Below are 71,766 nucleotides of genomic sequence, written 5' to 3'. Positions count from 1 at the left end.
CAAAACGGGTCATCTTAAGTCTCAGCAAAGTGGAAGGCAGTCAGTCACTCCTTAACCTCAGCCCCTTACCTGGCTCAAAATGGGGGGAAAGCACGGCTGGAAAGTTCAAGAAAGTCATGGCTAGGCTGGAAAAGGTTGGCCATCTCTGCTTCACAGTTCTGTCCCTTTCTCTTCTGCCTACAGTTCAGATCCCATCATCTCAAGCAGCTGAGACTGTGGGATCTGTCCTCATTTGAAGGACACTAAATGGTTCTCATCTTCCTTCCATCTTTCCAGGGCAGCCCTCTGGTCTTCTTGTAGAGCAGTGTTACTCAAGCTTGGCAATTTTCAGCTGTGTGGACTTCAACTCCCAGAATTCCCCAGCCAGCCTGGCTGGGGAATTCTGGGAGTTGAAGTCCACACAGCTGAAAGTTGGCAAGCTTGAGTAACACTGTTCTAGAGAAGAGGCTTCAGAGGTCCCTCTCTGAATTCTTAGAGCAGCTTCCCCCCCATCTATTCACATTTACATGTGTTGGCTGCAGGGGCGTTCAAAGAGGCTTGGAAGCCCCTTCTCAGGGATATTTTAATTTTGTTTCTTGCACTGGAAAGGAGGTTGGACTCTCTGGCCCCACCCAACTCTGTGATTCTTGTTACTTCTTGTCAGGTTGGCCAAGGGAGTTGAAGTCCAACATCTATATTTTCATCCAATTGGAAATTGGATTATTATTGTAAACTGCCCAGAGTCCCTCTGATGGGAGGAGATGGGCAGTGACAAATTTAATAGATAAATAAATAAATAGCGAGACCTGTGCCCCTCCAGAAGCTGCTGGACTACAGTTCCCAGCACGCCCAAGCCATTTAGACAATGGTGAGGACAGCTGGAGCTGCAGAATAGCAACATGGGGATGGCTGTAAGTTCCTCCCCGCCTCCCCCTTCAACAAGTCTGCTCTTCCTTGCGTAAATCAGCCAGCCACCCTGCCTACCACTTCCCTGAGCCTCCTACCAGAAATGGGCTGCAGGGATTCGAGCCACGGGAGAAAGAGATGAATAAGACATGACTGAATGTGTCTTTTCCAGCAATGACCTTCACATCTTCAAATGCAAACAAGAAACCAGAGGAAGCTAATAATACTCTGCCGGGCCCGCTGGGAGTAAACACTCCTGTGCCCTGGCCCTGGAAGCCAGGAGCTCGAGTGACACCCGCCTGGAGCCAGTGCAGCAGCCAAGAATGCGCTGAGCACATCTATAAACTCAGAATGGCTGCTGCCACATTTGAACTCTCAGGGTCCCTCTGCATTTGTTTTCTGTTGCTGAACAGCTAGGAAGGGCACTGGAGAAGGCACCAAGCTTTCGTATCCATGCTGTCCCATACGGATACAAATGCTTTGTAAGGGATCAATCAAAGCTGTGAAAGATAAACCTCCACCGGTTTTCCTCAACCCCCTGCTCTCCAGCTGCTTTGGGACAGCAACTCTGCAGAATTCCTAGGCAGCCTCCAGCCTGGGGAATTCTGGGAGTTCTATTCTAACACATCTGGGGCAGCTGAGCTCTATCAACACCAAAATGGAAGCCCCCAGATGGTGATGGTTCCAAACATGATTTACAAGCTTCCCAAGTAGCTGGTCATTGTGAAAAATAGGATGCTGGACTAGATGGTCTTTTCTTGCAGAGCATTTTCTGGCTTCTGCCTTGTCCATCCTATGCCTCTTATCCCTAGCCCGGATGTAGCACGTCCCTATACAGTGTTAAAGTTATTTCCATTCCTCTGGAACATCTTAATAGAAATTAACATATGAAGCCTAAACTAAATTAAGTCATGACTTGGAAGGAAGCTTCTAATCCTGCTGATCCTCATGGTTTTAGCTTTTACTGGATCCATAACCCCCACCCCCCTCTTGGCCTTTGGGGTTTGCTGGTCTGCTTCACAAAATATGATACAACTGCCTTGACTGGAGCCACAGTTGATGTAGAGGAAGATAAACATTGATTTGCTGTCACTCAGCCTTCAGCTGCCTTGGCTCTTCGTCTCTGGTCTTCCTTCAGCTGAGGGGCTCTGCTGCTCCAGAGTTCCTGACCTCCCCATCTTGGGCAGTAGGGATGACTTCCCAGAGAGATGCCCGGGATCTTGTGTGGCGTGTCTAAGAAAAGGTCTCGAGGTACCTTAAATACAAGCACAAGTATTACAGTGGAAACGTCTATGGATCGTGAAGCGGACCGTAAAAGCTGACGCCACATTGTTGTTGTTTATTCGTTCGGTCGCTTCCGACTCTCCGTGACTTCATGGACCAGCCCATGCCAGAGCTTCCTGTCAGTCGTCAACACCCCCAGCTCCCCCAGGGACGAGTCCATCACCTCTAGAACTCAGCATGTTTTTAAGTGCTGGGCAGCATCGTCTTAACCCCAAAATTGCCAGTCCTGCAAGGGGTTAGAAATCCAAGACTTCACAGGATCTCCCATGAGAACCTGGGAATGGCAAAATCTCACTAGAGGTTGGTGTTCTTTTCTTAAACCTTGCAAGAGCTCTGTGAAAGATTGTGACAAAGAAATACCACAAAATTAGTGATCTTAAAAGATTTAGACCAGTGTTTCTCAACCTTGGCAACCTTTTGTTATCATTTATTGCTTTTTAAAATAATGACAGAAAAAGGGGAAAAAAAACAAAAAATACACAAAGATATGTTATAAAAACACACACATAAACAGGTGCTTTAAAACCTTGGCATCTTTAAGACGTGTGGACTTCAACTCCCAGAATTCCCCAGCCAACCATGCTTGCTGGAGAATTCTGGGAGTTGAAGTCCACACGCCTTAAAGTTGCCAAGGCTGAGAAACACGGATTTAGACCATTTCAGGGGGATAGGGGAAGGTGGATCTGCCATCTTGGCATATATACATTGCTAGCCTCGCATATACTTTAAGGTACCTTCGCCTTTAAAGGGCCATTTGTTGCTTTTAGCTAGCTCTTGGTCCCTCCAAGAATGAGTGATAGTATTGAACATCTGAACATATGGACAAAACAACCATGTTCTTACATCAAATAAGCCACAGCATATGCACAATGAAACAAACTAGAGGCGCCTTTACAATTCTTCCCGTCTCTTTCCTCTATTATAACATTTTAGGAATGCTTTGATGTATTCACTGCAGTTTCATGCATCATGTGAACCTGAACAACCACAGTCACCTTTAATTATGGCTTGTTTGAAACAAGCCACATTCAAACCATTGGCTATCTTTGAGGAAACAAGCCAAGAATAATGACAGCAAAGACAGGGGGGGGGGCTGTGTGGCTTTTGAGATACTAAAACTCCCAGCATTCCTTTGAGAACTAAAACTCCCAGCATTCCTTGCCACAGGGCATGCTTGGTGGGGCTACTGGGAGTTGTAGTTCAAAAACAGGCTGCAAACCTCAGTTTAAGGTGCGGACATCATGTTAAACTGTGGTTACCTGTAACAGAAATGAAAAGTTCCATTCTACTCCTTGTACCTATAAGCTTTTCCCAACATGAAAAACTATGGTTTCTTATGCTGTCTCAATGCAACAATTACACATTACTGATTTTAAAAAAGCCAAGATTGTATGTTCTGGGCTAACACTACAAAGCATGAACCCAACAATCAATAACCAAGGATAGCAAGAAGAAAATACAGATTTATTTTTTTTTTAAAAAGGCACAGATACTCCAAATATACATTTCAAATAATCAGGACATTATAACTGAAGAAATATAATTCACAGCAATCAGAACAAACTCTTTCTGTTAAACTTTTCCAGGGCACTCCAGCCCCAAACCGTCAGCCCCAAAGCTCTGTTTGATAACTATCTGGCCTTGCTCCTTTCAGAAAGAGCAAATATTTGTTTCCATAGATCCACAGTGACAACTGCAATGCTCCCAAAAATGTGAAGTATGCGCAAACACAGAAAGGTTTCTCTCACATGAGCTCAGAAATCGACATCTGCCCAAGCAGGGCCTCCAACAAAGTGTTGCAGCGTGGAGGCTACAGCCAGGGTTCCGTTCAACCGCATTCCATGCCTGTGACACAACAATCGGTCAGCATTCTGATTGGCTGCCGAGCCAACTCGGCCCTCCCTGGGCTATTTGGGGGTGTTCCTAATCCCAAGATATTTCTCCCCCTAAAATGTTTGTGTTTCTGCAATTTTGGGGGAATTTCCCACACCTGTTGGGGCATGGATGCCGCAGCACGCACAGGCTGAGTTGACGCGTTGTACTAAGCCGTAATGTGGTTTGCTTGATTTTGGATTAGGGTGTTGTGTGAACTCAGGCACCTACAGCTCCTCAAGTAAGGTTTTGTTTTTGTTTTTGTTAATGCTTTTTATTGAAGAAGTTTTTCAACAGAATTAAAAACAGTACAAATTTTGAATTAAGGAAGAATAAAGAAAACTAATAAGAAAGTGAAAAAGAAATATAGAAAAAGAAATAGAAAAGAAAAAAGGAAGGGGAAGGAAAGGAAAGGAAAGGAAAAAGGAAAGGAAAGAAGAGGAAAAAAGAGGAGAGGAAAAAAAAGAAGAGAGGAGAGGAAGATTCTAAAGAAGCGGCTTCTGATCTTCTTGACAGTGGTTGTGGTTATAGATACATTCCTAAAGTAAGGTTTATGGCTTACAGGAATGTGCAAACTCCATCAGTTGCGATTTAGTCAGCAAATCAAGGTTGAAGAAACCATGGCTTGATGGTTGAATGAATCCCGCTTCAAGCTGAGCAGAGAAACTGGAATTGGATTTCACTTCTGATACTTACCAGGCATTGCCTAGGCACCTTCATACTTATCCTTCAGGACAAGAAACCTGCCTTTAAAAAGTCAACAGAATAGAAGAGATATTTTCTCCTGGGCTTCCCACAGAAAAGCTTTTGGCTGCAAACAAACAGAACCTCGTGGCACCTCTCAGAAATTAACCATTACCAGAGAGGGATGAGTACAGAGACCAGAGGAGCTAGCTAGCAGATCAGTAAATTGCTCCAAGGGCCAAGAGTCAAAGGTAAGGGGAAAGTCACACCCGGATTGCCTGTGGAGTGTCTCACCCCAGGATAAGAGAACTCCCTGGCTCTAGCTTGTGTGAAAGGCTGTATCCCCATCTGCACCACATGGTGACAGGATCAGATCCTGATTTTCTCCCTTGACCTTGCCTGCATCTCATTCTTGGCTCATCAGTCAGGGGGTCATGAGGTAGCAGAGTTGTCCTTAGTTGTACTGGGATTAAAGCAGTCCCCCCCCCGGCCCCCATTCTGGCACCGCCCAAAGGCACCATCAAAAAACTGTTGTACTTTCTCACCTTGGGGGAAAATCAGGTGACAAGTAGGGTCCTGTCAGCCTTCCCAGCTAGACCAGACAGGAAACATGACCAGATGAGCTACTTCTACTTTATTGTAAGGCTACATTATCAAATCTTGCAAGTCTGAAAATACAATTCTCCCGCCGTCTCCTTTACAGCCCGAGAAACTAGGGAGGGTCCCTTCTGAGCCCCTTGCCCCACCCACTATGCAGGTGTGGGTTATTTTATTTATTTTATTTATTTATTTATCAAATTTTTATCACCGCCCATCTCCCCCACATGGGGGACCCTGGGCGGTTCACAATAAAAACAATTAAAATTTCAGTAAAATCATAAATACCACCATTAATCAGCCAGCATAAAGCGCAATAGAATCCAAGCCATGGCGGATCTAATTCAAACCGTAAGGGCGTAAAACTGGTCCCCGCAGAACTAGGGAATCAACCAGCCCCAAGAATGGCTCTTCCCCTCCCTATTCCAAGCAAGGCGACAAAACCAGGTCTTCAGCTATTTCCTGAAGTCGGGGAGGGAGGGGGCTAACCTCACTTATGCTCCCTCTTACCTGACCATTCGCTAGGCAGCATCTCTTCCTCTGTCTCCCAAGGTCATTCCCACCAACCATTACAGATCCTGAAACAGGGCAAAAGAGGCAGGAGAGGGATCAGCCATTGGGGGCAGCAAACCTTCTATTAGTATAATTGTCAGCTGACTCAATGCAAGGGTGTCTGCAGTAAAGTGGGACAAATTATGCCAAACCCCACCCCCCTAGTGACATCACTGCACAAGCCTCCCCTTTATGTGCCTGCAGTGGGTTGCTACTGCAGGGCGGGTCTTGTGGAGTGATGTCACTGGGCATGCTTTAATGCCATGAAAGCTCACCTTGTTCCTTGCTTGCTGGCAAAAAACAGGCCAGCCAGACCAGCTGGCTTGTTTTCTGCCAGCAATTGTCAATCACTGGCCTGGGAACAGATCCGCTGCAGCCTATTTCTGGTAGTCTGTCTGTTGCTGTCAAGGAATAATTAAAGTCTTTGGGTTTTTTTCTGCCTTTGGTTTGGATTTTTAAATTTTTTTTTCTGAGGATCAAGTTATGTCAACCCCTTACGGACTTTTTGCTGAAAAAAGAGAAAAATGAACTTGTCATTTATGGGTTTGAAGATTAGAAATGGTAGCTTATGGAAAGAAGGAAATTATAATGTAACTTTAGAGAGAGGGGGCAAAATATAAATGTATTTATAACCGCTGTCAAGAAGATCGGAAGCTGCTTCTTTATAATTTTTCTTTTTCTTTTCTATTTCTTTTTCTATTTTTTTCACTATTCACTATTTTTATTTATTAACTTGATTTTCTTTTATGATTTTTACTTTGTTAAAAATTTCTTCAACAAAAAAAATTATTAAAAAAAAGTTGACATCACTGGCTATAGTGAGGATGCTCCTGGGAAGAACACTTCAACTCGAGTTGGGAATGAGTATGCAAGCAGCTCTCCTGGGGAACAGAGTGAAAATTTACAGCAGTGGCATTGGGAGGGATGTCAAAATTTACAAGATGGTTGCCATGTGTAACAGTATGTGGGAATGACCTCGGGAGACAGGGGGAAGAGCCGCAGCAGGGGAATGGTCAGATAAGAGGCAGCTGAGCCCACAGCAGGAAGGGTGTGTGGCAAGTATCTCAGAAGGGACCCTCCCTAGTTTCTCGGGCTGTAAAGGCGAAAGGGGAGAAAAGTACTTTCAGACTTGCAAGATTCTGCTCATGTAACCTTGCAATAAAGTGGAGTTGGTTCATCTGGGTGTGCTTCCTATCTGGACTACCTTGTAAGGCTGACACCAAGGCACTGCTGTCCAAGCGCTGCCCCTTTTGTACAGGCACTTCATGTGCAATGGCATGTGGGAAAGACCTTGGGAGATAGGCGAAAAGATGCTGCCTTGGGAATGGTCAGATAAGAGAGGGCATAGCCCACAGCTGGATAGTGGGCAGGGCAAGAGGCTCGGAAGGGACCCTCCCTAAGATCTCAGGTTGCAAAGGAGACGGCGGGAGATTTGCACTTTCAGACTTGCAGGATTCTGTTAATGTAGTTTTACAATAAAGTAGAATTAGCTTATCTGGTCGTGTTTCCTGTCTGGTCTACCTGGGAAGGCTGACACACGCCCCTGCTGCCATTTTGCAGATTGTGACCTACCTTGTGGATGCTTAAGATTCAAAGGAGAGGTATAGGTATCCTGGTGAAAGACAGCAAGAAGTCTTTTTGTGGTTCTTATTCAGCCAAGTGCCCTTAGGAAGAATACATGCCCTGACATGATGTTGCAGTCTGTTAGCTTCTCCTGCTGTTTAGCAAATAGGGATCCACAACTCTCCTGAAGTATGTTGCCATCACCAGCGCTAACTACAGGCCGATGCACTGTGACATTTGCTGCATTCTTTGAACAAACCACCAGGAGCCAATGTGGTTTGTCACAGGACGTTTTCCAAAGTGACTATGCATTGTGCAAACCCAGGAAACGTGCCTTTTCTTAGGTTGGGAAATCAGACAATCCCCTCCTGGTTTTGCAGGATCGGGCAAGTTGATCTGTCAAGACCTCACATGCCCCGCAAGTTTGCAGGGCAGGTCTGAGCTGCATTTCCAACGTTGGAGGGACCAAAGTCTATTTGAAATTGCAGCAGAATGGTTTTTAAAAGGTGAATGCATAATTTAAGGCCCTGCAAGGCTTTAAGGCCCTCAGTTTGTTCTTTATCCCTTCCAAACTCCCCCAAAAAATGAAAGGAGAAGGGGAAGGGGAGGAAGAGAAAGAGGAGGCTAAAGATTTGGGCATTACACACTTTGGGGCCTGCAACAAGGGCTAATAATACAAGTAGTCCTCGCTTAATGACCAGAACCGAGACCAGAATTTCAGTTGCTAAGCAAAGCGGTCATTAAGCGAATCCGACCCGATTTTACAACCTTTTTTTGCAGTGGTCATTAAGCAAATCACTGTGGCTGTTAAGCAAACCATGTAGTCATTTAGTGAATCACACAGTTCCCCATTGTTTTTGCTTGCCAGAAGCTGGCCAGGAAGGTCAAAAATGGTGATCACATGACCACAGGATGCTATGACAGTCATAAATGAGAACTGGTTGCCAAGCGCCCAAATAGTGATCACGTGACTGCAGGGACACTGCGATGGTCATAAGTGTGAGCAATGGTTGTAAGTCATTTTTTTCAGCACTGTCATAAGTCTGAACCATCACTAAACAAATGGTCATTAAGTGAGGACTACCTGTAAGCAGTTCCTGTCTGTGCCTTTTGCCCCTATCTGAATGAGACACACTCATCACTTTCCTGGCTGATAATTTCATTTTGCCCCCCTTTGGTTTCCATTCTTGTTTGACATTCCTACCTCTTTGAACCAAAATGACTCTGTTATTTTGTTTTATGGTACAGAAGGTGATACAATATCCCAAACACCCTCATTTCAGAGTCTAATACCAGCATTTCCACAGATGAATCATTTTGCAAACTCCGCCTACCATTTCTAAAATAAACTTTGTCAACCAGCAAGTCCTCCCTCAATCTCCACTTCAATCTTTGTGTATGCAGGCCCACTTTCCCTTCTTGGTCCCTTGCCTTTTCTTCACTTCAGTATTGGGGGATGGAGGGGCAGTCTGGACTTAAGGACCAGACAGGGGCATGTAACCTTTTTCCAGCCACAGTCCACACTTGCCTTTTGAGTGATAGCCTGGGGATTGTATACTACAAGAAAATGGGCAGGACCACAATAAAAACAAAAAATTACTTGGATCACATCTTGCAAGGGTTACATCCACTGAATCCAGCAGATGCAGTTACTCCCCATGTATTTACAAAAGTACCCCTTCTATCAAAGATTTCAGTTCTATGAAATGGTATGTGGGAATGGCCTTGGGAGACAGGGGAAGAGCCACAGCCAGGGGAACAGTCGGATAAGAGGCAGCTGAGCCCTCAGAAGGAATGTGGGTGTGGCAAGCGTCTGGGAAGGGACCCTCCCTAGTTTCTTGGGCTGTAAAGGCGAAAGGGGAGAAAAGTACTTTCAGACTTGCAAGATTCTGTTCATATAACCTTACAATAAAGTAGAATTAGTCCATCTTGCCATGCTTCCTATCTGGACTACCTCACTAGGATGACATTCTATGACAACTTTGGAGACACACGTGTGTTACACCTGCCCCTTTAATGGTGTGTATCTTGAAGACAAGCTGGTGATCACACATTTGGATCGAATTCTAAGCTCCTAGTGACTGGATCTCTCATCCTCTGTGTACTGAAGATGTGCAAATGTTTAATCTTAGCCAGTCTCAAAGATCTCCCCCATTGAACCAGAGATGGCATGACAACTGTTTCCATGACTCTCATAAAGAGGCCACTGTAGAATGCATGGTTGCGAAGGGAAGATTTGCCTGCATGTGGCAACTGCTGCTGAATGGAAAACAGGTGGGGGGATTGTAAGAAGCAAGGGGAAGAGGAAATATCCATTTCAAACTGACCTGGAAAGAAAATCCAGGTTCACCTCTTACCAATTTACAATTTCTCCCTTATGCTCTGGTGTTTCCATTCTATCCCTGGATAATTTTCAATGGTGCATCTGATCTGCACTCAGAAGGCAGCGGTTTGAAATGACATGTGGTGGAAAGAAATGTCTTTGCCATAGCACTGGTGTTGGCAACCTTTTTAGATCGAGGGCACCACCATCTGATTCCATGCAGTGTTGTACTAAAAATAAATATTAAATCCAGTTTTAAAAATGGATAGTTTAAAAACTCAAATACATTTCAAATGTCACATGAAACCAGATTTATGTAATAAAATTGGGGCCATTTTGAATTTAAAAAAACCTCCCCCATATCCATCCATCCATCCATCCATTGTAATGGGCCAATTGTCTTACATCTTTGATTTTGTCAAGGAACATAAGACCCCATTCCCTGTAAGTTTCTCAACCTTAGATGCTATATGTAAAATAAAATCCAAATGCCTCTGATGATTGCAAAGATTTCAGCTTTCTTTCCCAATTGATTCATTGATTGATTATGTGCCATCAAGTTGGTGTTTCTGCCATTATGTTCAGCTATAATTTGCATTCAGAAAGTGTTAATTGTCTTCAGCATGGGGTGGAAATACACATAATGGGTGCAGTCCCCCCCGCCCCCGGTCTCCTGGTGCCACCTATGCTTTTTAAATCATGTAAAAAGGATTTGCTTGTGTGTTAAGAGAGCACATGACTTTAGGGGAAAAGTGGAATGTGAGTGGGAAGGGCTAAATCCCTTTGCAAAGACTTCTTCACTTACACTCTGCTTTGCCAAGCACTTTCATCTTCGGCTGTGCTTTAATACAGGCAATGAGCTTGACTGGCAGAAAAGTGGCAAGTGAAATTGGTGGAAAAGGAATTGAGAAGGTTTGATACAGGGAAGAGTAAGATTGATAATCATATTAAGCCATAAAGTGATTCATTTGGCTTGGCTTAGTTTACTGTGGAACCAACCCAACTATCTTGGTTTACAAAGTGATTTAAAGGTCAGTCTTATTATAAACCCAGCTATGGCATAAGGTGAACGGACTCAGTTACAGTGGCGATGGGAGCACCGTTGAAGGACCTGAAGGACCAGGTTAGTGGCAGATCCTCATGGAGAAAATCTCTCTGTGTGGTTGCTAAGAGTCAACACCAACTTGATGGCACATAATCAATTAATCAGTCAATCAATCAAGTCTTATGCCACAAACCATGGATAACAATATTTATTAATTTATTTTCTGTGTTTCTATAGAGCCCAATTATAAAACATGTAGGGCAGTGTTTCTCAACCTTGGCCACTTTAAGATGTGTGGACCTCAACTCATGGCTGGCTGGGGAATTCTGGGAGTTGAAGTCCACACATCTTAAAGTGGCCAAGGTTGAGAAACACTGCTGTAACTTCATAATAAAAGTAGTATTGGCCCGAGTGACTTTGATTTCCTAGCCTGGTTTACCTTGAAGGGCTGAAATCCACTCATTTCTGTGCGGTGGGACCTGGATGGATTTTGAAGCCACACGATGCACCTGTGAGGCTGATGGGCTACGTTGCCTTGAGAATAAGGAAAACTAAGGAGAAAATAATCTTTCAGAGATGAAATGACATGACATGAAATGAATGAATGGACTGTTTCTCCCCTTCTCCCCCCAGGGGACTCCACAGGACTAAGTCCATGTCCACAGAGGAAAATTGTATGGTTTCTGAAAGGAGAAGATGTTTGTTTGTTTATTTATTTATTAAATTTATATCATCTCCCCCAATGGGGGACTCTGGGTGGTTTACAATAAAACAACACTAAAAACATGACCACCTAAAAATTACCATTAAAATAAACATAAAAACAAATGTAAAATCCAAGTGGAGATGGAACACAATCACTGAGGGGTGCTATGGCGCCAGCCATCCCCAGGTGGAGCTATCGCTCTCCCCCTCCCAAGCAAGGCGGCAGAACCAGGTCTTCAGTTTCTTCCGGAAGTCCGAGAGCGAGGAGACCCTTCTCAACTCCGGGGGCAACATATTCCAAAGGGTGGGTGCCACTGCAGAGAAGGCTCGCCTCCTGGGCCCCACTAGATGAAATTCCTTTACTGATGGGGTCCATAGCATGCCCTCCCTGCCTGACCGGGTGGGATGGGTCGATGTTATGGGGACGAGACGGTCCCTCAGGTACCCTGGTCGTATGCCATGTAGGGCTTTAAAGGTGATAACCAACACCTTGAATTGGACCTGGAAGCTGACTGGTACCCAATGCAGCTCGCGTGACAGTGGTGTCACATGGGCTGACTTTACAGCCCCGATAACTGTCCGCGCAGCTGCATTCTGGACCACATTAAAACTCTAGCGGACAGCAGAAGGGGTTTTCATCAGTAAGGTCCTTCCGCAAAGCCGTAAGACCTGCCTTTTCTCCCATGCCCTGATCTGGGATGTTGGATGAGCCCCTTCTGTGATGAGAGTCTCTGTTATTACTGCCAGCCTCAATTATGGATTGCTTAGAATTCAGTTTTGCTTGCTTGTTTTGCTTTTGCATCAGATTTCTCTTCACCGATTGATTTTCGTTTCTCATTCTTATTGCTGCCCGCCAGCTGGAATCACAAAGGCTAAGAGGGGTGGCTTTATCTCAGAAATGAATGGTGGCAGCCTAAGAGGAACTGGAGAACAACATTGCTTCCTGTTCCCATTTCGCACTGCCTGTTAAGGATCCCTCTTCCTGAACTTGCAAATTAAAACAGCTCTTAGCAAGATAAAGGAGTCAAAGATCTCAGATTCCCTCTTTTTCTCTCTTAGTATCCCCTCTCTGCCAGCCCAACCCAGCCCAAGAGAATAGTTCTCATCCATGCATTATGGAGTGACAGTAATGGGATTTTAAACAATGCTGTTGGCTTCCAAGGTCGGCCACTGAGATGTAAATGTCACCCCAGCAGCAGCGCCTACTGAATTCCTGTGGGAAAGATAACGCCACCGTCTCCTGTCCAGCCGCTGACCACATATCATCCGGCATCCTGGGTGGCTGGGGGAAAACAGCGCCCCCCCCCAATTCCCCTTGCTGCTGTAAACACTTGTAAGCCAGCAGGAGGAGTCGGTGAACCCAGAAGTCCTGGATGTTGCTGTCTTTCCCCGTCCTTTCTTCCCCGCTAACTCAAGATGGTGGTCTACATTTTCAGCAAACGAGACAAAGGCCTGATCACTGCCCACGGTGTCTTCTCAACACCGCAATGTGCTCAGACTAGAAATCGCCACCAGCAGCATCTGCACCAGACTGGGAATGGTGTAATTGGAGTCTCCACATTTCAGGAACCTTAGGCTGGAGAGGCTGTTTGGGGAGTGGATGGGTTGGGGTTGATAAGAGGATATACAGGTAGTCCTTGCTTAACAACCACAACAGGGACTAGAATTTAAGTTCCTAAGCGAAGCGGTCATTAAGCGAATCCAACCCGATTTTATGACCTTTTTTGCAGCAGTCATTAAGTGAATCATGTGGTTCCCCCACTGATTTTGCTTGCCAGAAGCTGGGAAGGTTGAAAATGGCGATCACGTGACCACAGGATGCTGTGACGGTCATAAACGCAAACTGGTTGTCAACTGCCCAAACTGTGATCATGTGACCATGGAGACGCTGTGACGGTCATAATTTGAGGACCGGTCGTACGTCTTTTTTTCAGCACCATCATAAGTCCAAACCGTCACTAAATGAATGGTTGTTAAGCGAGGACTACCTGTAAAGCAGAATCGGTACCTAGAGGTATATCTCCTGCCACCAACCTCCTTTCACAAACTTGCGGGGAGGGGGCTGTGACAGCAGCAAAAATCTACACTCATGCCCTATTCCCCTAATGCACAACAGGTTTTGTAGTTTTTTTCAGGGTGTCAAAAACCTGTAAGACCTATTTGAACAGGTTGAAAATATGCACGTGCGGGGCGGGGGGTGATGAAAGCTCTTTCTGACCTCTTTCTACCAAAGGAACTTCAGCAGAAAAGCAAAGTTGGCTTACATTTTGTTGTTAGGAAATGGAAGCTAAGTCAGGAGCATTACCTGGATAGGAAAAGGATGGACACTCGGTTATTCTTGCATTCTCTGGGAAGAGAGAATGGGATCACAGAGAGGGGGAGGAAAGGAAAGATGCCAGCTGTTGAGAGCCATATGCTCTCTGGCTTCATAGCTTGGCCTTAATGATGAATTGGGATGGATGGAAAATCAAGGCCCATAATTCACTCGGATAGCTCTTTCAAATAGTCCGTGGAAACAAGGGGGAGAAAAAAAGTCAATCACACTATAGCCAGCAAAGAACAAAGACCTGCTTCAATTTTTCAAACTGGCAAGCTAGAGACAACCTCAGATAGCAGCCAAGGTGGATTATTGTTTAAGAGCCCGAGGTTGCTGTCACTGTCTGAAAATTGAGATAAAAATAAACTGACTAAATAATATACACCATTAGCTGGAGATATACTCACTCAGTTTATGAATGAATTAGCAGCCCTTGAATATGGGATGTAACTATTTAATATCCATTTAAATAGTATTATCAAGCATTCAAGACTCAGGGGTGTCCACACAGGGATCAAAAAAAGTCAAAATGGCATCTACCACCATGCAATCAAAGCCCTTCCTTTTTTGAGTGCTTTGTGGGCTTCAATCGCACAGTTGTGGCCTCCATCTTGACTTTTGGACCCCCATGGAACCCTCTTCAAGGGCTGAAATACTGTAAAGCAGTGTTTCTCAACCTTGGCAGCTTGAAGATGTGTGGACTACAACTTCCAGAATTCCCCAGCCAGTATGGCTGGCTGAGGAATTCTGGGAGTTAAAGTCCACACATCTTCAAGTTGCCAAGGTTGAGAAACACTGCTGTAAAGGGTCTTTAGATCCAGATATTATCTGGAAGCTGATTTAGCTTGATTTGGGAGGGACCAAAGCACAGCAAGTCTAACAGTAGAGCCAGGGAGTGGGGCCAAGGTTATTGGTGCAACCAGGGGTGAATTCCAGCTGTTTGGGGCAGTTCTGGGTGAGAAGAACCTGGAAAGAAAGAAAGAACAAGCAAGCAAGCAAGCAAGCAACTTTGTCTCTTATGGACAACCTCACATCTCATGCACATGGTCAACGTCATCATCAGCTTGTTTCATTGAAAGCTGGTGCCCATTCATTTCAAATAAATATTTTATTTTTGTGGAATCCTTGGTGCTCTCTGAGCTTGGTTGTTTGCTTGCAGACATTTCATTACCCAACTAGGTAACATCTTCAGTGCTGGTGAGTGTGGGGTTTGCTCCCTGTTTATATACAGTAGCTTGCCCTGCCAGTGTTGGTGACTTGTGGTTTTCTCCTTGGTAGTTCCTTGATTAGGATATTGTTTTCTGCTTGATTGTTTGTCTGGTGTTAATCCCTGCTTATCTGGGTGTCGGCTGCTGGAGGGGATGCGTTCTGACCTTTTTGTTTATTTATAAGCTTCCCAACTCCAATGGACAGTGTATTTTATTTATTTGAACTCATTAGTGTTATACATGTTAACAACACCTTTCATCTAGACGTTTTATCAAAAGCCAGAAGTAATTTGGGATAGATCTATTAGGCTTGCAAAGTTTTAATCTGTGGAGTCCTTGGTGCTCTCTGAGCTTTGTTGTTTTCTTGGAGACGTTTCATTGCCAGACTAGGCAACATCTTCGGTGTGATTTAATCTCTCCTTCCCTGGCCTGTGGGTCCTATAATTCCCAGATAGGTCACAGTAATAGAGGATTATGGGAATTGTAACCCTTTGGTGATGGGTGAGAAAAACTACTTTCATTTCTATGGGGATTTGAAATCTTTGCTGCCACTGCAAATTTAATCTATAATTATATCACCCAATTTCTATTTCCTGTAGGCAGTAAACTGCAAGAGTTTTCCAATTAAAATAGATCATCTTCAAAAAGCGTGCTTGCTTTTTGCTCTCCTGGCAGCAGGCCTGAAACAATGACATCACCATAATCACCGGCAAAAACAATCCAGCCAGGTTGGGGTTGGGCCCTCACTTAGCAATGTGATAATTGACATATCAAAATATATTCATGCATTTACTGAAATTTGTTCTGGAGGACTTTTGGAAAGAGACCTTTGTTTCACAACCAGCAGGTTACGGTTTAGCATGATCCGTCTTATGACAGATCAGTTATTCCATTGTGAAATATTCATAATTTCTAAAGGGATAGTCCTGTTATCCTGCTGCAGCAAAACAAGGTAACAGATTTGTTAGTACTTGCTGTTCTCTGCACATTCCTCCTGACCTCAGCATGTGTTCTAAATCAAAGCTAGCTGTCAATCACAGTGCCTGGTTCCTTTACCTGAGACGGAAAAGCATCTTTTCTGGGATGCAGAAGGTGTGCTTAGCAGATCTAGGTTTTCATGGTTATTGGGTTGCATAAACTTAAGCCAAGATGATCCATGTGTCTGAGGGAGGAAAGAATAGTGTGGTGTAATTAAGGTGCTAGGTGAGGAGTGGAAAATCCAGGTTTTAGTCCTAGCAGTTCGAAAACATGCAAATGTCAATAGATTAATAGGTACCACTTCGGCGGGCAGGTAACGGCATTCTGTGTAGTCATGCCGGCCACATGACCACGGAAGTGTCTACGGACAAATGCCGGCTCTTCGGCTTTGAAACGGAGATGAGCACCGCCCCCTAGAGTCGGACACGACTGGACTTAATGTCAAGGGAAACCTTTACCTTTACCTTTTCCAGCCACGAAAACGTTGGACCAGCCCATCTCTCTCAGCCCAAGAGCCAAGGTGGGATAGTGGTGAAGATGCTGGACTAGGAGGGGGTGAAGGACCAAGCATGAAGTCCTCTACTTATCCATGGAAGCTCTGTGAATAATTTGGGGCCATTCGCTCCCTACTCCAGTGTTTCTCAACCTTGGCAACTTGAAGATGTGTGGACTTCAACTCCCAGAATTCCCCAGCCAGCATGGCTGGCTGGGGAATTCTGGGAGTTGAAGTCCACACATCTTCAAGTAGCCAAGGTCGAGAAACACTACTCTACCCTCTCTAAGGGGGGAAAATAGGTCTTGTAATGCCCTTCAGTTTACCAACACACCCACACCACTAAATTTTAACCATTTTGAGGCCATTGCCTGCTTGATGGCAGATAAACTTACAAATAAAATGATTACAATACGTCGTAAGTGCTGTTGCTGTTCATCATTATTCGTTTCTGTATTGTGCATTCTCCCTTCCCTGAGCTTGAGCAGGTACGGCCTACGACAGCCATTCACAGAGTTGTGTTTTTCTTTGTCCCTGTGGGATTGATGCTACAGGACTGCCTCATCAGTGGATCAATACATATTTGTGTGTGCATTTAATGCTTTCCTGTATAGATTTATAGTTCTGAATCATCTGATGTTCTACATTGCTTTATTGACCAATTCCATGAGCTTGACTCAAAAGCTTCTAAATAAATCACTGGGGGGCAACTTCAAAGACATCAAATGAAAAAAGCAAAGAACTAGATAGGAGAAAGGGGAGGGGGGGAATCTATAAATAGCCTGTGATTATGAGGAAAGCATTTGAAATACCCCAAAAAGACTGCTTGAAATAGCATGCCTGCTTATTATATTTAAGAAATTAGCATTATTAGTGTTTTATTTTAGTATGCATTTCAATCGAAGCACAACCCGGCCCATTCTTTAAACCTAAAAGAGCCAGTTTTTGCCATCCCCCTTCCTAAAGCTCATTTAACAATGGAGATACTCTCTTCTTAGCCAGGCAAATCCTGGTTTCTTAACTTTTTCAAGAGGACAGAAAGCCAGTAGTGAGGCTGCTGTCTGGAACGATCTCCCCCCTACCCCCTGCCTTAACATACAATGGGTCCTGATCCTGCTGGCCTGTAGAAGGGGGCCAAGACCTGGCTTTTTCTTCAGGTGTTTGGGTCTAGGTAAATGGGGTCCCCTACTGGATCTTCTAATCTACCCATTTTGCACATTGGGTTTATTTTTCCAATGATATAAGGTTGATTTTCTGGGGGATCTTATTTTCATGGTATGCCACCCAGAATCATATGGGTTGAGTTGGGTGGCCATCTAAATGCTTGAAATAAATAAATAAACCCTTCTGGGGCAGACATTCCTGAGAAGCACAAATTAGCATTTTTGCATCTGGGGAATAGGAAGGTAGAAACTAAAGTCTCTTTTGAGTAGAGCTTGGCTCCTGATAGCTTTAGGGAGAAACTTTAGGGATGGCCATGCAGTTTTCTTGGAAGCCATAATGGGAACCTTTGCCATTGACTCTTTCCCAGTCTAGCCTATCCCTCCAGGATTTACTGGTGCTCTCCCATCTACATATTAATCAAGTCTGACCCTGATTAGTTTCAGAACCTGGACAAGCTCAACCAGCTAGAGAAGGTAAGTGGATTCTTAAAGATCCCAGCAGTGGTTAAATTCATTCCAATGCCATATGAAGTAGGAGAAGAAAAATTATCTCTGCAGGCCCAAAGTCATGGCAGGGTTCCAAGAAGAAAACAGGTTAATCATTTACCAAAGGCCAAAAGCTTTGCAGGAAAAAAACAGGCAAATGCTGATGGGAAAAGGACTGTTGCTGTGGTCACTGTCTGAAGGGCTTGGGATCAGGTGAACTACAACGTCTTTCCCCAATATGTGCCTTCCAGATGTGGCAAGACTACAACTCCCTCCTTTTGAGCCAATATGACCACCATGCACTTGATGAGAATGGTAGTTTCATGCACCTGGAGGGGGCCCAGTGGGAGAATGCTAAAAGGTTGATTTGCAGGACATGGGAGACCCATCCATTGGGCTAAATGTTCAGGATTAAATCTGGCCAAAAGAAAAGGGAGAGAAGGAATTCTGGGTGGACTCTCTAGATGCCACTGTTTTTACTACCGATTGATTATGTGTCATCAAGTCAGTGTCATCTCTTAGGGACCACACCAATGGATTTTCTCCATGACACTCTGTCCGTAACCTGGTCTTTCAGGCCTTCCAATGGTTCACCATCACTACTGTAACTGAGTCCATCCACCTTGCTGATGGCCGTCCTCTTCTCTTTCCTTCCACGTTTCCCAGCATTAGAGCCTTCTCCAGAGAGCTAGTCCTTTGCAGAATGAATCTGAAGTATCTAGCTTCTGACTGACTAGTATTCTCACTGGCACTGCCAGAGAGAAATCTTACCTAAACAAGATGAAGTCCTGTTCAAATCAAGCTTGACTACTGGTGTCTTCAGGGACACTTCCATGTAGTTTTTTGGAAGACAATATGGAAATGATTTCCCACTGCCTTCTGGTATTCCTGGAAGTCTCTTGTCCAACTATGGTCTAACTCTCCTTAGTTTCTAGGCCAACAAGGTCAGCCAGGAGCTGCTAGCTAATGAAAAACAAAATGAAATAAAAACTGAGCATGGCCTGAGATTGAAACTTGCTCCCCACTGCATGTATCATCATTGGTGAGAGAGATGCTTGATATTCCTTTGCACAGAAGGCTGGTGGGGTGCAGCTGATGAGGTCCTGGATTTAGCTACAGAATCATGTTGGAAAACTTGGCTTCAACAGTGAAACATCTAGTAATTCTTTTTCAGTCCCACAGGAGTTGCTGTGAAGATACAACTGGAGGAAGGGCAGAAACCACATATTTCCCTTGTGCCCTATTGATGATTTCAGGGGAAAAATAGCAATTGATATCCATTCATGCTAGATAATGTCTGAATTCACACATTGCATTAGGTTATGCTTTGCTTAACCATAGTTTGCAGACTAAACTATAATTGCTAAGTTCACACAACTTGTTAAATAAAAAAGAAAGAAATCTGCATTAAATGGCTTATTGAATCCACTCAGGGATTGAGTTCACAAATCACATGAGACCAAAATATAGTTTGTTTGGCTTTGGTTTGATTTAACATGTTGTATGAACCTTGTTGTTTATTCGTTCAGTCGCTTCCGACTCTTCGTGACTTCATGGACCAGCCCACGCCAGAGCTTCCTGTCGGTCATCAACACCCCCAGCTCCCCCAGGGATGAGTCCGTCACCTCTAGAATATCATCCATCCACCTCGCCCTTGGTCGGCCCCTCTTCCTTTTGCCTTCCACTGTCCCTAGCATCAGCATCTTCTCCAGGGTGTCCTGTCTTCTCATTATGTGGCCAAAGTATTTCAGTTTTGCCTTTAATATCATTCCCTCAAGTGAGCAGTCTGGCTTGATTTCCTGGAGGATGGACTGGTTAAATCTTCTTGCAGTCCGAGGCACTCCCAGAATTTTCCTCCAACACCACAGTTCAAAAGCATCGATCTTCCTTCTCTCAGCCTTCCTTATGGTCCAGCTCTCGCAGCCATATGTTACTATGGGGAACACCATTGCTTTAACTATGCGGACCTTTGTTGTCAGTGTGATGTCTCTGCTCTTAACTATTTTATCGAGATTGGTCATTGCTCTTCTCTCAAGGATTAAACGTCTTCTGATTTCCTGACTGCAGTCAGCATCGGCAGAAATCTTCGCACCCAGAAATACAAAGTCTTTCACTGCTTCTACATTTTCTCCCTCTATTTGCCAGTTATTGATCAAGCTGGTTGCCATAATCTTGGTTTTTTTGAGGTTTAGCTGCAAGCCAGCTTTTGCACTTTCTTCTTTCACCTTCATCATCAGGCTCCTCAGTTCCTCTTCGCTTTCAGCCATCAAAGTGGTATCATCTGCATATCTGAGATTGTTAATGTTTCTTCCAGCGATTTTAACTCCAGCCTTGGATTCCTCAAGCCCAGCATGTCGCATGATGTGTTCTGCGTACAAGTTGAATAGGTAGGGTGAGAGTATACAGCCCTGCCGTACTCCTTTCCCAATCTTAAACCAGTCTGTTGTTCCGTGGTCTGTTCTTACTGTTGCTACTTGGTCATTATACAGATTCTTCAGGAGGCAGACAAGATGACTTGGTATCCCCATACCACTAAGAACTTGCCACAATTTGTTATGGTCCACACAGTCAAAGGCTTTAGAATAGTCAATAAAACAGAAATAGATGTTTTTCTGAAACTCCCTGGCCTTTTCCATTATCCAGCGGATATTGGCAATTTGGTCCCTAGTTCCTCTGCCTTTTCTAAAGCCAGCTTGTACATCTGGCAATTCTCGCTCCATGAATTGGTGAAGTCTACCTTGCAGGATCTTGAGCATTACCTTACTGGCATGTGAAATGAGTGCCACTGTTCGATAGTTTGAACATTCTTTAGTGTTCCCCTTTTTTGGTATAGGGATATAAGTTGATTTTTTCCAGTCTGATGGCCATTCTTGTGTTTTCCAAATTTGCTGGCATATGGCATGCATTACCTTGACAGCATCATCTTGCAAGACTTCGAACAGTTCAGCTGGGATGCTGTCGTCTCCTGCTGCCTTGTTATTAGCAATGCTTCTTAAGGCCCATTCAACCTCACTCTTCAGGATGTCTGGCTCTAGCTCCCTGACCACACCGTCAAAGCTATCCCCAATATTGTTATCCTTCCTATACAGGTCTTCTGTATATTCTTGCCACCTTTTATTGATCTCTTCTTCTTCTGTTAGGTCCTTGCCATCTTTGTTTTTGATCATACCCATTTTGGCCTGGAATTTACCTCCAATGTTTCTAATTTTCTGGAAGAGGTCTCTTGTCCTTCCTATTCTATTGTCTTCTTCCACTTCCGCGCATTGCTTGTTTAAAAATAATTCCTTATCTCTTCTGGCTAACCTCTGGAATTTTGCATTTAATTGGGCATATCTCCCCCTATCACTGTTGCCTTTTGCTTTCCTTCTCTCTTGGGCTACTTCTAGTGTCTCAGCAGACAGCCATTTTGCCTTCTTGGTTTTCTCTTTCTTTGGGATGTATTTTGTTGCTGCCTCCTGAACAATGTTGCGGACTTCTGTCCAGAGTTCTTCCGGGACCCTATCTACTAAGTCCAGTCCCTTAAATCGATTCTTCACCTCCACTGCATATTCCTTAGGAATATTAGTGAGCTCATATCTAGCTGATCTGTGGGTCTTCCCTAATCTCTTTAGTCTGATCCTAAATTGTGCAAGAAGAAGTTCGTGATCTGAACTACAGTCAGCTCCAGGTCTTGTTTTTACCGACTGTATAGATGTCCGCCACCTTTGGCTGCAAAGGATGTAGTCAATCTGATTTCGGTGTTGTCCATCTGGGGAAGTCCATGTATAAAGCCGTCTCTTAGGTTGTTGGAAGAGAGTGTTTGTTATGCAGAGTGAGTTGTCTTGGCAAAATTCTATCAGCCTATGTCCTGCTTCGTTTTGTTCTCCCAGGCCATGCTTACCTGTAATTCCAGGTGTCATTTGACTGCCCACCTTAGCATTCCAGTCTCCCGTGATGAAAATAACATCTCTTTTAGGCCTGTTGTCCAGTAGGTGCTGCAAATCCTCATAGAACTGCTCTACTTCAGCTTCTTCAGCATCTGTGGTTGGGGCGGATATTTGGATCACTGTGATGTTAGATGGCTTGCCCTGAATTCGAATTGAGATCATTCTATAGTTTTTTGGATTGTATCCAAGCACTGCTTTAGCCACGTTACTATTAATTATGAAGGCTACTCCATTTCTTCTGTGGTCCTCTTGTCCACAGTAGTAGATCTGGTGGTCATTTGATGTGAAGTGGCCCATTCCAGTCCATTTCAGTTCACTGACGCCCAGAATGTCTATCTTTAATCTTGACATCTCACCAATAACCACATCCAATTTGCCCTGGCTCATAGATCTTACATTCCAGGTTCCAATGGTGTGTTGATCCTGAGAACATCGGATTCGCCGTTCACCACCAGCACCGTCGGCCGCTAGCCGTCCTTTCGGCTTTGAGCTAGCTGCGTCATCACGTCTGGGGCTAGTTGAGCTCATCCTCTGTTCCTCCCCAGTAGCATTTTGACCATCTTCCGACCTGGGGGTCTCATCTTCCGATGGTATACCGACATCTCTCTGGTTGTACTGATCCATTGAGTTTTCACGGCAAGAATACTGTGGTGGGTTGCCATTACCTTCCCCAGGGATCGCATTTAGTCTGACCTCTCTGTCATGACCTTCCCGTCTTGGGTGGCCCTTCATGGTTTAGCTCATGGCATCATTGAGGTGCTCAAGCTCCAGCACCACTGCAAGGTAACGATCCTTTGCTGAAGTGTATGGACCTAGCCATTATAATTTGATAATCATAGGTTATAACTTAATGTACTGTGCAGACCCAGACAAAAAACGGCCTTAATGAATAAAGCATGATTACAGAATTGATGGCTTAGCATCTTGTACAAACAAGGTCTACATCGTCACTAAAGTTTTTTGAGAATCTCTGTGCTGAATATTCTTGTGTGGTTAAAACTGAGTCATTTGTTGCTTTTGTTTCTGACTGATTGGACATAAAATGCAAGCGTGAAGGATGAACTGAAACAATATCTCATAAGTCATAGTTAAAATAATAAAAGGTTTTGTGGCAATCGTGAATTAGCATGCTGTGGTCATCCCATTATGGAAGTTCAAAAGATACTGCTTAAAAAAAGGGGGGGAATAACAACACACCATTTGATCCACACCATTGCTGGGAATTTTGGCAGAATGAATCCTCTGTTTCAGGAAGTCAAGGACCATAGCAAAACTTTTTAACTAGAAAACATGTGACAGCATATTCTCAGTTCCAGCAATTACACATAAAAACGGCCCAGCTAGATCAAATCAAGGTCCATCTTGCTTAATAGCCTGTTTCCAGTAGCAGCCAGCCAAATTCCTGTGCGCTCGTAAAAGAGTACATATCGTGAGCTGAACACTTTCCTTTTTAAACTGGTACTTCTCGGATTTATTTTGGCTGTCAGACCAGAGTACAGACAAGAGGACTTGGAATCTACTGTATGTTCTGAATATGTCTCTAAAGAGTAACAAACAGCCTGGAGAAGGTAACAGTAAGGAGAGCAATGATAGCAGGCTACAGATACCGAAATCTACCACGCAGCAGATGGAACAGATGGAGGCAAGCTGCAGGGATGTACATTTTGACTAAACTCACATGATCATAGAACACTCTGAAGAGTGGTAAGGCCTCCTTTGCTAGAGGGAAGAAAGCTGATGCTGAAGGCCCGTCTTTCACAATGCCATAGGTCAGTGTTTCTCAACCTTAGCAACTTTAAGATACGTGGACTTCAATTCCCAGAATTCCCTAGCCAGCATGCTGGCTGGGGAATTCTGGGAGTTGAAGTCCATACTTCTTAAAGTTGCCATGGTTGAAAAACATTGCCATAGGTGAACATTGCCAGTCACTGAAGGAGCAAACAGGTGACTTCTATGGTCTTCCATTTCCAGGACCAGGAATAATGAGTATAGGTAGCAGCTCCCAAGATTTTATGTAAATACCAGAGTGAGATCTATACAACAGTGGAACGGTCTTCATATGGAGATTCTCCACCACTGAAAGTTTTTAAGAATAAGCTGAACAGCCACCTCTCAAGGATGATTTAAACGAGCTTTCTTGCATACTACAGAAAGTTGGGCCAAGTGATCCTTATGGTCCCCTCTGACTCCAGAAACTTAGGATTCTTAGAGCAGGGTTCACACATCAGGCTGAAGCATGATATATTCAGTCTGGTTTTGACTTGGCCTGCTGTAGGGATCTACTATAGATCTCTGATTCTATCAGAAGTAAATCCCATTGAGTCCAGTGTGCCATACTCTCACATAAATGTGCAAAAGGCCATTGTTGTAATAAGGGACAAACCTGTGTAATATTTTTAACAACCATCTAAACTAGTATCTATCAAGAACTCCATAGGATAATTATGTGTCCTTAAGTCAGTTTTACTGGCAGATCCTACTTTTAATTCTTACAACAAGGAATCGGATCTAGATTAAACCCTACTTAGGAGTATACCAGGTCAAATCAGCATATTTAATCAATCTCAAAGCACTCATGGCTCCTGAGACCCATTGATTTCAATGAATCTAAACTAAGCCAAGTATTTAAAACTTTCCTTCTGAAGATTTTAGGATAACACTCCTGACTCCTCCTGCATTTAATTTTCTCAGCAACCCTGTGAGCTAAATTAGGCTCACGTTTCCTGAGCTGGAAAGACTACCCTAATCCTTATTTCATTCTGAGAGGGAAAAGGAAGTCTTTCCCTCCCCTCCTGACTCCTAATTTTATAGCCATCTTCTGCCACGGCACAACCACTCCGAAGTCCACTCTGAAGGAAAGGAGGTGATTAGTTCAAGTCTCAAAATACCACAGTACAATTGGCTGGAACAAGTTGCTATTAAAAAAAAAATCACCCTCTGTCTACAAGAGAAGAAAGCAAACTTAATGGATTGTGGTTAGACAATACACTGGAATTGCACATCTGTTCCATAGTGGAGGGTGTCTCCCTCTCCTTTCTCATTCTCCCAGGTCCCACCAGGATTCTTGTGACCAACAGAACCTGTTATGGGGCATGTGGTACTCTGGGTCAAAGTTACTTTGAACAAGTCAACCAGAAACACGTGTTTCACCACTGAGCTCATAACACTGTACCAGCTGGGGAGTGAAATCTGAGTTGGTTTCTTTAAGTGCTCAGAAGACCATGAGAGATACTTAATTCTACACCAGAACTTCTAGGACAGGCAAAAGGCAATTGGGCACCCTCCAGATGCCAGTACGGATGCTGGGAGTTGTAGTTCAGCAATATCTAGAGGATCACTGATTTCCTACTCCTGTTCTAGAAAAAAAGGGTCCTCTCGCTGATGAGCACTGAAGAATTGATGCCTTCGAACTGTGGTGCTGGAGAAGAATCTTAAGAGTCCATTGGACTGCAAGGAGGTCAAATCAGTCAATCCTACAGGAAATCAACCCTGACTGCTCATTGGAAGGACAGATACTGCAGCTGAAGCTCAGATACTTTGGCCACCTAATGCGAAGAGAGACTCACTGGAAAAGACCCTGATGCTGGGAAAGACTGAAGGCAAAAGGAGAAGGGGACAGCAGAGGATGAGATGGTTAGATAGCATCACCGATGCAATGAACATGAATTTGAGTAAATTCCGGGAGACAGTGGAGGACAGGAAGGCCTGGCGTGGTATAATCCACGGGGTCACAAAGAGTCAGACACGACTTAACGACTGAACAACAACAACAACACTGATGAAGAGTCACCTCTGGCTAAATTTAGGAGGCAAAAATATGAAGTTCTGTCTATTTGCTTTTGCAAAGCTGTCTGCCTCTGCTTAGGGTGCAAGTACACTCAGAGGCAATATTGAGATGAGGCTGGTTATTCTGATCTGGAAGCAGAACAAGGGAATGAGGGAAGGAAGAAGATTATTATAACAACATTTTTTCATATGTCAAGAGGAGTTTGGGAGAGGAATGTATTAATGAGATGGCAGAAATGGAAAAAAAAGGCCTTAGGATGACACCTAGTGGATTATATTATGTTGTGTCTTTAAATTAACACACAAACACAGGCCCACTGCTTCCTCTCTTACAGCCCTCCAGTCTGAAAACGAACTACTTAAAAGGTTCAGGTGTTATACGCAATACAAAAAAAAATGTATTATAAGGCAATCAAGGATGGGCTTGATAAGTTTCTACCCATCATGGTGCAAAGATTTTCATGAATGAATACGGGAAGTAGTTTTAAAAGATCCATTTATTCTATGTAAATACCAAAGGCATAGAAAACTCTGTCTAGATCAGTGTTTCTCAACCTTGGCAACTTTAAGATGTGTGGACTTCAACTCCCAGAATTCCCCAGCCAGCCATTCTGGCTGGGGAATTTCTGGGAGTTGAAGTCCACACATCTTAAAGTTGCCAAGGTTGAGAATACTGGTCTAGATACTTACATTCACCAGCTATATGATAGATATTCCTATATCTAAAGTGAGTAGCTCCTTACAGCTTAGTCCCAGCATACCTCATTGAGTTCTTATATCCATGTGAAACTTGTCTGGTCCTCAAAATCATCAGCAACCATTTGCAATATGATGGACTAATTATTATCTAAGATTGGGGCTTTTCAGCCAAGGCACATTACCTTTGACATTGTCTATCCACAGAAGCTAACATTTCTATCACCTTATCATGTTTTTAAAGACCATTAGACATTCTAATTAAGAGTTTTTCCTTCCTGGCTCAGGATTTTTTAGTATTTAGTGAACCACCTTCGTTGTTCTGGCATTTCATAGTACAATCCTGTATAGGTAAAGGTAAAGGTTTCCCTTGACATTAAGTCCAGTCGTGTCTGACTCTAGGGGGCTGTGCTCATCTCCATTTCGAAGCTGAAGAGCCGGTGTTTGTCTGTAGACACTTCCTCCGTGGTCATGTGGCCAGCATGACTAAACGGAACGCCGTTACCTGCCCGGCGAAGCGGTACCTGTTAATCTACTCACATTTGCATGTTTTCGAACTGCTAGGTTGGCAGGAGCTGGGACTAGCAGCGGGAGCTCACCCCGTCACGTGGATTTGAACCGCCGACCTTCCAAACGGCAAGCTCAGCAGCTCAGTGGTTTAACCCGCAGCGCCACTGCCACCCCCCCTAATTAAGAGTTTTTCCTTCCTGGCTCAGGATTTTTTAGTATTTAGTGAACCACCTTCGTTGTTCTGGCATTTCATAGTACAATCCTATATAGATCATATCAAAAGTGAGCCCCCATAAGTTCAACGATACTGATTCCCAGATTAGAACTTGCAACTTTGAAAATTTTTAAAGCTGAAGAATGGGAAACAAGGATCTGATAACAATAATAAAAAAAAAAATCTAGAAATAGAGAAAGATGCATGTATATCCCTCTGTGGAATGTAATTGGAAGACGAGATTCAACTAAGAGATATGTCCATACTGTACTCTCCCGAAAAAAATTAATCTCTTAGGTTCCAAGAAGGAAAGATAATCAAGAAGGCAATGGAAAAAGATTCAGATCTGGAATTTAGCAATTCCAATACATCCCACCAGCCCCTGCCTTGTCTAGACAGTCTTTAATGTGTCCCTCTGAAGGATTATTGAAGCAATAGCAAAATCTGAAAGCCGATGCAGCTGGTGCTGCTGAAATTTGGGACAAAGGAAATGAGGAGAAAAAGAAAAACAAGTCTGTGAAGGAATGAAAGAATTGCAAACCTTGGGGGGACAAGGGAGAGCAACCTTGCAAACAAAGGAGAGAAATGCAGAATACCTGCATATTGGTTGCTACTAAGGGATGTCACGCAAGACTCCCCACAAAGAGAGAACGATTTGGCTTTGCTGGACAATCTTTCCAAAATGGGGGAAGGGAGACAGGAAGGAGGGAGTTAAGAAACTAGGCCTTGGTTTTAGCCAAAGATAAAAGTTGGATCTTGGGGACAGGAAAGCTGATCAAAAACCCCTTTGCATAAACACAATGACAACTGAATGATTTCTAAGTCCCTCTAATGCAATGTTTCTCAACCTTGGCTACTTTAAGGTATGTGGACTTCAACTCCCAGAATTCCCCAGCCAGCATGGGACATGAGCCATCTGACATGGTCCTTCCTGTGCAATCACACTGTCTTGTTTGCTGAATTTACTGGGGAAGGGCGTGGAGTCTCATCTTCCACTGATAACTCTTCTGTATGTTGCCACAACTTTTCCCATCTTTTAAATGTTCATAAAAATCCAGGGGAGGAAATTGGACTAAGCTTATAACGAGTGCTTCCAGTCCGAGTTTTAATTGTATAATCACCTTTTCTTGAGTGGTCTAGATAACATCACCTTGCACTTGTAGCCTCCCATCTTTTTGCATCACTTTTTCCCCAAGGAAAAAGCCATTAACAACAATACAAGATTCCGTTAATGTATTGTTGTTTATTCATTCAGTTGCTTCCTTGCTTACATCTTCGTGACTTCATGGACCAGCCCACGCCAGAGCTTCCTGTCGGTCGTCAACACCCCCAGCTCCCCCAGGAACGAGTCCGTCACCTCTAGAATATCATCCATCCACCTTGCCCTTGGTCGGCCCCTCTTCCTTTTGCCCTCCACTCTCCCCAGCATCAGCATCTTCTCCAGGGTGTCCTGTCTTCTCATTGTGTGGCCAAAGTATTTCAGTTTTGCCTTTAATACCATTCCCTCAAGTGAGCAGTCTGGCTTGATTTCCTGGAGGATGGACTGGTTTGATCTTCTGGCAGTCCAAGGCACTCTCAGAATTTTCCTCCAACACCGCAGTTCAAAAGCATCGATCTTCCTTCGCTCAGCCTTCCTTATGGTCCAGCTCTCGCAGCCACATGTTACTACGGGGAACACCATTGCTTTAACTATGCAGACCTTTGTTGTCAGTGTGATGTCTCTGCTCTTAACTATTTTATCGAGATTTGTCAATGCTCTTCTCCCAAGGATTAAGCGTCTTCTGATTTCCTGACTGCAGTCAGCATCTGCAGTAATCTTCACACCTAGAAATACAAAGTCTTTCACTGCTTCTACATTTTCTCCCTCTATTTGCCAGTTATCAATCAAGCTGGTTGCCATAATCTTGGTTTTTTTGAGGTTTAGCTGCAAGCCAGCTTTTGCACTTTCTTCTTTCACCTTCATCATGAGGCTCCTCAGTTCCTCTTCGCTTTCAGCCATCAAATATCTGAGATTGTTAATGCAATAGAATGATCTCAATTCAAATTCAGGACAAGCCATCCATTAATGTAACTTTACAATAAAGGTAGTGTTCGTTCTTGTGGCTGGAACCTCTTGTCTCGACTACTTGTAAAGGCCGATAGAAGTTGGGCTGATCTTCTGGTGATTAACAGATTCTTTTGGGCAATAATACCAAAGTTGTTTGTCTTCTTCTAGAAAGTCTTTTGACTTTCTAGTCGAGTCCACTGGATTGAAATTCCCTGCTGAACTCTCATCCAGAGCTGCTCACCTTTTCTAAGATCAGCCAAGGTCTATTAGTAATAGTATTTTTTATTTATAACTGGTATTGCTAGGAAATGACCATCTAGAGTTTAGATGGATTTTAGAAGCACCTCATGCTTACCAACCACAACAAGCTCCTATTGCAAATACAGTAACCATACATCTGTTATTATACAGGTAGTCCTCACTTAATGACTACAATTGGGGCCAGATTTTTGGTTGCTAAGAGAAGCAGTCATTAAGTGAATCCAACCCATTTTACAACCTTTTTTGCATTGGTTGTTAAGCGAATCATGTGCTTCCCCATTTATTTTGCTTGCCAGAAGCTGGCCAGGAAGGTAAAAAATGGTGATCACATGACCACAGGACACTACGATGGTCATAAACCAAAGCCAGTTGCCAAGTGCACAAATTGTGATCATGTGACTGCAGGGACACAGCGACGGCCATAAGTCGCTGACCGGTGATAAGTTGTTTTTTCAGCACTGTAGTAAGTCTGAACAGTCACTAAACGAATGGTTGTAGGACTACCTGTAAAGCAGTCCTTTATTTCAGAAAGCTGTCCATCAGATGTATTTATTTTTCAAAAACTTTTGTTCATTTATTTTTGTTCATTTAACTTTTACAGTACAATTGGTACTACTTAAGGCAGTCTTTCCCATTCATGTGAAAAGTATGGAAACTGAATTGTCTTTTTAAAACAAATTTACATATCCTGTTTGATTTTAGATGTTTTATTAGAATATGCATTTTTGTGATGTTTTTCTTGGTTTTGCTCTTGACTTTTCCTTTGTAAAGCAAAGTTGTAAACCTAAAATAATTTTTTTTTATCCTTATGGACCTTTCAGATTTACCCCTTTTTCAGGGTTGCCCTTTATTTTATCCAAGAAAATATGGTCACCGTAACTGTAAATCTAATAAACAAACTGATACAGGTATAACTCCAAGATCACTTACATGTCCTTTTGCTAACTTGCAGTGATGTTATGCAACTTAGCCATTTCCTCTATGACAGTGTCCTTGGCAACTTTTAAGGTGTGGGGACTTCAACTCCCAGAATTCCCCAGCCAGCTTTGAATTCTGGGAGTTGAAGTCCACACACCTTAAAGTTGCCAAGGTTGAGAAACCCTGCTCTGACTTTACTGCAATTGATTTCTATTTACCCGAGTCTCACCCTCGGAATAAAAGATACGTGGCATCAGCCAGCAATGTTGCAGACCGATCCTGCTCCGAACAAAGCAAAGTTCTGTCCTGTGATGAAGCCAACAGCACCTCTCCCCCGGCACCGCAGCAATTACAAAAAAAAAAAAGCTCCGATTTTGCATTCACGGGACGGCATCACTGCAGATAGTGAAAGTACGCAGGTGGCAGGCTCCGCCCCTCTCCCCGCCCTCGAGCCCAGAGGAGCCACTAAGCGAGGTTCGCGCGTCCAGCCAATGGGAGGAGGAGGGAGGAAATTCGGGTCGAGGCGCGGAGTCCCAGCAGGCTTTGCGCAGCGCCGGGCGAGCTGGGCGGCGTGGGGCGGCTGTATCTGTCGGCATCGTCGCGGCGAAGCGGGTCTCGGGCTCGGCGGGCAGGCGAGGCGTCGGGGCGGACGGGCAGGCGGTTGGGGACGGGCGGGGGCCGGGCTTCTCCCAGGAACTTGCTTGCGCGGGAGGCTTGGTCAGACGGGCGGCTCTTCCTCGAGGTCCGCGCGGCGCTCCGGCTGTCTGGGAGAAAGCGGTGAAACCGCCGGGTAAGCTCCGCCTGCGTCGGCTGGCCTTCTTCGCCGCCCCGGTGTGCGGGACTCCCACCTCCCATCCCATCCAGGCGGCCCGCGGACTTGGGAATGAGGCACTTCCGAAGACCTGTTTGGGGAGAGGCTGGCGTGGCCCTCTGGCTGGGGATGATGGGAGTGGTGGTCCAGCACCTCGGTCTCTCCCAGGGCTGAGGACAAATTCGGGATAGAGAACAAGCGAGGATTGCCGAGAGCTGGTTTCCCCGGTTGGCGGGGCTGGCCGGTGGCGTTGCTGTCACTAGATGTCCACCGTGAAGTTTGGGGATGCGTCGTTGCGGGTGGCGTTTCCAAAGGGACTCCTTAGTAGTTTTACCGCAAAGTACCAAACGTGTATCGGGTTGCAGACGTGCCTAGATTTCGGCTCCCCTGGCTGGGAGACAGAACAGGGGCTTCTGATGTAATTCCAAGCCAGGAGGGACTCTGGTCTGCAGCCCTGAAAACGCATTGAACAGCCTTCCCCCGAACACCACCTCCATCTCCCGAATCCTCAACACGCACAGCCTTTGGGATGGGAATTGTTGTCTGGCATAGGATCTGCGGGGCAGGGGGCTGCCAGATGGTGTTGAAAGCAGCACTGGGGGTGGCCTGACGTCTCTGACTCTGTGGGCTTTCCAGACAGTCGCCAGGAGTCAACACTGACTTGAACGCGCACACACACATTCATGGATGCCTCAACTAGATTGTTATAGGGAATGTGAGATTTCCCCCCCCCCCTGACCTTATGAGTAATGCCCGGGCATGGAAGAATTGGTGATTTCAGAATCCTCTGGTGAATTCTGCTTGCCGTGTTTATCCTTACGATGGTGGTCCGGTGTCCTTTGTATACAGCTAGTGAGAGATATGTATGAAGGTCTACAGAGTGTAAGTAACTATTACAGATGGGTTAGTAACATTACTGCTGACAGATGTGGAATGAGGAGGGGGGAAAGTCATGGTCTGTCTGAAGGTGTATTTCTAAAAGGCCAATAGGGCAAGCAGCATAGCCTGGCATGTTCAGATCCAAGCTACTGTCTGCATTGTGTTACCCAAAAAATTGGTGTAAGTGTTCCTTTAATCAACGAGAATGGTTGGTATATGAAGGTAGAGGATCAATTGATTTTAATTCTGTTCAGTTACAGTTGAGTTATTTCATACGGCTGTACCTCACAACCACACACTTATGGGAGAGACAGGATTGCCTTCATGTAGCTTTAGCAACCTAAATTTAACAAGACTGGGGAGCTCAGTTGAGCAAGATTTTTTTTTTCTTACATACTCTTTGCTTTGTGGAAAGTTTTTAATGCCAGGTGGTCTTTTTGGTAACCACAGTAGGCTTTTTAATAGCTATCACCTATTCACTGAAAACAGCTGTTTACATGGAAAGTGCTGGCAATGCGTACCTCAGTTTCCTTTGTTGCACAAATGGCTGTGTGAAGTTAGACTGACCTTGAGGGTACATGAGATTAAACTGATTTTTCTTGTGGCCCAGAGGAACAGACTTTTCAGCAGTGCTATATTAACTGTAAATTGGAGGATTTAGGCTGTTCTGGTTCCAAAGCAGCGGGACAAAGACCAGACTAGGGAGCTGCAATTAAGAGTTGGAAAGAATTCCAGAAGCTTCCCAGCTTTTTTTTTATTCCAGCTGTTGGGCAGATTAAAAATAAGATAATTACACAGACACCTCCCCAATGGACCACGAACATATTCTTAGAAAATAAACAAGCAGCTGTTAAGCCCAGTGCCTAAATTCACATAGTGCATAAAATAATGTGAATTATGCCCTGTTGCGTGAACTGATGTAAATTATGCTTTATTGTGTGAATCGATGTAATCCTTGCCTCAGTGCCAGAGAGATGCACAGAAGGTGCACGAATTGGAGGACTTTCTGGTCTCACAGCTTTTGCTCCTTGTTTTTGGTTGACACGGTAAAGTTTTTATGATAATACTGTTTTGTTTTGTTTTGTTTTGTTTTGATTTGATGTACACTGCTTGGAGTTACGATTACGTGAGTTGGGCAGCTACATCCTTCTTCTTAATTAGTGCTTCTCAACCTTGACAACTTTAAGATGTGTGGACTTCAGCTCCCAGAATTCCCCATGCTGGCTGGGGAATTCTGGGAGCTGAAATCCACACATCTTAAAGTTGTCAAGGTTGAAAAACACTGATGTAAAGGCTCTGGCATTCTGAAACATTGTAAAATTAAAACCTGGTAGGAAGGAAGTGTGGGCTTGTTCGGTGTGTCTGATACCTTGCCAGTACTTTTTATTTGCTACAGGTGACCATATGAATAGCTCTGAACCAGGCCTGTCCCCAGCCTATTATGAGCTTACCGCTTCCTGGCCTGCAGAGTTCGAGGCATGAATTATAACCTGAACACAAACGTCGAAATCTGTTAAGTGGGTTGCTACCTCAAATCCCTCTTAACCCAAGCTGGCCGGTGCTCCTCATGAGCCGGCTGAGGGCTGGGGGGCAAAAAGATGGGGAAACCTACGGCTGGGGTTACCTTTTGCAACTGTGACTTCAGTATACACGAACCCCAACATGGCAGCGACTGCAGCGTGGGGCCACCGTCTCCGTTTCGGCTGCCCTGCCCTTGGTCTGTCCTCTTCCTGTCCTGCCCGGTGTTCTTTGACCTCAATCTGCAGCTGCTGGAAACTCATGCCTTTGCTTCTCCCTCAGCAGTTCAGGAGCTGCCTCAGAAAGTTCTGCTTTCTACCCTAAGTGTCCCTCACCTCAGCCCTCTCAATATTCTCAAGGCAAGCTTTTCAATGTGACGTTTGCATTCCTCCGCCTGGAGACGTCCAGGCACCGTCCACATTTCACGCGCATGGCTCCTCGTCTCTTTTGCAGCGCCCAGCCCTGTCTGTTCACTGCCTCTGCCTTGCATCTCAGGCATCTTCCATCGTGTGCCCTCTTCCTGGCCAAATCAGTCCTCTTTTGCGATGCCCCAGTTGTCCGTCCCGTTTGGAGGCGCTCGGAGGGGGATTCCCAATAAAGCGTGTCCCTTGAGTATCCCTGCACCGGGTCAGCAGATCCATCACTCATGCTGCATGCAAAGAGTTTGCTATCCCTAGACGCAAAATGTGGACAGTTGGAATGGGGTAAGTGATGTTGTTAGTGCTGAATAGTTTAGACCGTGTTGACCGCTAATAAGATGAGAAGACGACGAGTCCCCTCAAGAAATTTACAGCCATCATCAACTGCAGGGACTGACAGCTGAAGTAAGTCCAGTTGATCTCAGTGGGGCTTCGTTGCTTGTAAGCATGGCTTGGATTGCAGCCTGAGCTTTATGTCCAAGACAGATTTCCTCGTTCTCTGTTTTCCCTTCTCAGATGGGACACCTCCTTCGTACATTCCTGGGATTCAGCTATGCCGCATCTTGAAATGTGGTGGTTTGGGAACCTGCCTGACTTAAACGTGTCTTCCAGAAAGGTAATTCTATTTCTCCTAAGGTGGCAGAGTAGAATTTGATGAGCCCTGATTGGGTTCACACATTTCGTTAAGCCAAAATACGTTGTGCTCAACTTTGACTTGGTTGCTATGTGTGAATTCAGCCATTGTGGCTTATGGGTAAAATAAATCATGGGTTAGGGTGATGTTGAATTTAAACACTGTGTTTGAAAGTGGGATCAAGAAATCGAATGGGTTCTAGCAAGAGCAGAAGTGGGTTAGGGCACTCCTAGAATGCCAGGCCAGTTGTGGTCCACTTCCTGCCCAGCCCTCCCAGGGAACGCATCTAAGCAAGTGATTTGAGAAACATTTTCAACCTGCAGACAATATTTTACTCCAGGCTAGTCTTCCTTTCCACCAGAAACCAGAGCAGGTTCAGTTAGCGGTTTTCAAGCAGGAATTAACACAGGTGAGATTTGGCAGCAAGTACCTCCTACTCCAGGAAATAAAGCCAGACTGCTCACTTGAGGGAGTGATGTTAAAGGCAAAACTGAAATACTTTGGCCACATAATGAGAAGACAGGACACCCTGTAGAAGATGCTGATGCTAGGGAGAGTGGAGGGCAAAAGGAAGAGGGGCCGACCAAGGGCAAGGTGGATGGATGATATTCTAGAGGTGACGGACTTGTCCCTGGGGGAGCTGGGGGTGCTGATGACCAACAGGAAGCTCTGGCGTGGGCTGGTCCATGGAGTCACAGTCAGAAGCGACTAAACGAATAAACAACAAAAACCTCCTACAAAGGCGTGTCTTTACTTCCCACGTATAGGCACGTAAGAAAAGGAGGTAGATTACAAGGAATAAGACACAGCAGGGAGAGCACTGCTGGTTTCTGGATCCTGTGCTACAGTCTTCAGTCCTACATGTGATCATAGATAATAAGATGGGATGGAAAAGTGTATTCTCTGGAACTCAAGTCACTTCTAGGTAGTCCTCGACTTACAACCATTTATTTAACAATGGTCCAAAGTTACGACTGCCTTGGAATGGTTGCTTTACCGCATGTAAAGCACTTCTGAGCATCGCAAAATGTCATACCACCACCCCCAGTTGCATGATTGCATTTCGGGCGATTGGCATCTGGCCCACGTTTATGGCCAATTGCAGCATCCCACGGTCACAATTGCATTTTGTGACTTTTTTTGCCATTTTCCAGCAAGTAATGCCCATTGGGGAAGCTGGACTCGCTTAACGACTGCTGTAAAAATAGTTGTAAAATTGGGCCCAGTCACATAGTGACTCAACTTATGACCGCAACAATTTATGTTGGAAATTCCAGTCCCAACTGTGGTCTTAAGTCGAGGACTACCTGTAAAGAAGTCTTCTCCAACCTGATGCTGGCATTGTAGGTCCCACCTTCTCTGGCTCATATAGCCAAAAACGCATCCTAAGTAGGGATGGAAGTAGACCCCTGGGATTGGAAGACACCACATTGGGGAAGCTGGCCTATAGCCTGATAGGCGGGATAGAAATTAAATAAATAAATACAATTTGCCCATCTCTCTTTCATTCTGAATATGCTTTATTTTTTTTCTCTCTTGGGCAGGGGTCGTCCTCCAGGTGGCATTATAATCCCAAGATTCCTTGGCATGAGGAATAAGAATGCTGTTAAGAAAAGTATTTCAGTAGGTCTTTTTAAGATGCAAAACCTTGCACTCTTGATTATTACGCAGGACTTTTTGTGTGTGTTTAAAAGAAAAAACTGCAGCCAGAAAATGTTTTCTGGTTGGTTGGTTTTAAATTGCATCCTGGTATGTTCAGCTTTTGAATCTTGAGTGAAGAGAATTTCCAAATGAAGGAAAAGCCACAGAAATGTTTATCCTCTGAGCTGTGGACTTTTTGCTTATAAAATGAACTCGATTATTGGAGGTTGAAAGGGGACGTGAAGGATGAAATCACACTTCTGCTATGCTGGTATGCAACAACCTCCCCAACAAGTTCCTGGAAGTTTGGACTACAATGATCATGGTCCCCAGCTCGATGATCAACCTGGGTAGGGTATGATAGGAACAGTAGTCCAACACGTTTAAATGGTATGATGTTGCAAATGGTTGATTTTGTTCATTCAGCTGAACAAGATGTAAGTTTCAGTGGGGTCCCTGTATGGACTCGGGGGAGAGTCCAAATGCCTGAGTACAAGAAAGACAGCAGATACAGTCCTTGCAAGCTAAACAGTTCTTTGTACATGAGCAACACAAATAAATTTTTTAAAATTCTGCCAGCAGTAGTTTCAGCCCGTTACTTTGAATCTCTCCTCTGAATCCTTACCATTTCCCATGGTAAGCATATTGGGGGGGGGGCACCTGGGGTGGGATGGAATGTGAGGGCGACCTTGGAGAACAGAGGGAAGAGACGCTGCCCAGGGAACTATCAGATAAAAGGAAAGGGAGCCCGAGGGAGGGTAACAGTCCACAGAAGGAACTTAGGGAAGACCTTCCCTGACCACTCGAGCGATAAATAGGGAGGCCGGGAGCTTTGGACTTTCAGACTTGCAAGGTTCTGTTAATGTAGCCTTACAATGAAGAATTAATTCACCTAGTTGTGTTTCCTGTCTGGTTTACCTGGGAGGGCTGACACGGGGCTCCAGGTATTTCTTTCATGTTACTTGGGGCTCCAGGCAGCACAGAGATGATGGGAGTTGTAAGCCAGGATAAAGCAGCACAGGAAGTCATGGCCAGGAGAGTCTGCACGCTTACATCCAGTGCACCAGTTGCATCCTTTCCTCAATCAGGAGGGGTTGCACACAGTCACTCATGCCCTTGTCACCTAACAGTTGGACTATTGCAACTTGGCTCTGTATAGTGCTGCCCTTGAAGACTATCCAGAAGCTAAAATTGGTGCTCTTTGGGTAATAATGGGTGTATATAAATGCAGTGATGTAATACTTCTATTCTGAGAGCTGCATTGGCAATTCAGAATGCTGGTTATCTTTAAAGCCCTACTGTGGCTTCTGCAGTTCAGGATGCTGGTTGATTTAGGGCCTGGATATCATCAAGACTTGACTTGAAAATGAATTGAATCTGTCCATCCAGTGCCACGGCCATTAAGTAAATCACCATGATTGTTAAGTGAATCACATGGTAGTTGAGCGAACCTGTCGTCCCCCATTGACTTTGCTTGTCAGAAGCTGGCTGAGAAGGTCGCAAATGGTGATCATGTGACCCTGGGATGCTGCAACTGTCATAAATGGATGCCAGTTGCCGATTGCCTGAATTTTGATTGTAGGGATGCTGTGACAGTTTCAAGTACCGGGACCAGTCTCAAGTCACTTTTCCCATACTGTCATAACTTTGAACCACCACTAAATGAATGGTTGTAAGTTGAGGACTACCTGTACTTTGAGAATCATAGGCACTTAACAAAAGATTTGAGGAGCTTCAACAGGAAGAATTTTAAACACAGCTTGCTTGTGCTCAAGTAAGAGTCAACCTTAATCGAGCTCTATCTGAGAGCCATAATCTCTTCTGTACTGGGGGGAAGATCCAGTAATACTGGATATAAGACTGGAAAAGCAAGGAGGGTAATTTAAGGGTAGAAGAACAAGGAGGAAGAAAATATGGGGGTGGACCTGTCCTTTCTGAAACCCCTGATGGCCATGAAGCAAAACAAGGGGAAATTATTGTGATTCTGGTGTCACCATAACAGTAAGAGACATATAAAAGTTCCAGCCATGAGGCCATAAAACGTATCAGAAGGCACCAATGCCCACATTCTTCACAAGCCCATTAAATCTAAATTTCTAAAAAAAAAAATACTAAACCACTCCCAATTTAGAAGAGGGTTTTCCTCCCTCTCCCCCACTTAGCACAGAGTCAAACTCCCAAGACCCCATTCCATAATCGTCAAGTCCTTTCCATACCCCGTTTATTGGCAGCAATATAAAAAAAACCCATATGTACAATTTTAAGGCAATGCTGCCCTTCAGGATCAGCGCCGTCTCTTGGCTGTGCTGGGTGGGGCCGGGGCCATCCGCGCGGGCGCCCTCCTCTTGCTGGTCCTGGCAGGAGGAGCAACAGGGCTGGAGGCAGCTGAGGGGCTGCCACTGCCGTTCAGACGGTGGGCCTCCAAGTCCACCTTCTGCTGCAGGATGCCCGTCAGGATGAACTCCGAGTTAGTGATGGGAACTCCCGCCTCCTGTGCTGGTTTGCAGCGGGACAAGTCCTCAGGGCAGGAAACCACAATACGTTTGTCCTTAAATAGGTCACAAAAAGGTCAGATGGTCCTCTTGACCCCTTCATTCAGTTGTCCTGCAGAAGAGCCGAGTCATGCATTTCTGGCATGGCCCCAACACACGCTCGACTAGTCTGGCTGCTACAGAACCAGCGTGGGGTAGCGGTGAAGGTGTTGGACCAGGAGTGGGGAGACCCACGTTCTAGTTCCCCTCAGCCACGGAGGTGCCCTGGGGGACTCTGGGCCAGGCCCTCTCTCTCAGCCCAACTTACGACTCAGTGTGGTGGTAAACAAACCAATCAGCAAAATAACACTTCTTTCCCACTCACCTTATAGGCTCGCGGCATTCTCGGCAGGAATGTCCCACCGCTGCACTTAACAATGTCTTTCATGTGCTCTGGCTCTGGCTTCACATTAGGAGTGACGTGGATCTCGTAGCCCTGGAAAGAGAGACACCCTGGGGCACAACTCTTATTCGCCAGAAATGGGGGGCGAAAGGGAAGGGACACCATATTGTAGCAGGCTGGCCACTGATGGATGCAAAGCCAAATTGGCAGCCTTCACCCAACCTGGCTCCCTTCCCTTTACAGACGTATTGGACTCAAACTACAATTCTCACGATCCCCAAATATCCTGCTCGGTGTGCGGACTCATCATTATGGAGCTGTTGTTTAGTGTGCCCGGAGGCCACTAGGCGGGGGAGAAACTGGTTTAGAACATGAGCCGAATTCAAACAGATGTTACTTTTGCACCCACACCTTTCCAGTGCCGGGGAAAGCTGTATGTGAGGGTGCTGCTCCGTCATGGTCGCCTGGATCCTGGATGCTTGTGGAATAACCCGAGCCCGGGACTGCTAATGATGGGCTCACCTGGAACAGCCCCCCTTTTAGCTGTACTGTCTGCAGCGACGTGGAGAGGCTGAACTGCAAGTTGTTCTCCTGTTCAGGGTCCCAAACAAGGAAGCTGTTTGGTGCCAGGAAAAAAGCGTTCCGTCTGCTCTGTGGGGTGGAAGCAGGAAAAACAGGAAGGTCATCCCCGTCCAGGAACTGCTGGATCTTTTTCCTTTCCTCCCTGTAAGCAGGTCCTGTTATTTCTGGAACCGTTAAACAAACCGTTTACACTGGAAAGCTATGGAAGAGGCATTTTGTAATGCTTGGGGGGCTCATTAAAGCGGCTGCATCTGTTTCCAGGCTCACCTGTGTTTTTCCAGCACGTCACCCTTCAGCAGCTACACGATCCCTAACACAGATGCAGGGGGGTTTAATGAGTTGCCAACAGATGCTACCTCCGCACTCCCGCACATTCCAAAATACCTCTCCCAAATTGAACACCAAACACTGCACTGCCTTAATCAATGGGTCCTTTTCCACGTCAGCACCAGTCCCAGTATTGCACTCGGCCGTCAGAAGCTCCCAGGTTTTTCTCTAAGCCTGAGATTGGACAACATTTAAGTGGAGCTGCTGGATGCGAAAGCTTGCACCCTCTCACTGAGCTATCCCTTCTGCTAAGGCCCAGGTTCCAGCATAAAGCAAATTCAGCTCAACAGCACCCTTCTCGTATACTCAAAAGAAGATAAAATGGCGCATCTCCAGAGAAATGGACTCCTTGCGCTCCTGTGTGAGCCACTGTTCTGATCAATCCCCAATAGCACAAATGCCTCCTTTCGTCTAGGAATCAGACTCAGAAACACGGATTTCCACTAATACACCCTGGGTGGACGCCTCCAAAAGGCAGATAGATACGCATTGGGAAAAATACCATGTTGGTGCAGAGATGTGAAAGAATTCCTTGCCCTCGACCGAGGTTGAATGGGTAGAAGCAGAGCCAGAGCAGTAAAGCATGCAGAGAAGCAGCAGGAAGCCTCTCCGGGAGTGAGTGCACTGGACTCGCAGAGGCCAGTACTTCATTCCGTTTATTCCTCACAAAAATCTACAGGCAGCTGCCTTGCAGGACAGAAAACTGGGGTTTGGGATGGATCCATCTGGCTTTAAAACAGAGTGGGAAAGTACCAGAAAAGTGGATCACCTTCTCCAGCCAGTCAAGGGTCACAATGGGGATTCCGCGTGCCAGAGCGCACAAGAACTTGACCGTGCGGCGTACGCGGTCCGTCACGAGGTGGGTGCAGTCAAAAACAGACTCTGCCAGAGAACCCCCCAATTCAACCACTGTGCGCTCCCCTTCCTCATCAATCACGCCCGTGAACAGCACCTGAAAAGAGAGATGGAGGACATTCAATAAACTTAGCCATGTCATCTGGACACAGGCACGGATTAATTTTTTTCACGAATCAGGACTCTTGACTTTCACTCCTCTGAGCTTTCTTCTCTTTGTTTCTCTTTCTCTGCACAGATTGAAAAGAACAAGAAGCCTCACACCACATTCGGGGATCTGTGGATAATCTAACGTGTGCAAGTAGTCCTCATTTAGTGATCACAATTGGGACCAGCAACTTGGTCGTTAAGCGAAGCAGTTGCTAAGTGAAACCACAACTGTGCTTATGATCTCACTTCAGCTTTCCTTTGCTTTACAGACCTGCAAAGGTCGTAAATGCAAGGACTGGTCTCAAAGTCCTTTTTCATCACCGTTGTAACTATGAATGGTCGCTAAATGAGGCTGTTGCTAAACAAGGACTACCTGTAACAATAGAAGATGAGGAGAGGACATTTGGAATTATCCCCGCGTCCCGCATATACACTACATATATCTCTTGGTTGGTCAGATGTAGGCAACAGTATATCAGCTTGCAAGGTAATCTCTAGACTAGAGACCTTCACTTGCAGAGAACAGCTGGAGATGGGAGACTATACTTTCAGACTTGCAAGATTGATGTCAGCCTTCCCAGGTAGACCAGACAGGAAACAAGACCAGATCAGCCAATTCTACTTTAATGTAAGGCTACATTAACAGAATCTTGCAAGTCTGAAAGTACAAAACTCCCACTGTCTCCTTTACAGCCCAAGAAACGAGAGAGGGTCCCTTCTGAGCCTCTTGCCCTTCCCACTATGCAGCTGCGGGCTGTGCTGTCTCTTATCTGACCGTTCCCTAGGCAGCGTCTCTTGGCCCCATTTCTCAAGGTCTTTCTCCCATACCATTACAGCATGCACTCGAATGCAGGTGCTTGTCACTTATGGCAACAGGCAAGTGTGCAAAAGAAAAGACGGCCCTTAACAACGAAGCCAGGCAGCTCCAGTGGCCATCTTCCCTTGCCCAATCCCAGCCCCTCTACCCATCATCCTAATATGCCTGCGCAATACCTTGGGGGCAGGGCTGCCAGATGCAGTAGAGCGCCGGGTGTGATTGCAGGATGAAGCCCTTTGACCTATCGGTTTGCTTTCTGTGCTGTGATGTCGCAAGCTCCTTCCTGAAGACGGAGTGGACAGGCCCGGTTCCTGGAGAAGAAAGGAAAGAGCCCATCGGCCCCCAATCGCGGAAAGAGTTGGCGAAAGAGCACCAACCTCTGGCTACGAGGCCCAAGCACACAACTCACCTACTGGCTGGGGCACCTCACCTACAGACAGCCTTCAAGGGCTGAGCAGTCACACAAGCCAGACAGACTGCCTTGCTCTTCAACCCCATGCTTGCCGGCTTCACAGAACCAAGACTAGCCAGGCAGGTTGGAGGAAAGGATATGAGGATTCAGCTCAGGGGCACTTTCCAGCCAGGAAGATAAAGGCTGGACTCACACCCATGCTTCTAGACCACTTTTCAGCAACAGGTATGTTATGGTAGAACTTCCAGCTTGCTGGTCTTCAAGACTCAGCTTATGCCATCCTTGTCTGTAGACTAAGTGATCAAAAGTGGACCTCAGTTGGAGAATACGGGGAACAAACTCCTGAAATAAATCAGCTTGGGAATTCTGAGAGCTGCAGTCACAACCCATCAGGGAAGGCACCTGGTTGGGGGCGGATGCTTCACGTTGGTTCGGTGAGCTCTGGAGACCACCCCGCCCCTGGTTAGATGACACACGACCATGACCCTGGTGTTGCTTGCGCTGCCTGAGGCCGCCTATGGCACGTGTGGCTTTTAAGGGCGCATTTCAGCGGGAAAAGACATTTGGAAGAGCAGCACTGCCCACTGATCTAAGCTGCAGCAGATGCATGAGGCCCGAGGGGACCAGAGGGGGGCGTGATCCTTCTGAGCATTCAGCTGATGGGTCTTATGCCCTGCAGGGTGGGGAGGCTTCCTTTGCATGAGGCAGCTTTTCCTTCCCCTGCTTGATACCTACCTGCCCAGGCTTGGCACCTTTCCCAGAATCCTTTGGGCTTGGGGTGCTCACGGAAGTGCTAGTGCTGCTGCTGGAGCGCTTGCTGGCCCGAGTCCTTGGAAGCTCCGGCTGCTCTTTGAGCCCGGGGTGGTGGGCAGGACCCCTCCTCACCCGCTTTGCTGGTTCCCTGGCCCCCGGGCTGCCCGAGGCAGCAGCTGCTGCTCCTTCCGCCACCCTCCTGGCAGCCCTGGATTCCCTCTGCGAGCCCCTGGTTCGACCTTGATGGGCAGCAGCAGCCGTCAGGTCTCTGTTCCTGGCCTTCTTCCTGGGCCCCTCTTCTCCAGGCTGTTTTGGTGCCTCCGCCGCCTCCCTCGTTTGCTGACCTCTGTCGCTGAGCCGCCTCAGCCCCCTACGGCTGGTCTCTGGGGCAGCCGGTTGGCCGGCCGCAGCGACAGCACCAGATCCATGATGGCGGAGGCTTCGTCTTTTCAGGACAGGGGTGGGTGAAGCAGAGGAGGCTGAAGATCGCAGGCTGCGCCGCTGCTGACGGGCAGAAGACACCGCTGAAGCGGGTTCCTCCTGGGCTGGCTCCACCCCCTAGAAGTATCAAATGGAGTTCAGGGATCACACCAAACCATGGTTCGGTTAACCAGGGTGGGTTGAACAAGCCACAGTGTGCTGAGTCCTTGTATCAAGCCATAAACCACAGTTTACAGATCATAGTTATCTTGTTCTAGATAAGGAAAACACAAGGGGTAGCTTCCCCAAATCAGGGGCAGCGTCCTTGATTCATGACGGATGCAAGACGGCTCTGACGCTCACCTGCTTAGCATTCCTTGCTTCTCTTACGAACGCCGAGTTTTCTTCCATCTCGTCACCCACAGGAGCTAGAAAAAGCCAAAGGACGAAACAGCTTGTGCTGAAAAACACCATTCCAATTTCTGCCACCAAGGGGCAGAGCAGAGCTACAGAATTATAAAAACATGGCCACCTTTTCCCGATTTGCTCCCCACCTCACATAAACCAATGGGAAACGGAACGAAATACCACACCAACCCAGTACGATTCTGGCTTCCTCCCAGAGTCTCTGGCACGCGCAACTCACGAAAAGAGCAGGCTGGAGCATGCAGGCCTGATGACCATCCCCAGCCTACAACTTCTATTTGGACTTGGAGATATCCACTAGGGCCTGGCAGAGCCCCCAATGTGAGTTGTAGCCGATGGATTCCCCAGCAGCCCTCAACTCAGATTGCACGTGGCCGGAAGGTTGCACGTGGCCCATCTCGAAAGGAATCGCGAGCGCTGCTGCCAGACTGCAGCCAAAGACCAGTCCCAGTGGGCTTGTGGAACATCTGTGACTCATGCTGGGAGATGAAAGAGCTCCAAGGCTTTCTTTGCCCAAGTGGGATGAAGCTCTGCTGAAGCAGGGAGAGGTGTCCTGACTAAGCAAGGACCACGCCGAGACGAGGAAGAAGTCTCTAGTGTTTTATTACTGCTATTGTAGACAGAAAATCCTACCAAACTGAAGAAGCGTGGGAAAACCCAGACAGATAAACCCCAAAACTCAAGGCGGGTCTGTTCTGGGTTTCTTTGAATGACAGCTCAAAGTCTCTAAACTACGCATGCGTTTACCCCCCTGGATAGGGGCCCCCTCCTGCTCACCATCAGTACTCATGACAACAGAAGAGCCTATGCGCACAAAAGGAGCCAGTTTGGTCTAGTGGTTAAGGCAACGGGCTAGAAACCGGAAGACGCTGAATTTTAGTCGCTAAAGCCCAAGAGCCAATCAGGCATGGTAGGAGAGTTCTAGTCCCGCCTGAGGCATGAAAGCCGGCTGGGTGACCTTGGGCCCTCTGTCTCAGCCCAACTCACCTCACAGGGCTGCTGTTGTGGGGAAAATAGGAGGAGGAAGGAGTATTAGGTATGTTCGCTGCCTTGAGTTATTTGTAAAAATAATAGAGGAGGGATTAAAAAATCTAAAAAAAAGTATCTCAAGAACTGTGTGGATAAGAGAAACCAAAGAGGACTCTGAGCATGTGGAGAAGACAAGGGGAGACAGAGAAGATCTCCAGCCTTTCCCACCTCCAGCCCTGGAAGAGGAATCTGGCCCTCTAGCTTAAACGATCTACCCCATGACTGAGAGCAGAGACGAGCAATTTCCAAATCCAAGGCTGCAGGGCACCCCCAGCAAAGCATAAAAACAGTAGCAAAAGCTCTAAAGTCCACCTAAGGGGGTTTTAAAAGAACAAAGGAAAGAGAAATAAAAACTCCTCCATTTTGAGCAAAAGAGAAAATCCAAAACACAGTTCACAGGCCTTGCCGCCTGCAGCCTCGCTCTGCCGCCCGCAGCCCTCGACACACACCCCGCCCCCCAATGTGAACTGCAGCCTCTGGTGGTTGGAAGCTTCCCCAGCACTCGCGCAGAGCTGAACTATGAGGAATGGTATTTGTAAAAAAACAAAACGAACAGGCTCATCTCTGGGGAGCCCATTGAGCCTGCCCCCCCCCATGCATTCCAGCAGTGCCCATGACAGATACGTGTCCATTCATTTCCCTCTATTATAATTCTTTGTGTGTTACCACTCACTTGCCTCGCTCAGCATCAGCATCACCACTGAAGGGCTTCCATCTTCGGGGACCACCAGACCCCTTTCCTCCACCCTCTTCTCCTGCGGAGTCCAGGCTCGCTTGCCGCCAGCAGGGGGAATTTGCACAGACCGGAGAGGCTGGGTTTCCTCTTCAGGGGTGCCCCCTGCTGTCTGCAAGGAGGAGTGCAGAGAGGGCATCTCCACCGTATAGGGCAGAGGGTGGTCCCCTGGAAGGCTGGTGGTCTCTTCTCCCTGAGAGGTTGAAGCTGAGAAGTCGGGCTGGGGGACCTGCTCAGAGAGTTTCCCCTCTTCAGGTTGGTTCTGGACAAGCAGTTCTTGGTTCCCCTTCTCTTTGCCAGCCCCAGCCTGGGGGTGCTCTTCTAAGACTCGCTCAGGCTCCTGACAGAAGGGCTGAGTAGCTTCCAGCATGTCATCTTCTGGGCCAGAATCCTGGTCATCTTTCAAAGGAGAGCTGCATACTAGGGAGACAGCAAAGGGAGAAGTGAGTCCAGTTGTCTTCATTTGTTCCTAAGACCCCAGCTCCCCTGGAAAATTTAGGAAACTTCCACTAAACATACACGGTTAAAGGAAGTATGAGAATTAGAAACAGAGAATGGGGTATGAACTAATTTCACTACTGCCAAACACCATAAATACAAACATTTTCTCCCCCACTCGGAGGCATTCCCTTTTTCCAAAGGACCTGTCAGATATAGCTCCTTTAGGATACTGTGATCTTGGGAAAATGTGATCAGATCCTAAAACGTTATTCAAGAGTTTTCAGTAGAGTCAATGAAAAGGAGATACACAAATGAGAGATTTGGGGCAACTGCAAACTGAAGTGATCCCTGTTTATCCAAAAAAGATCATGGACCAAATTCAATCCAAGCGGTACAATTTAAAAGAACGTACATTCCCCCTTTTGACCGCATCATACGGGTTAGCCCTAGACAACAAATTCCACCTTGGAAAAAGCTCCTCTCCTTGGAAATGAGACTCACTGTTCCCGAGTTGAAGTCTGGTGGGTAAAAAGGGTGATTTGAAGTCAAATGCCTGAGTGGGCTCGTCTTCCAGAGCGCAACTGGAATCTGATACAGAGAGTGGGAGAAAGATCCATATTATAATGATAGGGTCTGAGTCGTGGGAAGTGGGCTGAAAGAAAGAAGAATTCTGTGGGATCAGGATATGGGTCCATCTAACCCAGAATTTTGTGTCATGCACTGACCAACCAGGTGCGTTCCAGAAGGTCTAAAGCACAGACAGGAGGGAAATAGCCCACATCCGCTGCTACTTCCCTTCAAAGGAAGCTAAAATAAAGGTTGTAGGAATCACTGAACCTTTCCTAACTTCCAGTTCTAACTGTGATCCATCAGCTGCCATTCGAAATCCTCCCCATTGATTCCAGAAATATGACTGTTTGCAGATGACCATTTAAGTACATGAATAGAGCCCTGATGGATGAAGCCAGCATCCCAGCTAGTCTGGCATCTAGTTTCCCTCCATATCCAATCCGATGCCTCCAGGAAATCCTTAGCTAGGGGCCCAATAACCCTTCCCCACTATTGATCCATATCCATCAGTAATTCAGAGGAAGTCCTGCAGCCATCATAACAAGTTAGCCATTGATTATTTCTCTCATCCTCAACCCATTTCTAGATGTTTAAGCCTCTCTCCCTATCAACTTTCTCCTGTTTCATCTTCTATTTGTCACTGATGGGATGTTCACAAGAACACTGGATCATCAGCATGATTACTGTCCATCCTGTTCCACTGGGATCAACGAACTCCACTAGATGAGGACTTGGTTGATCACAAGTCCTACATAATCTGTAGAGGGCCTTAAACTGCAGTGCCTGATCTGCCATGTCCTAATTCGTTCTTCTCCCACTGAACCCAGGAATCAGACACCCAAACTTCCCGACTTTATCCCACTAGATCTCATTTCTCTTCCAGATGATCCAGAAGTTCAACAATCTTTCTTACCTGTAGCTGTGATACCTCCAGCTTTCTCAGTTCTAGGAGGTGTGGTTTCAGTTGGCAGGAAACACTGTGTTGCCTGCAAGGTCAAATCAAGCTCATCTGAAAGAAGAGAAGCAGTGGAAAGAAATGTGCCATATACTTCTTGTGCTTAGTCCTGAGTAAAGATGAATAAATAGTCAAAACAGCATCTCCTACATACCAGACAATACTAGAAAACAACAGAGAAAATACTTATAATTAAAAAAACCTCTAGAATCTGTCAGCCTTTGAGCAAGTCTCTGTTCAACAGAGGGGATTATCTGGCCATATTTTTCTGAAGTGGTTTCATGCACAGAATAAATTCCCAAACTTTTTTCCTTTCCTTTTTTCCCTTTTTCTTTTTAAAGTTAACTTTAAATCATGAAAAAAAACTCCTTATCCTGTTCAATCTGAGTTCAGGTTATGTGGTTTGTTACTATTTTTGTTAACATCAAAAGATTAATGTGTCATTTGTAATTTTTAATGCATTATTGTATTGTTACTGCTATCATTATATGCTTGTTTACATATTTAAAAAGAAGAAGAAAGGAGTTGGAGAGGGATACAAACTACAGCACAATTAAGGCTGAATATGGGATGGAAATTATGATTGTTATGGGGAAAGGTAGGGGAAGAATGGAATAGTGTCCTGGAAAAAAAAATAATGGATCTCTGAACTGCAACCAGGCAAATATCTGTTATTTGTTTACTGAAGAACCGAATTGGATTTGATTCACCTCCCAATGATTTCAAAAATCTATATCTGCCTTGATACTAAATAAAATGACCATGTTGTTCCTAATTTCTTAATGAAAATCAATCTGGAAAAAAAAAACCCAGGATGAATAATTATTTTATAATGTGTGTATCTACTTTCTAAATATGCAGCCTAATCTCTGAGAAGTGAATATGCATTTTCTTCTGCAAAAGGGACCATTCAATAGCATCTTCTTGATAATAATTTAAATCATCACAACTGCACCTTCCTGAGATGTGATTTCAATCATTCAGAAAGGGCATGCTGTGGACCCCGTCTCTAAGACAACTTCCTTTGGCGGGGTCCAGGAGGCGGGCCTTCTCTGCAGTGGCGCCCGCCCTGTGGAACATGCTGCCCCCGGAGGTGAGATTGGCCCCATCATCGCTCCTGGCCTTTCAGAGGAGTCATAAGACCTGGTTCTGCCACCTTGCTTGGGGCAGAGAGGGGAATAGATCGACATGGGGATGGCTGCTATAGACCACTCCTCCCACACTTGGACTGCTTTAGATTCTTTTGCCACTTGGACTTTTTTATTTTTTACTCTTATTTATATTATTTATTACTGTAATTTTATATTGTATATTTTATTCATTGTATGATTGTTGTTTTAATTGATTATTGTAAACCATCCAGAGTCCCCCGATGGGAGGAGATGGGCGGGGACAAATTGGATGGATGGATGGATGGATAGATCTGATCAGACAGCTACACTCCACACTGCAATGTTTTGTTGTAGCTCCTCTCTCGACTCAGCTAAAGGCCACCTGAGCACTACAAGCCCCTATTCAGTGCAACTGGACCTTGTACTCTTGCCAGCAGCTCTACTGACCATGCAGTGCTAGAGAAGCATCTCAGATGCTTTCATGTACCCAACTCAACTGTACCATCAGAGTAATGGCACTTACCCATCTTGCCTAATGAAATCACAGCATTAGGGTGAAAAAAAAAAGTCAGCTGGTAGAGAAAGGCAGAGTATGGGGGAGAGATTACTTGAACTTTGCCTCTCTTTTCTCGTCTCTGCCCCTTTCTCCTTACCATCGGTGTTGCTCTCATCTGCTGAATAGGATTCCTCTCTCTCTCCATCTGTGTCTTCATTGTCTTCACAAGAGTTGAGGGACGCTCCCGTTTGCAGCGCACAAGAAGCCAACTGCTCTCCTCCCACCTGAGATCTCACTGGGATTATTAACTGAGTGCCTTGATCTTCTAGGGGCTTTGCAGCAACTTCCTCTGTGCCTGTATCACTGTCTTGAGCCATAGATTTCCCATGACACAAGGACATCACTTCCACATTAGTATCACTCTCCCTGTCTTGTACAGATGTAGAGTCTTCCTGAGGCCCAATATCTGGATTCTCAAAGTGGCTCCCTCTGCTTCCTTTGCTAGACTCAGCACTGGAGACTTGCTGGCTTTTCTTTGACTCCACATCTGGATTATCAGCCTCCTCTTCCCCATCTGTATCACCATCCAGAGAGAATGTGGGCAAGTACTGATGCTTGGGGTTTGGCAAGGGTTCCTTCCTCTTTAAGTCCCTAGGAGATTTGTCACCAACTTCGTAACACATCTCAGATTCAACATTAGAATCCTTTGTCAACCCTACCACATCACCATGTCTCTCACTGGCATTATGATCATCTGGCACAATCCTCTTGAGGGGGATCTCTTCCATATTGGTGCTGCTGTCCTTACCACTTGAAGAACAGGTCCTCTGAGGACAAGCAACTTCTGAACTCTCCAGCCCCAGTTTAATCACCTCATCAGTATCATCACCATCACTGTCAACACCAACAACACAGTTCTTCACAGCCCTACATGGAGTCTCTCCCTTGAGGGATGAGTCTTCCACATCTGTGTCAACATCTACATGTCCAGTGGGAGGCAGGGCATTCACATCACTTTCTGGATTATTCAAAGCCTCCACATCTGTATCATCATCCTTTTTCCCACCAAGCTGGACACTCTGGGGATAAGGGATGTCTACATTGTCTTCCAACTGTTTGCAATCATCTTCCTTTGGGGAAACAGGCTCATGCCTTCCTGGACAAACAACACTTGGATTTTCCATTTCTGCTTCCACATCAGTGTCATCATCTCCATTTTCAGCAGAAGTAGAGGGGAGCTTTACTCCCAAGACAGCTGGGCTTTCTACTTCCTCCTCCACATCTGTATCACTGCCCACCTCAATGGCCGTTTGGGAATATTTTTGACAACTAGTGCCTGGAGCCATCACTGAAGACTCCTTCAGATCAGTGTCAGTGTCCACTTCTAGGCCCCTATCACTTTTTGCTGGGTCCAATGATCTTGGTGCTTCAGAGGTGCAACCCATTTGGTTTTCATCCTCTACATCTGTATCGCTGTCCAAATGGAACTCTTCCACCAGGCCATGTTCAGTGGAAACTCCCTCCTCTTTACTTGTGGGCTCTCCAGAGCCTTCTCTATTGGAGGAATGACCACCACTATTCTCTACCAGACCTGGTTCAGCATCCTGGCTCTCAAAGGAAAGGCGCAGAGCAGGGCAGGGCGGGCCACTGACTGAAGGGTCCTCACTTTCTTCATCACTTGGGAAAAAAACAGAAAGCAGAACGATTCAGGCTCATGGTAATTCATTGGAGTTTTCTACATTGCCACCTAGGACTGTTCTCCCAATTAGAGAAACATTATTTTTGCTTTCTCTCCAACCTGGTATCCATCTGATGGGATAGACTACAATGCCTGGCATTCTGTATTTTAAACAATTAAACAAACATCAAAAACAGTTTTGATTTTTAAAAAAGGGTATTTCATTTGCTTTTAATGGGGATTCGATATCAAGATCTCCACATTCTAAAAGACGGATGTTCTCCTGCTGAAGAATGAAAGGCGGATACCTTTTCTAAGATAGCACTTGTCCACCTGCATGGACTATAAATACTTTATGTATTTGATGGGAAATACTTTTGCTTTTATACAATACCCAAAGCATCTATTGTTTTATATTAATCAGACTTTTTCAAAGGCAACTAATATCATCCCTCCAGAGATTAGGTTGGCCCCAACCCTGCTGGCCTTTTGCAGGGGCCTGAGGACCTGGTTCCGGGCTCAAGCCTGGGGCTTCAGGTGTGTGACGGACCCTGTTTCCTGGCTATGCAGAGGGCTTTTTATGATTTTCCAGCTGTATGTTTTATTTGATATATTTTTGTTTTAATGTTGGGCACCACCCAGAGTCATACACTGAGATGGGCGGCTGTATAAATTGATTTAATAAATAAAAAAATAAACAAATCCTCGCCCTGATGCATAGTAGGTGGAAGAATGATCAAATGCTGAGCTGGAGTGTGTGATTTCACGCTAAGCTTCCCAGAGCAATTTCAGGAATCTCGGGTTAAAAGGATCCAGAAGACGAGGGAAGAGATTTTTGCAAAAACAAAAACAAAAAACCCTGCCACCATTTGGCAAGAAAATGCCAATCTGGATGGACAAGTAAACACCAAAGAAGAGGCCTGCTGGCAGCGTCAGGCAGTGGCCAACTGGATGCATCGAGGATGTTCGCAGGCCTGGACCAGAGGGCAAGAGCTCCCTTCTGCTGTTGCTACCTAGCAACCACATTAAAGACGGGCTCCCTATGGTTCAGGGGGCTGTAAACAACCATCAATAAGCCCCTGATAACTTAATCCTCCCTGAATCTTCCCAATCCTCTTTAAAAGCATCCAAATTGGCTGCCATCATCGCAGCTCCTGGCAGCAAATTCCACAGCTAACTCAGCACTATGGGTCCCAAATCATCTTGCATTTAGTTATCCATGGAATATCATTTAGTTATCCATGCTATTATTGACCTAAGTCATGGCTTGCCTCCCCTCCCTTTGTTGCAAATGAAAGAGTGAGCTGCTCTAACTCCCTAAATCAGTGTTTCTCAACCTTGGCAACTTTAAGAGGTGTGGACTTCAACTTTCAGAACTCCCCAGCCAGCATGCTGGCTGGGGAATTCTGGGAGTTGAAGTCCACACCTCTTAAAGTCGCCAAGGTTGAGAAACACTGCTCTAAATAGTCTGATCTGCTAGATAAGCCAACCTCCAATGTTCACACCCATCTCACCAACTCCTTCATAGGCAAGAAGCATAGCTCAAAATAGCCCACCAGGCTGGCGTGCAGAGGATTCCCCATTCATTCTCTGGAAGAAGTGGAAAAGATCTTCTCCCTATGTGGATGCCCTCCACGTTCATGGGTCTGCGTGCAATTCCCACAGTACCAATTTTATGATTCTATGCCCAGGCAGGGTTGGGGGGACCCCAGAGGTCATTTATTCCAGCCCCCTGCTTGGAGCAGGATCTGCTGAAGCATTTCAAACAGATGGGTCTCCAGCCTTTGTTTGAAACATCCCACGTTTTGAGGCAATCTAGTCTGATGCTTGTCAGCTGTCACTATCAGGAAATTCCTCCTAATATCTAACCTGAATCTACTTCTTTCAGTTTCAACCCACTGGTTCAGTCCTGGTCCAGAACAACAGAGAACAAGCCCACTCCTTCCTCTGTACAGGTAGTCTTCAACTTACGACCACAATAGGGACCAGAAAATTCATAATCAAGTGATGTGGTCATTAAGTGAGGCATCACATGACTGCACCTGATTTTACCACATTTTTGTGGCAGTTGTTAAGTGAATCACTGCAGTCGTTAAGTGAATCATGTGGTTCCCCATCGATTTTGCTTGTCAGAAGCCAGCTGGGAAGGTTGCAAATGGTGATCACATGATCCCGGGACACTGCAACTGTCACAACTACACGCTGGTTGCCAAGAGCCCGAATTTTGATCATGTGACTGGGGACGCTGCAATGGTTGTAAGTGCAAGGACCGATCACGTCACTTTTTTCCAGCACTATCGAATGGTCACTAAACAAATGGTCATAAGTCGAGGACTATTTATTTATTTTTCAAATTTGTATCACTACCTGTAAAAACTACCTATAAAAACTACCTTTTTGAAATCTTAAGGCTGCTATCATCTCTCTCCCTGAACTAAGGCTGATCTACCATGTTCAAGTATATTTAGCTTGCATATAAAGCAAGCTAAATGGAGAAAACGTGGTTGTGTTTTTAAAAGGTAAACTGCGCTGAGATTTCTTTTACTGACAAATGAAATAAAAAACCGTGTAGCATGCAGAGTGTCAACACGGGCAATATCAAGTTTTCAGCAGCCGACATTCTATAAAACCACTTGCGGACAGACATGGACCGTTCAACCGTCCAGTTCCAGACTCACTGCTGTTCATGTCTTCTGTCCTCACATGTACAGACAAGGCATGGGCACCTACCGTTCTAAGCCATGATGCAGTTGGTCTAGTTTTGGTTTTGCATGCCATGTGAACTCATTAACATGGGTTTATCAAAGGCCTTAGTGTGTTGGGTGACTTCAGTCATTTCAATAAACCACGTTTAGGCAAATCATTATTTACTGTGACACAGACTGCGCACGGCCAAACTCATTCAGCTCACTCACGGTGCTGACTTAGGCATGTTAGTGGGATCTAGAGGTACAGGTCAAGAAATGTTAAACGAGTATTTCACAAGGATATATACACAGGGTTATCTGCCTTGATTTTGTTTTATTCCAGTTCATGGACATTTTTTTGCTTTAAATACATTTAATGACACCTTTGTCAGTCAAAAATCAAACAGAATTCTTTTCTAAAATGTAGGCATTGTAAAGCAGCAGCAGATCATCAGTGTTTCTGACATCTTGAAAAGTAATACACAGGGAGTCAAACACAGGCATTGCCTCATCCCTACACATCTTAATCAAAGACAACTACGCATGAACTTGAAGGCGCAATTCCACCATGTATTAACTGTGGATAGGTTCATCCCTCCACAGATTAATCTAATTCTTCCCACAGTAGACTCAGGCCTTGTTCAGAACATGCTAAGTTATTAGTCTAGTGCTTAAGGCACCAGGCTAGAGACCAGGAGACGGTGAGTTCTAGTCCTGCCTTAGGCATGAAAGCTGGCTGGGTGACCTTGGGCCAGTCCCTCTCTCTCAGCCCAAGAGCCAATCAGGCGTGGTATGAGAGTTCTAGGCCCGCCTTAGGCATGAAAGCCAGCTGGGTGACTTTGGGACAGTCCCTCCCTGTCAGCCCAGCTCACCTCACAGGGTTGTTGTTGTGGGGAAAATAGGAGGAGGAAGGAGTATTAGGTATGTTCCTTGCCTTGAGTTACTTATAAAAAATAATAAAGGCGGGATTAAAAAACGTTAAAGTGCTTTGTTAGCTTTAAATGTAGCCTATTCTCTGAGTCAAACTACTTTAGTTGGTAAACCAGCATACAGTAGTACCGTGTTGTGTGAACCCAGCCAATTGCTATTTGGTCACTAAAAATGGTTACAAAAAACCATGACTTAGCATAATGTGTGAATCCTGCCATACATTCCTTTTTTACATGCTAAAATATTCCAGGTATTAAACCCAAGCAAGTTGCTAGATGACAACTAACCTTTCAGGCACCACCGTAGCCGAGGGAAGGGAGACGCCAAGGGAAGCCAAACTCACATGTCCTCCTGTGCCATTTTTGTTAGAGCAATCAGATCCTGTTGGTGGGGAAGAAAGATGGAAATGAGGAAAATCACGACTGAGGCATTTTCTATCCTTCTCGCTTTTAAAAAGTGTCTTGTGTTCAAAGCAGTGGTGGTGGGAAAAAAATGCCAGGAAATGTTCCATAGGAAAATTTTCATCTAACGTCACTTATGTTTCTATACACATTCGTTAACATTTTCTGGAAAATGCACATTAATTGGTTTAAGCAACATCCTCTCTGGTTAAGAGATGGAAGGATTGATCTGAATAAATTTATATGGCTGCCCATCTCTCAGATGTGACTCTGGGCAGCTGACAAAGTTTTCTAAAAATACAGTAGAAATACAACATAAAAAAAACATTTCACAACAAACTGAAACACAAGGTGGCTACCAAATACACCATGCACCAACAGAGTGGACTCAATTATTCTCCCAACCCCTGTGCCCAGGAGAACAGCCAAGACTTCAAGGTTTTCCAGAAGGTGAGCGGAATCAGGGCCAGCCTAACATCAGGTGGTACAGCATTCCAGAGGGCAGGTGCAGCTATGGAAAAGTCACACTTCTTGGGTCCTGCTAGATTGATGGGACTCAGAGCTTGCTCCTCCTTCCCAATCTAATGGGGCAGGTAGAAACCATGGGAGAAAGGTGGTCCCTCAAATACCCTGGTCCCATGCCATGTAGAGCTTCAATTTTTTTTTAAAAAAAAGCACCTTGAATTGTACCCAGAAGCAAAATGGAAGTCAGTGCAGCTTGTGGAGCAAAGGTGTAACATGGGCATACGGAGGCATCCCCATCATTGCAAATGTTGCTACATTCTGGACCAAATGAATCCTCCAGGCATTCTTCAAGGCAGCCCCATGTAGCATGCATTGCGGTAATCTAGTCAGGAGGTGACCCAAGGATGAATGACTGTGCACTGTGCCCCCTGATCCAGGAAAGGGCGCATTTGGTGCACAACACAAACTGTGCAAAGGCCGCCCCTGGCCACAGCCACCACCTACTCTTCAAGCAGGAACTGTCAGTCCAGGAGGACCCCCAAATTACACACCAGTTCTGTCTGGGATAGTTCAACCCTATCCAGAACTAAGGATGGAAAACCATTGAGTCCAGGAGGGAGGACTTAACACCCAAAGCCACTCCATTTTGCTGGGTTGAGCTGAAGCCTGTTCTTCAGAGATCTTGGGGACGAGGCCTCATGCAACCATCTGAAGCAGCCTTTCTCAACTTTTTGACCCTGGAGGAATCCCTGAAATATTTTTCAGGCCTGGGGGAACCCTGGCACATTCAGGCTCAAATACAGGCCACAAGTACAAAACTATTATATTCGTTTCATGGGTAGGCCTGTCTATATGCACGAACAGTGTTCTTAAACTAAAAATCAAGACTGAAACTTACCTCTTTAATGTGAAGTTGCCTGAATTTGAAATATTTTTTTAAATAAATCGTGATCTCCCACAGAACCCCTACTGACCTCTCACAGAACCCTGGTTGGGAAACCCTGATCTGAAGAGCTGCTGCCCAGGAAAACGGGCCTTAGTCTACGGCAGCTGACAATATACCTGAGGCCTCCCCAGCCTAGTTCTGCAGCTCCCAGAACATGCCCCCCCTCCAGATTGCACTACTCAAATTGGGAAACAAATTTCAGATTTTTTTTAAAAAAGGCCTGAAAAGAATGGGTTAATCCAGGAGGTTCAGCAAAACAATTTGACTAAAGGACTTTCCCCATCCCCACATAAAATGATTTTTCAAAGAGCCAATCATTTCAGCCCCACTCCCTTTCAGGATATCACCATCTTGCCAAATTCTGCACCAAGAAAAACTGAATTCCGAAAGCTTCATCAATTATGTTCAGTGAATTATTACATCATCACAACTCGTTCACCATGTGATAAGCTTTATACTGATTTTATCAATCATGAACCGAAGAGAAATAGAGTAGAGACAGAGGCCTGGGATCTCGCCTGTCCACTGGAAACCTTTCTAAACTCAATTTTCAAATGTAACTCACAAAGATTAGGAACCATGGAGCCCTTGGTGCTCTCTGAGCTTGGTTGTTTGCTTGCAGACACTTCATTACCGGACTAGGTAATATCATCAGCGCACTGATGATGTTACCTAGTCTGGTAATGAAATGTCTGCAACAAACAACCAAGCTCAGAGATGATGCTGCCTAGTTAGGCAACAAAATGTCTCCAAGCAAATAACCAAGCTCAGAGAGCACCAAGGACTCCACAGTTCAACCCTGAGCTACAGAGATTCTCTTTGATTGTGATTAGGAACTTGCTCTGTTTTTTTAAAGGCAGGAAATAAAAATGGAAGCCTGGATCCCCACAAAGATGATTTCTGGGTTCAATCACACATTCGGTATTTTTCTGCCCTCCCTTCGCATTCCAAGACCTGGTTATTTTAGATGAAGAACGTAATTCCATCCTGCAGCGGCCAGAACCAAGGCCCAGATCTGAAGACTGATCTCTTACCATCTCTTGCGGTGTGATCCAGGTGGCTTCCTGTTCCATTCACCACTTCTTCTTCTTCCTCTTCCTCCTCCTTGTCAGAATCCTGGACCAGAACTTGCCCAAAGCCTGTTCTCCTCCCCGGCGCAGGTGTTTCCTCAATGGCCAACGCACTGGCCTCCACTCTTTCCTGGGTGGGTGGCACCACCATGGAGTCCTCGGGGGATTCACAGTCCGCATCCGGGACCAAGATGAAGTACTGGCATCCCACATCTCCAAAGAGCAAGGTGTCCCCATCCTGAAGGCTGTACCGGACCTGAGGGATCAAGGTGACACGCTGGCGCCGAGTCCGGTTCAAGCTGCCCTGATCATACAAAAGGTGGGGACCGTGGGAGGAGGGGACCTCGATCACGGCATGTGCTTTGGAAACAGAAGAAGCAGGCAAGCAGACGTCACAGCTTTCCAAACGACCAATGATGTTCTGGCCAGGGTAGATCCAGAAATCTAGAAAGAGAGAATAGATTTGAAAGGAGCCTGCATTCTGCCCTTCTTTGGGAGATCTGTTTTACTTTCATGCAGGGGGGCCAAAAAATGCAAGATGGCAGCCACAACCATGTGATGAAAGCCCTGCCCCTTTTAAAAACTGCATCACAATTTACCTAAATGGGCAGGGCTTTGATCACATGGTTGTGGCTGCCATCTTGAAGTTTTTGACCCCCACTGTGAAGACCCCCCTACTTTCATGGTTGCCACTGAAACTTATTTTTACTTAAGCCAATGGTTAAATCAAGTGAATAACCCTGGCAAAATCAGTGGCATGCAAAAGGAGTGGTCATAAAAATCTTAGCTAGCTTATATCCAACCTTTCCCCATCACCAGCTTGGATCCTGGAAACCTTTCCATGCTTTCATCAAGGTAGGTCAAAAGATTTGCTCAGTGGTTTAGTCATGAAGTGAAATAATGATTATTTAAAAGATATAAGGCATTCCATCTGTTGAATTTTTAGATTAACTCCCATTTCTGGCATTCAGAACAGAAAACTCATGAAGGGATGTTGTTGCTGTTGTTAGGTGCCATCACACGAGTCGTTTACAACTCATGGTGACCCTATGTATAACAGAGCGAAATGCTGTTCGGTCTTGCGCCAGGGATAACCATGCATAAGTGAGAGCCAGCTTGATCTAAGTCAAGGTGCTGAACTAGAATCCAGGGAACCACAAGTTCTAATCTTGATTTGGGCACAGAAGCCAGCTGGGTAACTTTGGGCCAGTCCCTCTCTCTCATCCCTAGGAAGAAGATGGCAAGGGAAACCTCTTCCAAAAATGTGACCAAGAAAACTGCAGGGACCCGTCCTCAGAGTCACCAGGAGTTAGGCTTGACTTGATGGACCATTACATGCATATGTAAGCGAACCACTTTTTGTCCCTCCCTCTGTCTGCATGCCCAGCATTGCTTCCTAACTGCCTAATCAATGTCAGTCTAAAGAGGCCCAATGTGCATGGGATGGATACATATAGGAGTCTGTCCATAAGGATGCTAGCCCTAACTGACCAGGCTCACGCAAACATGAAAAGAGCTATATGCATGTTCTCCTAAGCAGCCCATTCAGATTGACCATGATTACCTGACACTTGGGTGACATGACTGATTGGGACATGTAAAGAGTTACATGTACATTTAGTACTAGCGGATACCAAAATGCTTAAACAATTCACTCATTTCTACAATCACTGAACTCAAAATACATATGATTTCTAAACTGAATTCTTCACCACAAAAGCAAGTCATTAAGTCATTCTTAACTGATCAAATACTCAAGTATCACAGCAACAACTCAACAGCACACAAAAGAAGTTGTATAAGAACTGCTCTCATGTAAGAAAAAACACACTACAATAACCCAGAACTCCAAAAAGCAGAAAGTAACTATATAACATGTTCTAATATGAGGGGTACCCATGCAACTTCATCAACAGTTGTTGTTTATTTGTTCAGTCGCTTCCGACTCTTCGTGACTTCATGGACCAGCCCACGCCAGAGCTTCCTATCGGTCGTCAACACCCCCAGCTCCCCCAGGGACCAGTCCGTCACCTCTAGAATATCATCCATCCATCTTGCCCTTGGTTGGCCCCTCTTCCTTCTGCCTTCCACTTTCCCTAGTATCAGCATCTTCCCCAGGGTGTCCTGTCTTCTCATTATGTGGCCAAAGTATTTCAGTTTTGCCTTTAATATCTCATCAACAGTTGACCATCCATCAAACAAACAACTACACAATCCATGAAAAGGATCTCTACCACATATGAAAAACATCTCTGAAACCACTAAAAGGCTACTACAACCCCAGGCATCATAATAGCCCATGTTGTTGTTGTTGTTTATTCATTTAGTCACTTCCAACTCTTCATGACTTCATGGATCAGCCCACGCCAGAGCTTCCTGTCAGTCATCAACACCCCCAGCTCCCTCAAGGATGAGTCCGTCACCTCTAGAATATCATCTATCCATCTTGCCCTTGATTGGCCCCTTTTCCTTTTACCTTCCACTATAATAGCCCATAGACCAACAAAAATCTATCCAAAGGATCCTAAGCAAACTCAAAGGCCCAACAGCCAAAGAAGACCAAACAAGTGTCAATTACAACATAAAGTGCAAGGAATTAAAAACCACTGTGTGGGGCAAATAGACAGAAAATAAAGAAAATGCATCCATGAACATCAACTGGCAGTCAGAAGACGTGATGAAAACTCCTTAGTATTCCAAAGTACTAATATATTCAACCACAATTTCAACTGGGGAAACTGTAGACATCTTAGACCAAGCTAGATTAAAAAGCTAAGAGAATTCCTGGAGGCAAAGCATTCTGAGAAATAAACCATTTAAGAGACACACTGAGATCTATAAGCTCTATCTACAAACCATTCAAGAAAGGAAGCAACTGAAGATTAAGGGAAGGAACAAAGATTCCTAAGCTCATCAGTCTTCATCACATGCCAATTAACAACACCCAGATAAGCAGGAACCAGCACCAGATAAACAAGAACGATCAAAGAAGAAACAATACCCCATTCAAAAAAATGGTCAAGGAAGAAATAATATCCTATCAAGGGTGGTAGGACAAGCTACCAGGTATAAACAGCCAACAAACTCTACTCCCCCACACCTTGATGATGTTATGTAGCCTGCTAATGAAAGATCTGCAGGAAGTGAAGCAAACACAGGGAACATTAAGAACCTATCATTCATCCAAAGTAACAACCAGCAAGCATGTGGTACGTAACACACCTGTAACTGCATTATTATTGTAACATACCAATGTTATTATAGACCCTGACTTAGGAAAGGAGCACACTCTACAGTAAAATACACTTACACATGTATTTATTCTCTTAGTTATTCACAATTTTATGTCATGCCCTTCAGCCAGAAAGGATCCCCAGAGTAATTTACATCTCAATAAAAGAACACAGTCTATCCGCTCTCAGGATTATACCAAAAAAAGGCATGAAACAAAAGAGACATGAAAAAGGTAGGGGAAAGGAATACAAGAATATTCCGGTATAATTTTGAATCATACACAGATAAACAGTTGATGGGGTCACCCAGCTTTTTATCACACCACCTTCTATGACCTGATGCAGCTCCAATCATGGTGGGGGAGGGGAGGTATCAAAATCATCAACATGCAGACAGAGGGTTGCAATGCAAGCCTCACCCCTTGTAAATATGCATACAGATGTGCATACAAAGCAAGGGGCAGGGCTAGCATTACAAGGCTCCAGGCACCATCTTGCCAATTTTGATCCCTTGCTTGCAGACGCCACTGGAGTGATCGAATAGCTGATGACAGCTTGGGGAGAAGCAATGCCCGAAAACTGGATTCTTGGGAAGGCTGATGGTAGACGTTCTTTCTCTCGCTCTGCTGCATTGAAAGCATCAAAGACAGAAATGACAGAACATCTGGTACCTCAGCAGATCGGAGACCCCAGACACAGTTCTATAAATGATCCAAAGCTGCCAGCAAAGAGGCATCCCGTGTCATGTCTTGCACTCAGTGCGAGGCGTTTTCCCCAGTTCTATGGGATTGACACTAGATCAACAGTACAAAAGATACCACAACTAAAGGTGGATACAAAATCTGACAGAAACCAAAGATGCCAACTGATTGGTGAAGGTGGTGGGCTCTGGGTGGGTTTATTTATTTATTTTATTTATTTATCAAATTTGTCACTGCCCATTTCCTCTCACTAGAGGGACTCTGGGTTTGCACAAGTCACCAAGCTAAAATGTGGCTGGCTAGGTTATGGCTGAGTGGGTGCTGGGTTGGTAAATAAATTATGGTTGGGCCATTGGCACAAATACAGCCTCAGTATCTTTGTAAGGACTAACTTGGCATTAGCTGTGAAAAAAAGATGACTGGCAGTTGAGAAGCAACTGCTCTACATTCAAGGAACTCAACACGGAAGAGTTTATTACGAACTTGTTGAAAGCCTGCTACATTCTTGCTTATTTGTGCCTGACAGCAGCCTTCCTCACCTCAATCCTTCCAGGTGCTTTGGGTTGCCATTCTCAGCCAGGGTGGGGGAATCTGGGACTTGTAGTCCCACAAACTTGGAAGCTACCAGGTCAGCTGGAGCTCTAAGGAAGACCCAACTCCAGAATTCCTTACCTTTCTCAGGGCCGTACTTGCTGCTAAGCAGATGCAGGCGCCCCACGGGTTTGGGGGTCTCCCCGGCAGCATCAGACCCATCAGTGGAATCGCCTTCTCCATCCCAGTCCAGTAACTGAGTTTGTTCCATCCTGCAATAAAGGAAAGAAATGATCTCCTGCGCAGTGGAAACCTGCCCCGCTCCGCTTTCTAGATCCGAATCGCCCTTTTCCCTTCCCTGCATTAATTCGCTCCCCGATCCTGGCGATGCCCCCAATTCCTGGTTCCCCCCGACCTTATTGGGCAGCCAACTTTTTTAGAGGCATGGCCCTTTAAGCCTTAAAGCCGCCGCTGCCCTTTCCCGGCTAAATAACGGTAAGCCGGTGAAGGACCCCACAGCGAAAGCCAGAAAAGGCGATGGGGGAAATGACCTTTCTTGCCCCCCTCCTCCGAGCACCCTAAAAGCTAAGTAGGGCGACCGCTCTTTCTGGTCGTGCCCCACCTCTCTCCGCAGGAACGGTTTTCATTCGTCCATTCTGCTGTCGTTTAAAAGCCTTCCTTCTCTTGATTGGTCCATTCGAGTCCTGGAAAACGGAGAGTAAACGGTCCGGCCTTCTCCCCGCTTGCCCGAGAACCAATGAAAGACCCCAAGGGAAAAAGATCATAGAGAGGAGAAACGCCAGGCTAGAGTGTATTATCAATGCGCCCCTGGAGGGCAACTATAGAGCTGCTTTTCAAGTCTAGGCTCCATTATCTGAGTTTTCTATCATCTGTTTTGGTCTCCACGCAGCAGAAATCGAGGCTCTTCGTTGGAAATAATATTGCTAATATTGCTCAAGCTGCCGTAGGACTGCTGCCACTGCCACCCTAAAACTGCTAGATCTGGGCTGCAAAAATCCGGACGGCCGGTGGGTGGCAGCCAAGTGTCTCCCGGTTTTCAGCCCAGAACTGAAAGCCGTAGTTTTGCCAATTTTCATGCAAAAGTTCATGCAATTTCCAATTCAGATCCTTGGGGGGGATATTTTTTTAAATGAAATAATGGACCCTTTGTATTTTTTCCCTAATTTTGTCCACCCATTTATGTTTCTCCTGAATATGCTACAGTACTTGCAGTTAGGTTTAGAGTCATACCCATAATTAGATTAGCTAAATTTTGTTTCTGAAGATTCTCATTTGCCTCCTCCTCCTCCTCCTCATTAAATTGGCAGTGTTAGAGATGAAGTTATATATTTCTTCCAATATGGAAATCCCTCTGCTCTCAGAGGAATGCATGTAATTACAGGAGTGCATCTTTTCCTATTTGCAGTGATTCCTTCCTTCCTTCCTTCCTTCCTTCCTTCCTTCCTTCCTTCCTTCCTTCCTCAATTTATATGGCAACCCATCTGAAATTCATGACTCTGGGCAGCTAACAATATTAAAACAAAAAGCAGAAAGAATACACAAAAAACAGCAGCCAGGGTAAAAACAAATACAACAATCACAAATTAGCATAACTAATGTACAGACTCAGCCACACCAACTAGCCCTCAGGCCCAGTGATCTCTTCCTCTGTCAGAATATAGGAGTTCATTAAAGAATATAGGAGTTCACACACAAATACAATAAATTCCACTTTTACTTGTTCCCAGTTGTGTGGAAGACAAAACAATATACTAATCCCTAAAGGTGTTGGTATGCTGTGAGAATAAACCAGCTAACTGTATTTATTAAACACCATTTGTACTTTATAGAATAATCCAACATTGGTTAGGTTTACACAACACAAGCCATAAACCAAACCAACCATATTAGGGCTTAGCATATTCTGAGCACCCAGCTATTATTTTGAATTCTTGCTCCAAGTGAGGCACTGTGAAGCATCGGAGCCATGATGGAAAGTATGTAAAATCCATCCTGTTGTGATTTAGGCAGCCACTGATGTTATAAACTGTAGTGTAATGTAAAATGTGAACCCCACCCTTCTGAACCTGGGAGGGAGGCAACAGTATCTGCATGCCTTTTGAGCTTTTTATAAAAGTAAAAGAAAAAGAAGACCACAAGAATTTATCTCTTATATACCAGTCAAAATTGGTCTTGCTTTTATATTCATGTTATACATGCGATGTTATTATCTCTTCAATATTTGTCTACTTTTTTAAAAAGGGAAATTAAACAGCATACAGTATGAAGTCCAAATTCCTAAACTGAGATGCTTGGTGGTAAAGTACTTGTTGAAGAGTAAAAAGAGAGGTATTTTTCTAACCTTTATATGGAAAAGGGGTATCCACCCGAACTTGTATTCTCAGAGGGCGTTTTGAAATCATAAAAGTGCATAATCTGTTCTGCTGTTTTTCTGTTAAATTTCCAAACCACTGGCATATAAGTAAAAGAGTGCGATCATCCATAAATCCAATTAAGTCTTCCACAGCAAAATCAATATGGATAGAATGATGCCTTTCCTGAAAGGAGCACATGAACACATCATTTGAACTCAGATTGCTTTTTGTTTACCCTAACAGTTAGCTGAAATCACCAGTTTCTTCTAAAAAGACATTGGTGTCCGATAATCGGAAGGCATCTGGTAGCACCTTTTCCAACTAACGAAAGCATAAGCTTTCATGAGCTTCAGCTCGCTTCATCAGATGCCATGGAATGGCTAGATCAGTGTTTCTCAACCTTGACAGCTTGAAGATGTGTGGACTTCAACTCCCAGAATTCCCTAGCCACCCATGTATGGAGAAGACGTTTAAATAAAATTTGGATGGCACCTTCAAGGCTGGTCTTGAAGGCACAGGTTTGGAGCTGCACTCAGTAAAATAAAGAGGGGGGCCTTCAGTACAGTGAAAAATCAAATAATATATATAACAATTGAAAGTGCCACCTATTCTGGTAAACCCATAATGTCTAGAACTGAAAATTGCCTAAGTGCAACCCTGCTCTTTCTGGTATAAAAGCTCTGGAGATAGTGTGTGAATCCATTTGAGGGAGGATCAAATTCCAACAATAATCAAAACCAAGCTTCAAACAGAGCAAACGATGCACATCAAAAGCAATGTTCTGGAAGGAGGCCAAATGCATAAATCCTAAGTGCTATTAAAAGCGCAGGGGAACAAAATGGACATTGCTTGGTGCCTAAATTATTCAGAGGTACAGTACATAAATGCCCCTGATGTCAACGCAGCTTGCTTTTGAATAAAGAAACCTCAGAATTTGCTTTCACTGATCTGACCTCAGTTTTGCTCCCACAGCTGACACATGTCAGCTTCTGAAACATACGTAACCAGTTTCTTGAGAGAGAAAACTTTCCAAACTGTCCTTTCAGTGTTCATGCATCCTTCTGAGCAGTTTACTGTGATTTCAAACATCTAAATTAAATTAAAACATTTAAAATGTTTACAATTTACATTTTTACAATGCTAATACATTGTAAAATAATGTATCAAATAACATTAACTATAGATATAACTGTGGTTGCAAGAAATATTAAGCTCCAGTTAACAAAGGGCATCTCACACCTGGGATTTGCCTGCTCCAAGATGCGCTCTGTATTTCCATGATATTGTCACTTTTGGCTCATCTTTAATCCACTGCAAAAGCTGGTTTTTATTTTTTTAAAGGCGCTGTGGATGTAGTGAATGAGCTGCTTTCTCCAAATTTGAGGGAAAAGAAGGCTTAACACCTAATGGCTTTTCATAGCAACTACTTGGATGGATGGATGGATGGATGGATGGATGGATGGATGGATGGGAGATTTGCAGACAACCAGACAAATACCTGCAAAGTAAAATAAGGATTGAATAACTCAGCAAGAACTTTATTTTATTTATTAATCATATTTCTATCCTACCCCAATCCAAAGATGGACAGCTTACCTAAAATAATAACATTTAAAATATCCACGGTACAATTTTTAAAATGAATGAGCGGTCATAAATAGTGACAATAAAGCAGGACGAAACCAAGTCAAGAGTAATAGCATTAAAATAAAAATGAAGATGGCCACATCAGATCAGGGTTAAGACCCTTCAAAAGAGTTGTTTTCAAAAGTTTTCAAAAAATCAAGATGGGAATTTATATTTCTTGCTTTTAACATGGAGGCTGGTATCCTGAGCGGTTGGATAGTGGAAAGGATGGCAATTGGGAAGTGGCCAAATGCATGGTGGGATGCCATTGTAACCCACATCGTGCATAACTCCTTAACCAAAGACTTAGGTTTACTGTGTTATCCAAACCCAGAGTGGCAGTCATTTTAGATTTACTGAATCTGGCAATTGTAACCTGGGCTTCTGTACTGGGGTAGAGGGGTGCAGTTAAGCTAAGCTGTGTGAACGTGGCAAGTGAGAGAGACTGACTGGTTCCAAATGCATGCAACAGATAAAGCATAATGTTAAATAAAATATTACAATGCTAAAAGCCAATGTGATAGAGATTAAGATGTTGGAATGGGATCAGGGAGGCTCAAGTTTATGTCCACACCCAAATCCTGAAATCCACTGGGTGACCTTGACTAGTCACTATCTTTCAGGATAACCTACCCCACAGGGCTGTTGTAAAAAAAACAAAAAACTAAAGGAAGGAGTGCTATGTATCTTGCCCCAGGTTTCAGGAGAAAAGGTGGAGTATAAATCAATCAATCAAGCAAAACTTACAGTACAGGCAAAAGCTTGCTAAAACAAAAGTACCTTCAGTAGCTGGCAAATTACAAAAAGGAAGCCATCTATTCTTCACCAAGTATTCCATAATACTAATTGAGCCACTGAGGGGACTCTGTCTCTTGTCATTATTTGTTGTTCTTCTGTTCTAAGTATGCTTATAATTCTTTATAATGCGCTAACAGGAATCATAGCACCATCTTCCTATTTGTTGTGTAGTTTGAGAGTATCAAACACACCAGAAAGGACCTGTCATAAGCCAGAGTGGGTAGAGTTGAACTCTGGGGTGATTTGCAAGAGATCTCCAAAGCTATTTTTAATGATTAAAGTTTAAAAAGAGAATAATATTCAAGGGAGGGAGGTGAGACCACACTGGTCCTGAGCTAACAGCTCATCTCTAAAGATCAGTGTTTCATCTATAAATTAAAAGCACCAATAACTGATGGCTTTCGAGCTGGTCCCAGTTGAATTCTGCTAGTCAACTTGAAAGAAATCTTGTCACACCCTCTTTTCCAATTTTTTATCATTAACAACAACCCTGTGAGGTAGATTGAGCTAAACAGTAGTGACTGGCCCAAAGTCACCTACTCAGCTTCCATGATTTAAGCCAAGGTTCTTCTTCAGTCCCTTAACCACTGCATCATATTGGCCCTCCCAGTTTTAAAGGACAGCATTAAGACCCCTGATGTCCTGCAACTGAATTCACCTATAGATCTATACATACCATAGTATCAGTCATAAGCTATCAGTTTGTGTTTGTCTGTAGGCCAAAATGTCCTAGTTAAAAAAGAAATCAGAACAGATCTTGTGATCTGCCCATTCTTCGTTTAGCCACCCTCCAGTTGTTTAAATTCTATGTAGAGCCGGGGGGAGAGGTTGAGTAACAACTAAAAAGACACCAGAATTTCTAATTATATGACTTTACTCCCTGTAATATTAAAGTTTATTTCAGGAAAGAAAAGATCCCTTATCCCAATGTTATAATTTGCTTTGATTCTGTTTGTCATGGACGGCCAAGAGAGGGGATGTTAACCCAGAACCCAGGCCTTGGTGCTTGATGAAAGCCACCCGAGGTCAAGATAATGAGAGCTTTTGATTTTCCTCTGTCCTCTGATCTAAAGGACACAAAGGGCAAGATCCAGGACCAGGGCTCTTCTGAACTTCAGAAGTAAAACGCCACTGTCATCCAGGGTGGGAACTGGCAGGAAACAGTGCCAGCTTAAAGAAGGGCTGACCTGCATTCCAACTCTTCTCCTGCCTTGGCAACCAAGCAGACAGGGGGCAGGGGGGGTGTCTCTCTGCAAAAGAAACAATGAGATAGGGTGGAAATGCCTCCTTTGGTGCCAGGAACTAGCAGGTGCCAGAAGAACTGGCACTCAAAAGATCATCTTCCCCTCCTTCTCTCCTGCTTCTCCTGACACTCATGGTTGGCCAAGGAATTAGAGAAATGGCTTTTTGGCCCAATAGAAAAACCCAATTCTCCCACTTCCAAAAGGCAAATGGCCCTGAAAGTCAGTGGCCAGGAGCCAGAGGGTTGGCAGGCTCAGGTAGCTAATGGGAACAGGGAAGCCTCTGCGCCAGCATGTTGTATTTCAGACAAACTGGACAGCACAGCTTGTGCCAGGAGCTGGAAACCACCACTCTGGAAGCATGGCAATAAAAAGCAGGTGGAGTCTCCTTCTGTGGTGGGTCAGGGGCAGGTGAAGGACAACACTGTATGTTCCTGGCATCAACAAAACAGTTGGCAGGGTGTCTTCACGCAGGACAAGACATACAGATGAGTGCCCAGTGAGAAATTACAGGTGGTCCTCAGGTTACAAGGAATTTCCATCAGTAAGCAATGCGGTCATAAAGTGCAATGCCACAAGACTGCATTGCTTAGCAACAGCAATTCTGGCAGTCCCAGTTGCCATTCTTAAGTGAGGACCGCGCAGGTCATTAAGCGAGGGCCTCACGTGATTGCGACTTCTGACTTCCTGCTGGCTTCCCCCTTTGACTTTGGTTGTAGGAAGCAGGTAGGGGATGTCAGAAATCATGATCACATGACCACAGCTTGCTGTGACATCATAATCGTGAGGCAGACACTAAGCAATCACGTGGCTGCAGGGACGCTCTGACGGCCAGAACTCTGAGGATTGGACGTAAGTACCATTTGTTCAGTGCCATCGTAACTTCAAATGGTTGCTGAACAAATGGTCATAACTCGAGGTCTACCTGTATTGTAAATATTTTGGTGTCTCATCTATTTTGGTGGGGAAAGGCAATGGCTGTTTTCATAGCCATGGTTAAATTAACACACATATTTTTCAATTAACCCAGGTTTATGCATGTATACAACTTATTTAACTTAGATAACTATTTGGTAATAATTCAATGTATTAAATGAACCAAGGCAATTATTTAATTCAGTAATCAGGTTAAATGTATTGTTTAACCAGCCAACTATAAGCTGATCACATGGTTAACACAACCCACTGGGATACAACGGTCAATGTGTCAAGCAAACCCAGCTTAAATGAAAAAAAATCTTCCTCCAAAATTAACATGGTTTTACTGTAGTATGGGCTGGGTGAAAAGCTACTGCATCATCCATTTCGGTGGCATCCTAGATTGTGGTACTATGGTTTTATCTGATAATGACTGGGATAAAGTAAAAAGCAGAGTTTCTAGTATTCTCTCCTGATTTGATTTGGAAAAATGTGCTTTTAAATTAGAAGCTCTGATCTTGCACTGACTCAGCACTTTCCATACATTATTTGGCCTGTCTAGGTTACCAGGGATTCAAGATGGTGATTTTCCACCCCTACCTCTGTTGAGAATCAGAAATCCAGAAGAATCAATGTGGGGAGTTGGGAGCTCCAAGTTCTATCTTGATATTTAGAAGACACACAGATCCAGCTTGGGATGCATAAACAGATGTTATCCAAGATACCTCCAATGTCTGTTGTCAATTACAAGCTGCCTGGGAGCAGTGTTGAGGAGCAGTATCCCTAACACAATATTAAGAAGTCTGGATGTATTGGTATCAAGACATTATCAAATGCACAGACACCCAGAAGAAAGGTTCTTCATGGATATCTCCCTGTTTTGGAGCTCTAAGTAGCAGGAAAGAGGAAGTATCTGTTTCTGAACTGCACTGTCAGAAAAGGAGGTGTGTGAGTGAGTGAGAAAAGGTGTGCGTGCGTGTGTGTGTGGTTGAGAGACAGTCTTCACACAATATTTAGCCATTATGTAGATTGCTTGGTTTTGGCTTAACATGTTGTACCAACCTATCCATTGCAGCTTATATTATTTTATACTGTGTATTTTATATCTTATATCTTACATTTATATTTTACATATTATATTTTGGAGTCCTTGGTGCTCTCTGAGCCTTGTTGTTTTCTTGAAGACGTTTCGTTGCCAGACTAGGCAACATCTTCAGTGGCAATATTCACTTCGATTGATATTATATTTTGTTTTTATTGTATTTTATTCTTTTAGCTTTATTGTAAACCACCCAGAGTCCCTCCTCTGGGGGAGATGGGCAGTGGCAAAATTTGATTGATAAATAAATAAATAAACAGGCATGTTGTGCAAACCCAGCCCACTGTAGTTTAGTCAGCTATGATTAAACCACAGGTTAGTACAATGTGTGAACCAGTCACTGGGATAACTCTCTGTATGCATTTACTCACCCCCTACTAGTAAGTGATTCCTCAAACATTTCCTCCAAGTGTAGACAGACAGGGAAGATGGCCCTTGGAGAAACAAAAACTGGGAATGCTTTCTTTCTGAGATCCGAAGGAGGCCTGTGATCATCACAATGCCCACCAGACTTTAACTCACCCTATTTTTAATCATTTCAATTATAAAATACATGCCAAACTCCCATGCAAGAAAACAAAGCATCTGCCCCTAGAATCATCTTTATTCCCAAGAATACCTTTGGGTTTCACTGGCATTCTCAGAACATGAAGAACAGCTGGTTACAGCCCAGTGCCATGCTTGGACGTATGTCCCTCTGCCAGGGTATGGGGGGCATAAGGACAAGATGGGTTGGCAGGCCGCATCTTGAGCAGCCATAATGTCAGGGAGCAACTTCTCCCATTTGCTTTCTGATCAATCTATTTTTTGTGGCCATCTAGCAAATGAGACTGACTGTAGCCATCTAGATAGGCATTTGGTTAATGGACAAAACCACAGGGCAGCCATTTTGTGGCACTGCTACATTAACCCCAAACTAGCCAACCCCATTTTAGCCCAGTGACTTATCTGAACCCAGTCTTATGTAGAGTAGTTGAGGATTCAGTAGCATGCAAATCCAAAAAACTGGGGGGGAAAGAGAGGAATAAAGCTTGGTTAGGTTATCAAGGGTACACACTAGGCCAAAATAGAGCTTTGTAGAGTTGACAGAAGCAGGCTGTATGGTCAGATTACTTGTCTCAGCAGGTATGCTTCTTATGCTCAGCTTTCAGTGGTTCTTGAAAGCTTCACTGGATGACTTCTGCTCATCCTGACTGGACACTGAGAGCAGACAAGAAAAAAGAACTTCCTTACCTCATGTCTAATTGACCTAATTCATTACCCTAAGCCACTAACTTGGATAGCTTTAAAAAGGAAATGGATACATTCACAGAATACAAGTCAACTAGGAGCTATTGGTCTAAGCCAGGGTTTCTCAACCAGGGTTCTGTGGCACCCTCGGGTTGCCTGAGAGGTCACTAGGGGCTCCATGGGAGATCACGACTTATTTAAAAAATTATTTCAAATTCAGCAACTTCACATTAAAGAGGTAAGTTCCATTCCTTATTTTTAGTTTAAGAACATGGTTCATGCATATAGACAGGCCTACCCATGAAACGAACATAATAATTTTGTAACTTCTGGCCTATTATATTTGAGCCTGAATGTGCATGGGTTCCCCAAGGCCTGGAAGATATTTCAAGGGTTCCTCCAGGGTCAGAAGGTTAAAATACAATGTTCTCTCTGAGTTTGGGGTAGCATACCTCTAAATACCAGTTGAA

The 71,766-nt window shown here is 44.8% G+C and overlaps 1 protein-coding gene and 1 long non-coding RNA gene across 5 annotated transcripts; one reads left to right on the top strand and one right to left on the bottom strand.

Moving 5' to 3' along the window:
* The first annotated feature begins 31,126 nt into the window (after positions 1-31,126).
* Positions 31,127-36,990, top strand: LOC134488946 (uncharacterized). The gene is made up of 2 exons (XR_010067061.1): positions 31,127-34,756; positions 36,319-36,990. It is a non-coding gene; the product is annotated as an uncharacterized LOC134488946 (long non-coding RNA).
* Positions 36,991-38,619: 1,629 nt separating this feature from the next.
* MDC1 (mediator of DNA damage checkpoint 1) lies at positions 38,620-62,730 on the bottom strand. 4 transcript variants are annotated; one of them, XM_063291302.1, is made up of 15 exons: positions 62,561-62,730; positions 62,151-62,281; positions 57,509-57,988; positions 54,950-55,043; positions 49,525-51,044; positions 47,718-47,813; positions 46,736-46,822; positions 45,734-46,213; positions 43,969-44,033; positions 43,168-43,743; positions 42,197-42,331; positions 40,968-41,150; positions 39,812-39,940; positions 39,272-39,382; positions 38,620-38,963 (listed from the first exon to the last, which is right to left on the bottom strand). In XM_063291302.1, exons 2-15 carry the CDS (start codon positions 62,278-62,280, stop codon positions 38,700-38,702), a joined length of 4,350 nt encoding a protein of 1,449 aa, XP_063147372.1. In that variant the 5' UTR covers position 62,281; positions 62,561-62,730; the 3' UTR covers positions 38,620-38,699. The 4 variants fall into 4 exon arrangements, 3 of the variants coding, with proteins under 3 accessions (XP_063147372.1, XP_063147371.1, XP_063147373.1); XM_063291301.1 differs by lacking the exon at positions 62,561-62,730 and having other exon boundaries at positions 62,151-62,537; XM_063291303.1 differs by lacking the exons at positions 39,812-39,940; positions 62,561-62,730 and having other exon boundaries at positions 62,151-62,537.
* Positions 62,731-71,766: the final 9,036 nt, after the last annotated feature.

This window comes from Candoia aspera, chromosome 2 (genome assembly GCF_035149785.1).
Source record: "Candoia aspera isolate rCanAsp1 chromosome 2, rCanAsp1.hap2, whole genome shotgun sequence".
NCBI lineage: Eukaryota > Metazoa > Chordata > Lepidosauria > Squamata > Boidae > Candoia > Candoia aspera.
Note: the sequence above shows the minus strand (reverse complement) of the source record. Positions and strands in the feature narration are given on the sequence as shown.

Bases quoted from the DNA above. Each gene is read 5' to 3' on its own strand.
- MDC1 (XM_063291301.1), bottom strand. From the start codon at position 62,373: ATGCAGGGAAGGGAAAAGGGCGATTCGGATCTAGAAAGCGGAGCGGGG. The intron at 57,989-62,150 runs GTAAGGAATTCT...CTCTCTTTCTAG, and splicing joins CAAGTACGGCCCTGAGAAAG to ATTTCTGGATCTACCCTGGC. The intron at 51,045-54,949 runs GTTAGTTGTCAT...TTTTTTCCCAAG, and splicing joins GCTACGGTGGTGCCTGAAAG to TGATGAAGAAAGTGAGGACC.